Genomic DNA, 69,179 nt, shown 5'->3' with positions numbered 1-69,179 from the left:
CCCATGGTCTGTCTGCAGAACCCACCCACCTGTGCACTCTGGGGAACAGGGATGCACTTTCCTCACAAACACTCTGGGGATAGTTGTCAGAACCCTGCCTTGTTCAGAGCATGGCCCCCTGCCTGTACCATGCACTTGATGACCAAATACCTGGACACCTGGACACAAGAAAAGTGAATGGACTCTTAGGCTCATATACCTGATAACAGCTCTAGCCATCTGGTGACAGGACATTAAAGCTTCAAAGAGGAAAATAATTAAGCTAGCTCAATCAAGCAATCTATTTGGGCATATGAAAATGAAACAAAGCTAGAAGCTAGAATACAGTAAGCAAAGATAAAATAAACTAATACAATAACTTACAGATGGCTTGGAGACAACAGTCAATATCAAATCACATATATAAGCAGACCACGATCACTTCAACAAGCTCACAGAACAAAGAATCAAGGGATCTTCTGGATGAAGGTGCTTTCCTGGAATTATCGGATGAAAAATACAAACGATTAATATACAGAACTCTTCAAGACATCAGGAATGAGATCAGGATGGAGATCAGGCAATACACAAAACAAACCAAGGAACACACAGGTAAAGTAGTTGAAGAAATTAAAAAGGTTACTCAAGAACATAATGAAAAATTTAATAAACTGGAAAAATCCATAGACAAACACCAATCAGAAATTCAGAAGATTAACAATAAAATTACAGATGTACGCAACTCAATAGAAAATCAGAGGAACAGAACTGAGTCAGTGGGAGGCAGAATTGGTGAGATTGAAGATAAAGAACTTGACACCAATACATTTAAAGAAAAATCAGATAGAAGAATTTTTTTTTTTAAATGAAGAAATGCTAAGAAGTATGTGGGACTCTATCAAGAGAAATAACCTGTGAGTGATTGGAGTACCAGAATAGGGAGGAATAACAGGAAATACAGAGAGAATTGTTGAAGACTTGTTGGCAGAAAGCTTCCCTGATATAGTGAAAGATGAGAAGATACCTATCCAAGATGCTCATTGAAATCCACATAAGATAGATCTTAAAACAAAGACACCAAGACATATTATAATCAAACTTTCCAAAACCAAAGATAAAGACAGAATTTTAAGAGCAGCTAAGGATAAACAAAATGTCACCTACAAAGAAGAGTCAATAAGAATAAGCTCTGACTACTCAGCAGAAACCATGCAAACAAGAAGGCAATGGGATGATTTATATAAAGCATTGAAGGAAAAAAATTGACAACCAAGAATCATACGTACAGCAAAACTGTCTCAAATATGAAGGTGAAACTAGGACATTTCCAAATAAACAGAAGTGTGGGGAATTCATAAAAAACAAACCAAAACTACAAGAAATACTAAATTGAGTTGTCTAGTTAGAAAATCAATAATATCAGATATCAACTCAAGACTAGAACACTGCACAGAGCAATCAGATGTCAACCCAGATAGGGAAATCACAAAAACAAATCAAGATTAAAAAAAAGTTCAAAACAGGGAAACAGCAATGTCATGTAAAAGAAAACAACTTTCAAATAATAAAGAGGGACTAAGAAATGTAGTCATAGATCTTTCATATGGAGAGGAAGAAAAGGCAGAATGAAGAAATTAAAGTTAGGTTTAAAAATAGAAGAATAGGGGTAAATATTAACCACAAAGGAGACTAACAATCCTACTCATCAAAATAAAATACAAGAAAAAAAAAAAAAAGAGGCTCAACAGAAACAAAATCAACAACGAAGAGTAAGAGGAAAAGACATATAAAGATAAACTACTCAGCACAAAAAACTAAGTAGGAAAAAGACACTGTCAACAACACACCAAAAAAAGGCTTCAATGACAGCACTAAACTCATAAAAAAAAAAAAAACTCATACCTACCCATAATTACGCTGAATGTAAATGGACTAAATCCACCAAAAAGAGACAGAGAGTTCCAGAATAGATAAAAAACCACGATCCATCTATATGCTGCCTACAAGTGACACACGTTAGACTTAAGAGACGCAAACAAACTAAAACCCAAAGGATGGAAAAAAATATATCAAGCAAACAACAATCAAAAAAGAGAAGGAGTGGCAATATTAATTTCTGACAAAATAGATTTTAAAGTTAAATCCACCACAAAGGATAAGGAAGGACACTATATAATGATTAAAGGGAAAATATACCAAGAGGATATAACCATTTTAAATATTTATGCACCCAATGACAGGGCTGCAAGATACATAAACTCTAACAGCATTGAAAAGTGAGATAGACAGGTTGGCAATAATAGTAGGAGACTTCAACACACCACTTTTGGTGAAGGACAGAACACCCAGAAAGAAGCTCAATAAAGACATGGGAGATCTCAATGCCACAATCAAACAACTTGACCTCATAGAGAACACTCCACCCAACAGCAGCCAAGTATACTTTCTTTTCTAGTGCACATGGAACATTCTCTAGAATAGACCACATGCTAGGTCATAAAGCAAGCCTTAGCAGAATCCAAAACATCTGAATGTTACAAAGCATCTTCTCTGACCGTAAGGCCATAAAAGTAGAAATCAATAACACAAAAAGCAGGGAAAAGAAATCAAACACTTGGAAACTGAAAAATACCCTGCAAAAAAATGACTAGGTTATAGAAGACATCAAGAATGCAATAAAGAAATTCATACAATCCAATGACAATGAAAACACTTCCTTTCAGAACCTTTGGGACACAGTGAAAGCAGTGCTCAGAGATCAATTTATATCAACAAATGCACACATACAAAAAGAAGAAAGGGCCAAACCAAAGAATTATCCCTACGACCTGAACAAATAGAAAGAGAGCAACAAAAGAAACCCTCAGGCACCAGAAGAAAGGAAATAATAAAAATTAGAGCAGAATTAAATTAAATACAAAACAGGAAAACAATAGAAAGAACAGGACCAAAACTTCTTCTTTGAAAACATTAATAAAATTGATAAACCATTTGCCAAACTGACAAAAGGAAAACAGGAGAGGAAGCAAATAACCCATATAAGAAATGAGATGGGCAATATTACAACAGAACCAACTGAAATTAAAATATTCATACCAAATTACTATGAAAAATTATACTCTAACAAATTTGAAAACATAGAAGAAATGGATGAATTCCTAGAAACACACTACTTACCTAAACTAACACAACAGAGGTAGAACAACTAAACAAACCCATAACAAAAAAAAAGACATTGAAACGGTAATCAAAAAACTCCCAAAACAAACAAACAAAAAAAGTCCTTGGCCCGGACGGCTTCACAGCAGAGTTCTATCAAACTTTCAAAGAATCAACACCACTACTACTAAAGGTATTTCAGAGCATAGAAAAGGACAGAATACACCCAAACTCATTCTATGAAGCCACCATATCCCTGATACCAAAAGCAGCTAAAGACTCCACAAAAAAAGAAAATTACAGACCTATATCCCTCATGAGGAAACCCTGGTGGCGTAGTGGTTAAGTGCTACGGCTGCTAACGAAAGGGTTGGCAGTTTGAATCCACCAGGCGCTCCTTGGAAACTCTACGGGGCAGTTCTACTCTGTCCTATAGGGTCGCTATGAGTAGGAATCAATTCGACGGCACTGGGTTGGGTTATCCCTCATGAACTTATGTGCAAAAATCCTCAACAAAATTCTAGCTAATAGAATTCAACAACATGTCAAAAACAATAATTCACCATGACCAAGTGGGATTCATACCAGGTATGCAGGGATGGTTCAACATTAGAAAAACAATTAATGCAATCCATCCTATAAATAAAACAAAAGACAAAAATCACATAATCTTATCAATTGATGCAGAAAAGGCATTTGACAAAGTTCAACACCGATTCTTGATAAAAACTCTCAGCAAAATAGGCATAGAAGGAAAATTGCTCAGCATAATAAAAAGTATTTATACAAAGCCAACGGCCAACATCATCCTAAATGGAGAGGGTCTGAAAGCATTCCCCTTGAGATCAGGAACCACACAAAGATGCCCTTTATGACCACTCTTATTCAACATTGTACTGGAGTCCCTAGCCAGAGCAATTAGGCTAGATAAAGAAGTAAAGAGTATCCAGACTGGTAAGGAAGAAGTAAAAGTATCTCTATTTGCAGATGATATGATCTTACACACAGAAAACCCTGAAGAATTCTCAAGAAAATTCCTGAAACGAATAGAAGAGTTCAGCAGAGTATCAGGATACAAGATAAACACACAAAAATCAGTTGGATTCCTGTACACCAATAAAAAGAATATCAAAGAGGAAATCATCAAATCAATACCATTTATAGTAGCCCTTAAGAAGATAAAATACTTAGGAATAATCTTACCAGACACATAAAAGACCCATACAAAGAAAAGTACAAGACACTACTACAAGATACCAAAGAGACCAACGTAAGTGGAAAAACATACCTTGCTCATAGATAGGAAGACTTAACATTGTAAAAATCTCTACTCTACCAAAAGCAATCAATTGATACAATGCCATTCTGATCCAAATTCCAACAACATTTTTTAATGTGCTGGAGAAATAAATCACCAACTTCAAATGGAAGGGAAAGAGGCCCTGGATAAGTAAAACATTACTGAAAAAGAAGAACAAAGTGGGAGGTCTCACTCTACCTGGCTTTAGAACCTATTATACTGCCACAGTAGTCAAAACAGCCTGGTACTGGTACAACAACAGATACACAGAGCAATGGAACAGAATTGAGAATCCAGTCATAAATCCATCCACATATGAGCAGCTGATATTTGACAAAGGCCCAAAGTCAGTTAAATGGGGAAAAGACAGTCTGTTTAACAAACGGTGCTGGCATAACTGGTTATCCACCTGCAAAAAAAATGAAACAAGACCCATACCTCACGCCATGCACAGAAACCAACTCAAAATTGATCAAGACCTAAATATAAATTTTAAATGATAAAGATCATGGAAGAAAAATTAGAGACAATGCTAGGAGCCCAAATACATGGCATAAACAGTACACAAAACATTACTAACAGTGCAAAAGAGGAAGTAGATAACTGGGAGCTCCTAAAAATCAAACACCTATGCTCACCCAAAGACTTCACTAAAAGACTAAAAAGATTACCTATGGACTGGGAAAAAGTTTTTAGCTATGACATTTCCAATTAGCATCTGGTCTCTAAAGTCTACATGATACTGCAAAAACTCAACAATAAAAAAAGGCAGATAACCCAATTAAAAAATGGGCCAAGGATATGAACAGGCACTTCACTTAAGAAGACATTCAGGCAGCTAACAGATATATGAGGAAATGCTCATGGTCATTAGCCACTGGAGAAATGCAAATCAAAACTACGATGAGATTCCATCTCACTCCAACAAGGCTGGCATTAATCCAAAAAACACAAAATAATAAATGTTGGAGAGGTTGTGGAGAGATTAGAACACTTATACACTGCTGGTGGGAATGTAAAATGGTACAACCATTTTGGAAATAGAATTGGCGCTTCCTTAAAAAACTAGAAATAGAATTTCCATACAATCCAGCAATCCAACTCCTTGGAATATATCCTAGAGAAATAAGAGCCTTTACGCAAACAGATAGATATATGCACGCCCATGTTCATTGTAGCACTGTTTACAGTAGCAAAAAAATGGAAGCAAACAAGGTGCCCATCAACGGATGAATGGATAAATAAATTATAGCATATTCACACAATGGAATACTACACATCGATAAAGAAGAGTGAGGAATCTGTGAAACATTTCATAACATGGAGGAATCCGGAAGGCATTATGCTTAGTGAAATTAATCAGTTGCAAAAGGACAAATATTGTATAAGACCACTGTTATAAGAACTCGAGAAATAGTTTAAACAGAGAAGAAAATACTCTTTGATGGTTACGAGAGTGAGGAAGGAGGAAGGGATGGAGAGAGAGGGGTTTTCACTAATTAGATAGTAGATAAGAACTATTTTGGGTGAAAGGAAAGACAACACACAATACAGGAGAGGTCAGCACAACTGGACTAAACTAAAAGCAAAGAAGTTTCCTGAATAAACTGAATGCTGCAAAGGCCAGTGTAGCAGGGGCGGGGGCTTGGGAACCATTGTTTCAGGGAACATCTAAGTCAATTGGCATAATAAAATCTATTAAGAAAACATTCTGCATCCCACTTTGGAGAGTGGTGTCTGGGGTCTTAAAAGCAGCCATCTAAGATGCATCAATTGGCCTCAACCCACCTGGAGCAAAGGAGGATGAAGAACACCAAAGACACAAGGTGATCATAAGCCCAAGAGAGAGAAAGGGCCACATAAACCAGAGACTACATCACCCAGAGACTAGAAGAACTAGATGATGCCTGGCTACAACCGATGAATGTCCTGACAGGGAATACAAGACCTCAAATTCTCATAAAAAGACCAGACTTAATGGTCTGACTGAGGCTAGAAGGACCCCAGAGGTCATTGTCCCTAGACCTTCTGTTAGCTCAAGACAGGAACCATTCCCAAAGCCAACACTTCAGACAGGGATTGGACTGGACTATGGGATAGTAAATGATGCTGGTGAAGAACGAGCTTCTTGGATCAAGTAGACACATGAGACCATGTGGGCATCTCCTGTCTGGAGAGGAGATGAGAGGGCAGAGAGGTCAAAAGCTGGCTAAATGGACACGAAAATAGAGAGTGGAAGGAAGGAGTGTGCTGTCTCCCCATTAGAGGGAGAACAACTAGGAATATATAGCAAGGTGTACATAAATTTTTGTACGAGACACTGACTTGATTTGTAAACTCACTTAAAGCACAATAAAAGTAAAATAAATAATCAAATTTATTCTCTACACTAGCATCCAGCAAGCAGAAATTAAAATTTAATAAAAAATACAATTTTGTAAGTTTTTTTATATAAATAGTATTCTGATACAAAATATTTAATAACCACTTACTAAGTGCTGGGCTTTAGGATACAGTGACAAAACAGTCACTGACTTCCAGGAAGTTTCTATTTAAGTGGAGAAACAAACCGAAAAAATACATAATACAATCAGGTAAGTATAGGAATATGGGTAAGTGTGGACATTCAGTCAGTTATTATTAACAACTTTCTCCAGTTAGGTAACTTATTTTCCCATTGTCTGAGAATGACCCATCAACCAATCTAGTAACTTCATAAACTGGATCAGCACAAACAGCATTCCTAATGCTATTCCAAAATCTTTGTCTGATGTTCACATGCCTGAAGCTAAGAGGATAAGTCATTTCTAATCCGTATTTGAGGTTCTTTTGCCTAATAAACCAGTTCTTTGACCCAGGCGGAAACAAGATTTCTCTGTTCTAAAATATTTCAGCTGCCCATTCCTCTTTGCATTTGTACAACTAGCAGAACCTGAGAACTTACAAGTATACTGTAGGACTTCAACAGCTGAGGCCCCACTAATCCAGTAGCACTGCCCCAGAAGAATCCTCTTTTGTGCTTTTATGTGAATAAGGAGCTGATTAGTTAAATCAGAATATAATCAAGATTCTAAGAGCGATATTTCAAATTCTTCAGGAAAAATAAATCCAAATCCTTAAGCAACCATTTATAAACAATGTTTTAAGTGTTTCTTGTCTGTTTGATTCATTAAGACAGTTCTCCTAGCGGTCTCTACTAACTTGGTTCAATAAACAACAAACAGTTCCAATTAAAAAATGTACAAAGAATATGAAGAGACATGTCACCAAAGAAGACGTTCAGGAGGCTAACAAACACATGAAGAGATGCTCGCTATCATTGGCCATTAGAGAGATGCAAATCAAAACTACAATGAGATATCATCTCACCCTGGTGAGAATGGCACTGATCCAAAACTCAGAAAATAACAAATGCTGACAAAGTTGTGGAAAGATTAGAACTCTTATACACTGCTGGTCTGTTCCACAGTCGGCCCCTCGCCTTGTTCTGACTGATGATATTGAGCTTTTCCATCTTCTCTTTCCACAGATGTAGTCAATTTGATTTCTGCGTGTTCCATTTGGCTAGGTCCACGTGCATAGTCGCCATTTATGTTGGTGAAAGAAGATATTTGCAATGAAGAAGTCGTTGGTCTTGCAAAATTCTATCATTCAATCTCTGGGATTGTTTCTATCACCAAGGCCATATTTTCCAACTACTGATCCTTCTTTGTTTCCAACTTTTGCATTCCAGTCTCCGGTAATTATCAATGCATCTTGATTGCATGTTCGATCAATTTCAGACAGCTGCAGCTGATAAAAATCTTCTATTTCTTCATCTTTGGCACTACTGGTTGGTGAGTAAATTTGAATAATAGTCGTATTAACTGGTCTTCCTTGTAAGCGTATGGATATTATCCTATCACTAACAGCATCATACTTCAGGATAGATCTTGAAACATTCTTTTTGACAATGAGTGCAACACCATTCCTCTTTGAGTTGTCATTCCCAGCATAGTAGACTATATGACTGTCCGATTCAAAACAGCCAATACCAGTCCATTTCAGCTCACTAATGCCTAGGATATTGATGTTTATGCATTCCTTTTCATTTTTGACAATTTCCAATTTTCCTGGACTCATGCTTCATACATTCCAGCTTTACTCCATCCACGTTATTAAGGTTGACTCTACTTTGAGGAGGCAGTTCTTCCCCAGTCATCTTTTGAGTGGCTTCCAACCTGGGGGGCTCATCTTCCAGCACCATATCAGACAATGTTCCGCTGCTATTCATAAGATTTTCACTGGCTAATGCTTTTAAGAAGTAGACTGCCAGGTCCTTCTTCAAAGTCTGTCTTAGTCTGGAAACTCAGTTGAAAACTGTCCTCCATGGGTGACCCTGCTGGTATCTGAATACCGGTGGCATAGCTTCCAGCATCACAGCAACACACAAGCTCCCACAGTACAACAAACTGACAGACACGTGGTCTGATATAGTGCTGGAACATGAGGCCCCCAGACCATCAATTGCTCATATGCAAGTTCAAAATGAAACTGAAGAAAATCAGAGCAAGTTCACAAGAGCCAAAATATGACCTGGAGTATATCCCACCTGAATTTAGAGACCATCTCAAGAACAGATTTGACTCATTGAACAGTAGTGACCACAGACCAGACGGGTTGTGGAATGACATCAAGGACATCATCCATGAAGAAAGCAAAAGGTCATTGAAAAGACAGGAAAGAAAGAAAAGACCAAGATGGATGTCAGAGAAGACTCTGAAACTTGCTCTTGAGCATCGAGCAGCTAAAGCAAAAGGAAGAATTGATGAAGTAAAAGAACTGAACGGGAGATTTCGAAGGGCATCTCGAGAAGACAAAGTAAAGTATTATAATGACATGTGCAAAGAGCTAGAGCTAGAAAACCAAAAGGGAAGAGCACGCTCGGTGTTTCTCAAGCTGAAAGAACTGAAGAAAAAATTCAAGCCTTGAGTTGCAATAGTGAAGGATTCCATGGGGAAAATGTTAAACGACGCAGGAAGCATCAAAAGAAGATGGAAGGAATACACAGAGTCATTATACCAAAAAGAATTAGTCAATATTCAACCATTTCAAGAGGTGGCATATGATCAGGAACCAATGGTACTGAAGGAAGAAGTCCAAGCTGCTCTGAAGGCATTGGCAAAAAATAAGGCTCCAGGAATTGATGGAATATCAATTGAGATGTTTCAACAAACAGATGCAGCGCTGGATGTGCTCACTCGTCTATGCCAAGAAATACGGAAGACAGCTTCCTGGCCAGCTGACTGGAAGAGATCCATATTTATGCCTATTCCCAAGAAAGGTGATCCAGCCGAGTGTGGAAATCATAGAACAATATCATTAATATCAGACGCAAGCAAAATTTTGCTGAAGATCATTCAAAAACGGCTGCAGCAGTATATCGACAGGGAACTGCCAGAAATTCAGGCCAGTTTCAGAAAAGGATATGGAACTAGGGATATTGCTGATGTCAAATGGATCCTGGCTGAAAGCAGAGAATACCATAAGGATGTTTACCTGTGTTTTATTGACCATGCAAAGGTATTTGACTGCATGGATCATAACAAACTATGGATAACACTGCAAAGAATGGGAATTCCAGAACACTTAATTGTGCTCATGAGGAACCTTTACACAGATCAAGAGTCAGTTGTTCGGACAGAACAAGGGGATATTGATTGGTTTAAAATCAGGAAAGGAGTGCATCAGGGTTGTATTCTTTCACCATACCTATTTAATCTGTATGCTGAACAAATAATCCGAGAAGCTGGACTATATGAAGAAGAACGGGGCATCAGGATTGGAGGAAGACTCATTAACAACCTGTGTTATGCAGATGACACAACCTTGCTTGCTGAAAGTGAAGAGGACTTGAAGCACTTACTAATGAAAATCAAAGACCACAGCCTTCAGTAGGGATTACACCTCAACATAAAGAAAACAAAAATCCTCACAACTGGACCAATGACCAACATCATGATAAATGGAGAAAAGATTGAAATTGTCAAGGATTTCATTTTACTCAGATCCACAATCAACAGCCATGGAAGCAGCAGTCAAGAAATCAAAAGATGCATTGCATTGGGCAAATCTGCTGCAAAGGACCTCTTCAAAGTGTTGAAGAGCAAAGATGTCACCTTGAAGACTAAGGTGCACCTGACCCAAGCCATGGTATTTTCAATCACATCATTTGCATGTGAAAGCTGGACGACGAATAAGGAAGACCGAAGAAGAGTTGACACCTTTGAATTGGGGCGTTGGCAAAGAATATTGCATATACCATGGACTGCCAAAAAAACAAACAAATCTGTCTTGGAAGAAGTGCGGTCAGGATGCTCCTTAGAGGCAAGGATGGAGAGACTGCATCTTACATAGTTTGAACATGTTGTCAGGAGGGATCAGTCCCTGGAAAAGGACATCATGCTTGGCAGAGTACAGGGTCAGCAGAAAAGAGGAAGACCCTCAACGAGGTGGACTGACACAGTGGCTGCAACAATAAGCTTGAGCATGACAATGATTGTAAGGATGGCGCAGGACCGGGCAGTGTTTCGTTCTGTTGTGCATAGGATCGCTATGAGTCGGAACCGGCTCGACAGCACCTAACAACAACAACAATAACACTGCTGGTGGGAATGTAAAACAATAGAACCACTACGGAAAATGGTATGGTGCTTCCTTAAAAAGCTAGAAATTGAAATACCATATGGCCCAGCAATTCCATACCTAGGTATATATCCTAGAGAAATAAGAGCCATGGCAAGAATAGACACATGCACACCCTTGTTCATTGCAGCATTATTCACAATAGTAAAAAGATGGAAACAACTAAATGCCCATCAACAGATGAATGGATTTAAAAAAACTGTGGTGCACACACAATGGTATACCACACAATGATAAAGAATAATGACAAATCAGCAAGACATCTCACAACAACATAGATGAATGAGGAGCACATTATGCTGACTGAAATAAATCAGTCACAAAAGGACAAATATTGTATGAGACCACAATGATAAAAACTTTTCAAAAAAGTTTATACACAGAAAGTAATATTCTTTGATGTTTACCAGGGGCGGGAGGGCAAGGGAGAGAAAATCAACAACTGGATAGTAGACACATGTTAACTTTTGTGAAAAGAAAGGCAATACTCAATATGGGAGAATTCAGCACAACATGACCAAGGCAAAGAAAGACACTGAGCAGTATGCAAGAATAAAAGGCAGCTACAACATATACAGCCCTGCAACGATAGAAATAACAAACAGTAATTTGCAAGTGGACACATAGGCAGATATATATGCTGCATAGATACGGGAGGGCATACAGGAGTACACCCGGGTGCATGTATGGACTCGGATGTGGATATTTCTACATGTGTATTTGTATGTGCTGCATGTGAAGTCATGTATACAGTGTACTACACAGGGAGCACAATCAGGGAAACTTCTTAGATATAAGCAAACACTTCGTGGGACTGAGTTACTGGGCTTAAGGGCTGGGAACCATAATCTCAGGGGACATCTAGGTCAATGGGCATGACAGAGCTCATAAAGTCAGTGTTCTGCATCCTACTTTGGTGAGTAGTCTGGGGCCTTAAAAGCTTGTGAGCGACCATCTAAGATACAACTGTTGCTCTTTTACCGTCTGGAGCAAAGGAGAGTGAAAAAAACGAAGATTCAAGGAAGCAGTTAATCCAAAGGACTAATGGCCCACAGGAGGTACAGCCTCCCTCATCCTGAGACCAGAAGAACTGGATGGTGCTGGCTGCCACTACCAAACTCTCTAATCAGAATCACAATAGAGAGTCCCAGACAGAGAGGGAAAAAAAGGTAGAACAAAATCCAAATTCGTAAAACATGACCAGATCTACCGGTCTGACAGAGACTGGAGGAACCCCTGAGACTATGGTCCTTATTTACCCTTCTAACTTGGATCTGAAGCCACTCACGGAGATTACCTTTCAGCCAAATAAAAGACGGGCTATAAAATAAACAACAATCTTGAGGAAAGTACTCCTTCGAACAAGCAACTATACGAGAACAAAAGGGTAACAATTGCCCAGAATCAAAGATGACAACGCAGGAAGGGGCAGGAAAACTGGACAAATGGAAACAGGGAACTCAGGGTGGAAATGGGGAGAATGTTGACACATTGCAGGGATTGCAACTAATGTCACAGAACACTTTATGTAGAAATTATTGAATGGGAAAATAATTCACTCTGTATACTTTTACCTAAAGCACGCATACACACAAAAAATTTTTTTCTGAATTCCTCTACTGACTTCCAGTCTCTAAAAATAATGAGGCATCAATGTCGAGGTATGTCTACACCATGGCTCTATATTTTTATGATACCAGATACCAAAACACATCACACCAAAGCCAGTGACCACAGTAATTTAAATGTTCATTACCCACTTAGATGAGTGCAAAGTAAGAGGAATTTTCTGAGTGAGAAGTAGGAACTGCTAGCAACAGAGGGCTGTCTGATGTCTCCTGGATGGGAACAGAGAGGGAGATTATGCATTCTCAGGGATATATATATATATACAGCCCTCTGCCCCCATGACATTTTTAAATGAAGTCTAGGCCTTAAACAAGTTTGCGTGTTTCCACTTCCTTCCATATCTGAATATGACCAGGCTAGACTACTGGAGGATGAAATAGACATGGACCAAAGTCAAGAAACCCCATTCATGTTGGAGAGGTTCCAGGGAGATTGGAGTTCTTATGTGCTGCTGGTGGGAAGGTAAAATGGTACAATCCCTATGGAAAAGAATAAGGTGCTTCCTTAAAAATTCTAGCGGTAGAAATACCATAGGATCCAGTAATCCTACTCCTGGGAACATATCCTAGAGACATAAGAGCCATCACACAAATAGACATATGCACACCCATATTCATTGCAGTATTATTCACAATAGCAAAAAGATGGAAATAATCTAAGTGCCCAACAACAGTTGAATGGATAAACCAATTATGGTACATACACAGAATGGAATACTATGCAGCAATAAAGAATAATGATGAATCCGTGAAACTTCTCACAACATGGATGAATCTGGAGGGTGTTATGCTGAGGTAAATAAGTCAATCATAAAAGGACAAATACTGTATGAGACCACCATCATAAAAACTCAAGAAAAGGTTTCTACACAGCAAGAAACAATCCTTGATGGTTCTGAGGAAGGGAAGGGGTAGAGAGGGGAAATTACTAACCACATAGTAGATCAGTGTTAACTTTTGTGAAGGGAAGGACAGTACACATTATATGGGAAGTCAGCACAAAATGATCAAGGCAAAGTCATAGAAATTTCACAGACACTTCCAAACACCTTGTGAGACCAAGGTATCATGGTCTCAGTGGACACCTAGGTCAATTAACATAACACAGTGCATAAAGAAATGTTCTACAAACTACTTTGGTGAGTCATGCCTGGGGTGTTAAAAGCTTGTGAGCGGCCGTCTAAGACACATCTACTGGTCCTATCCTGTGCAGGGCAAAGAGAATGAAGAAAATCCAAGTCACATGGGAAATGTAGTACAAAGAACTAATGGACCACAAGTACCACAGCCTCCACCAACCTGAGCCCAGAAGAACTAGATGGTGCCTGGCTACCAACACCAACCACTCTGACAGGGATTATAATAGAGAACCCAGACAGAGAGAAAAAAAATGTAGAACAAAATTGAAATTCACAAAAAATGACCAGACTTACTGGTCTGACAGAGACTGGAGGAGCTCTGAGACTATGGCCCCCAGACACCCTTTTAACTCAGACCTGAAGTCCCTCCTGAAGTTCACACTTCAGCCAAAGACTTATTATTCTATAAAACAAACAACAAAAAATGCAAGGACTGTGCTTCTTAGCTCAGTCATGGAAATGAGACCAAACAGGCAACGCCTGTCCAAAAGCAATGATGAGAAGGCAGGGAGGGGCAGTAAAATGGGATGAGTGGGGTGGGGGAGAGGGGAGTGTTGACACATGGCAAGATTGCAATCAATGTCACAAAACAAATTATGTATAAATTGTTGAATGAGAAATTAATTTGCTCCGTAAACTTTCACCTGAAGCACAACAACAACAAAAAAAGGACTGTGCAAAATGAAAACATAGTTTCCAAGATTCAGAAAACTTTCTTGTACAAACTAAGGACACGTGTCCTAGAATGTTCGCCAAGGACGTGGCTACACAATCTTTTGGATAAAAAAAGTTACCCCACTTATCTCGGCTGAGACTAGATCAGCAGACAGCCAGGCAACCTCCAGTCATGTGAGCCCAGCCAGTACCAACAGTTCTACCTAACTAATCACTCTAAACACATGATCCACAAAACTGAGGTTTTGTTATTAATTTTTATGCTACAGTATAAGCAATGACTAAATGATAAACCCCATCACCTTATTTTCTTTACCCAGCCGTATAAAAACTATCACTTCCTCTCATTTCTATCCATAAAACATATCTTAAATCCATTGACTTTGTTTTGTTTTGTTTTCCCCCACTTTCATTGCCACCAATCAAGTTCGAGAAATGTCACCTCACCCGGCCTACTGGTTTCCCTGCTTCCACTCTAATCACTTATAATCCATTCTTTATATAGCAGAGAGGGTGATTTTTTTCTTTTCTGAAACATAGATTAAATCGCCTCAGTCATCCCTCAGTTTAAAACCCTTTAGCATCTTCTCAATAATCTCAGAATACAATCCAGACTACTTACTGTGACCTACAAGCCCCATATGGTCTGTCTGATACCAGGATAAAAAAAAAAAGTAGCTTTTATTATACTCTCAAAAATGATTTCTTCAAAGAAATAATGGAATCAGATCCTACTTAGAAATCTCTGCTTGCAGAAAGATTTTGCTCGTTTGTTTGATTCATGGAATACTATTTTGGTAAATATGTCAAAATGTATCATGAAACAGGTTTTTTGTTTGTTTTTGGTAGGCACAGAAATTGAACATAAGGCCCAATTTTAGCAGATGACAAAAATTCAGGTGAGAAATAGGAGAAGATGAAAGAAAAAGTAACAGTACATTGGGCACCCGGTAAATCACTCTGAAACTATAGAAAGATAAAGTCAGATCTGTAAAAGAGGTTTCCATTTGGGGCTTTAGGAACCAAGAGGTCAAAAACTGGGATTCTGGAAAGAATATAGCCCAGCAGATGTTTCATGCCAACAGTAGAACAAGAGAAACTGAGTTACACCTGAGGTAGGAGGTATTAGTTGGAAGATATAAAATCCAACTTCCTGAGGAAAAGGGCTGTTAATTGATATTTTTATGGCATGCTATTGGTGAAAAATCAGCTTTTGCACATTTTCCTTGCTTTATACCTGAGGAACCTGGCATTCAGTGAGGTTCAGTGCACAGTAATTAGTTTTCATCCTGACTTAAATTAAGCATGCTAACGTGAGGGCTCCATGGTCCATGAGCCTGCAAGCCTTCTAGGAATGAAGTACCATGTTTTGTACTTTTAAAAGAAATATCCCCTAAGGATCTGACAGCCTTATAGGGTCTATATAGTTTGAAAAGTAAAGGCTACCAAAGATCCAAAACAAAATGCAAAAGTCCCTAAAACTAGTTCCTGTTTTTGAACTGTGGCTACAGGCCCAGAACAACAAAGGCAGCACAAGCATAACTAAGAAAAGGGAGTCTTAGGCACCAATAATATTGGGGTTTTGTCTCCCAGGAAGTGATCTTCAACAGAAAATGCAGTTTGTTAATGCTCTGTCACTCAGCTAGTGTAGGCTTTCTAGCACTTAAAAAAAAAAAAATAGCTTCCACCAAACCTTTTCCTTTGGGCCCCAGATAATGGGAGATGAGAGTAAAGAAAACTAGCTGGATCCTTATTTTCATAGAGTATATGGACTGACAGTGTGCTAGTATTACAACAGGGTCATAGCCCCTGAAATCCAACAAAGATGGTAGGAGACAGAAAGTCCTTCTAACATTTGCCTCCCAAAGAGCCCATTCTCCTGACTCCTCTCACTGTGCACCATTCACCAGAAATGTCCTCTTCATCTTTTCTGCGTCCACACCCAGTTCTTCCCTCAAATTCTCACTCACTCTACCACCCTATGAAGACTTCAGACTATTACAGCCCCAGTGATTGCTTTCTTTAATAAATATATTAAAATCAGAATTCATTCTCTCTACATCCCTGAAACACCACACGCACACACATATTTCCATAGCATGTGCCATCTCAATGAATTCCACCATACCTCAAGCAGAAACCTGTTTTCTGCCCCTTATTTGCCCAACTCATCCACCAGTCACAGAGTCCAAGGGACCATTCTCTGAAACATCTCCTGAATCTGACCATTAATGCTCATCACTCAGTGAATTCTTCCTACATCACGCTGTCTTCGCTTGCTCAGTCTCTGGTCCTTCCCCTAAATTATCTTTCCCAAATTTCCAGTATTTTATCCACAATGTAATTACAGTGGTCTCAAAAAAACGCAGATTGGATCATGTCATTCTTCTGAATAAAACATTTCAGTGAATCACCTCTGTTCTCATGATGTAGGTCTTGATTTCCTTACACGGTTTAGAAGACCCTGCCAAGTCTGCTCCATGATTATCTCTAGTTTAACCTCCTCTTGATATTTCCCCACTTTACTCCTACCTCCAGACTTTCCATAAGATGTGCCTAAACACTCCTCTTCCCCCTCTTTTCCCTGTCCTTTGTCTGATTAACTTTTATGTACCCTTCATATCTCAGCTTAGATACTTCCTCAAAGAATCTTTCTGGGACTTCCAAATAGAAGTGTGGCTGTTCCTCCTAGGTGCTACTACAGTATCCTTCACTTCCATCATTTTATAGAGACAGTGTTCTTACCAGGGGAAAAAAATAATAATTATATATGTATATATATATAGCCAATTAAAATGAAGTATAAGTATTTTACATATTAGGTAGAAAACTGAATCTCTAGGATGGCTAACGGATAGGGAATGGAGTTTACTCAGCCAATAATAATGCCCTAGCATAAAAGGTAGAAGGTCTGCTGTGGATACACTACTGCTGACTTGGATGAGCATTGACATTGCTGATGCTGGACACTGAGTGCTACCACTAGACTTCTGCCATTGCCCCTCTGATTGGCAGAGCCCAGGTCACATGACTATACCCTTATTGCAAGTCAGGCTGGGAAAATAAGCTCCAGTCTTCCATCTTGGGGAGTGTTAGGGCTAATTGTTACTCAGTTTTGTTGAAGAGGACAGAAAATGAAATACCATACCTTAGCAAAAAAAAAATTTGATAAAAATTAGTTAAATGATGGTGTTTACTCTTTACTACTGGGGAAAAAGCTAGTCATAAGGATGTATTCCCAGAGCACTGTATACATAGATTTTTACTGCATGTGCTTCTATATATTTACTAATATTCTTGACCTATGTCCATAAATGAAAGACGTGTGTGTATGTGTATGTTGAAATCTCTCACATTAATGATGGATCTTTGATTTATCAATGTAACCCTAATAATTTCTGCTCTATCTACTTTGAGGCTATGAATTTAGGTGCATAAGAATTTGGGATCTTCCAGGTGAATATAAACTTTTGTCGTTATATGATGATTATCCCTAACGATGTTTTACGGTCTATTTCGATTTATATTAGTATAGCTGCCATAGCTGCCTTTTGGTTAGCACATGGTAAGCACATATTGTTCCATTATTTTACTTTCAACCTTTCCATGTCATATTTTTAAAAGCGTATTGCTTGTTTGCTTTTCTATCAAGTTTATGCTGGAACACAGTTGGAGCTTAATTAAAATGTAGAAAAAGTAATAAAACAGTGCTATATACTCTCTGAGTGCAGAACACACACCAATATGCCGGAAGATGAATTGGAGTCTAGGCAGGTATTAATGACAAGCAAGGATATGAAAAGATTTCCATCCTCAGCAAATCAAAAGGACACAGCTAAGGTTCTCAGCCTGGTTGGAGTGATTTAGGCACTGAATGGGGCCTATAAAGGTGACCAGAGAAGGTTAGGAGGCCACAACGTGCACTCCACAGTACTCCGTGCTTCTCCAACTTTAGCACTAATCAACTTTTATGGAAGAGCTTGTTAGTTTCCTGTTACCCTTGCAGAGTTATAAGATCTGTAAAGACAGGGGTAGTGCCCATATGTGTCTGGTCCATAGATGATGTGTAATGAATTTTTTTTTAACGAGTGAATGAATAAATGAATAAAGATGGGGAGAGGGCACAGAGGTGGTAGAGGGAGGTGGGAACCAGAGAATGGTGCCAGGTTTCAGTACTGTGATCCGGATCAGCTGAGGCCTGACGCTGGCCACTCCCTCACAGCCCCTTTCTTCTAATCCACTTCTCATTCTCCTTGGGAAGGATTGAGGTCTCTGGAAAACTGTCAAAAAATTGTTATGGGAACGGCAAGCCCAAATAATGGTCAAACATCAGGATGGTCTGGGAATTGAAAGCCACTTCTGTTCTCCCTCTCTCAGCTGAGGGGGCAGGGGAGGGTACACAAAGCCTTAACTCCTTTCAGGGGGTTTTAGAGGCCCTATAAAGTGCCAGGCTGAGGGCTTGCTTCCTTATTCTGCAGTTGGTGCCTGTCCTCCACAGAGAGAAAATGTCCATCCAGTAAGTGTCTCTGGGAAATTTTTTTTTTTTGGATGATAAATGGACTATTTCAAGAGCTCCTGAAGTGAAGGCATTGACTGATGACCTGATTAGGGAAGGCCCTTTGGTCTTGAGGTGGGGTTGTGGCGGGGGGGGGGGGGGTGGCGGGTTCTTTCCATTTACAAATTGAAGCAAATATCTAGAATTCAGGTCTAAATTACATTGAATTTGTGTAACTTAGAATGAGGCTTGAAAGCAGTTATAACTTGAAAGCAGTTATAACTATGAGGCTTGAAAGCAGTTATAACTATGGGGGTTTCAGTTAGGCAGACTTCGGTTCCACTTCTTATCTGGCCGTTTCCTAGCTGTGTGACTTTGGGCAATTTTTTTTTTTTCCACATATAGAATGAGTATAACAACAGTACCTACCCTATTATGTCTTTGTGAAGTTTAAATGAGCTAATAGCATGCAAATTCTTCGTATGGTGTATGGCATGTGGCATATAGTAAGTGTTTACTCAATGGCACACAACAACAACATTATAATTAAGGAGTGTGATCAGAGTGCTCACTCTGAGAAGCTATAAAAGTGCAGCTGAAGGTGGCAGGAGGTGAGAAAAAAGACGGAAGCTGAATCTACTGATCCGAATATTTTACAGATATATATATATATGTACTGTAGCTCTTGAAGGTTAGTGGAGAAACGAGACAATAAGTAGAGATGGTGGTATAATACAGATGAATAACCAAGTATGAGGTTCCAACCCTGCAAAGCTGTTGTCCTCCAACGTGTAGGAAGGAGAAGTATGATCCTTTCTGTGAGACAAGAGAAGCAATGATGCAGTGAGGTGAAAGTAGGGACATTGTTTTGGTGCCGGTGGTTTACCATCCAGTCAATTCCAACTCAAAGCAATCCCATAACCAAATACCTATTGCCATCAAGTTGATCCCAACTCAGAGCCACCCTGTAGGCCAGAATAGATCTTCCCCCTGGGGTTTCCAAAGAATGGCTGGTGTGTTTGAACTGTTAACCTTTCTGTTGGCAGCAAAGCTCTTAACCACTGCACCACCAGGGCTCTAAGCAACCCCACAGAACAGAGTGAAACTGCTCCATAGGGTTTCCTAGGCTGAAATCTTTATGGGAGCAGGTCGCAGGTTCTTTTCTCCTGCAGAGCAGCTGGTGAGTTCAAACCACTGACCTTTCAGTTAGCAGCCAAGCACTTAACTGTTGTACCACCAGGGCCCCGAGAATAGGGGTAGAGCAGGATAACTCTGTGGGAAGATTCAAAGTTCCAGAAGAGAAGTGATAGCAGCAAGGTTAGTTGACTTGTCTTCAGAAATATGGGAAAACTGTAGAGGGTACGATTAAGTCCACTGTGACCACTGACATTAAGAGAGGTCATTTCCCCTGACATCAAAGAAGGAGCTCTGAGCTGGGGCCCCACTTTCATACCTGAGGATGTTGCCATCGTACCTTAGCACCAAGTACTTCCTAGCCGAGGCTAGACTGGCAGTGGGGTGTTGACACCGAGCCAGAGAGCACGGTCTCCTGGATCTCTGCCTCTGTCTCCCTGGATTTCTTTGAGTATCGACATGGGCTTCTTCCTGACTATTTTAGAGTAGAGCATCCTGCTGGTGGTTACAAGAAACTGTTCGAGACTGTGGAGGAACTATCCTCGCCGCTAACAGCTCATGTTACAGGTGAGTCTCTCCCACCTTTAAGCCATCTTCTCTTTTCTTTCGAGCTCTGTTTTCTCTGGCTCCTCAGTCACTGGCATTTCTCAGTACTGGTACACAGTGTCGGATACAAGGAGGGGAATCTGGGGCCTTGGACTTTTAAACCAAGAACCCAATCCTCTCCTTTATCTTTTCTTCATTTCTCTAATGTATAAAATGCTGCCTGACTGGAATTCCTTGAAGACTGGGACTACATCTTTGTCATCATTGACTGCCTGTGCCTGGCACAAAGTAAATGCTTTATAAATATGTGTCCTGGCAGTGTCTTACTAATGGCCCAGTGACAAGCATCTGGGTGCTTTACAGGGTGTTGGGTTTCATCTCCATTAAATTGTAGGAGTCTTGGTTTCGGAGTCAGGCAGACATAGGTGTCAATCGTTGTTCCATTGTTTTATGCGCTGCGAATTCTACAAGTTGCTTAAACTTTCTGAGCTTCAATACCCTCACTTACCAAAAACCAAATTTTACCTCGTAAAGATGATGTAAAAATTAAGTGAGAAAATAAAATGACTCACCCAGTATCTGACACAAATTCAACAATACAGGGTAGTTATTATTACCTTCATTATCATTATTCAAAGACACCATGTGACCCATACAACGTTCTTCTACCCCTCATCCAACCAAAATACATTAAAAAACTTTAAATTCTTCTTTAAAGTGCGATGACAAAAAGGCAGATGTAGTTGTATCTAGGGAAATCTGTTAGGTGGAGAATCCTATTCCCGTAAAGATGGCTTTCCTTCTCTTCTTCCAGACCTTTATCCCAACCCTGAAGCATTGCTACATTTCCGCCATTTGGTATCCTAGTGAAGAAAAGATAAGTCAGCAGGCATTTGCAAAGTGCGGTCCAGCATAAGAACTGCAAAGGAAAATCACTCTCTGGCAGTTTTATGAAGAAGAGGCTGCCCAGTCAGGCTGCTAAAATAATCACCCACTTTATCCCAGCCCAATCAGTTAAAATTTTCAACTGCAATCAAGTTGACTTGAACTCAGAGTGATTCATGTGCATCAGAGTAGAACTGTGCTCCACAGACCTTTTAACGACTGATTTTTCAGAAGTTAGATCACCAGGCCTTTTTTCCAAGGTGTCTCTGGGTGGACTTGAACCTCCAACCTTCAGTTAGTGCTGAAGGGCAGAAGTGAAAAGCAGCGCTCTGTTTCTCACCTTTATCATAGGCAGAATCCCCCTCTGGCTCACCGGCAGTCTCCTACGATGTGGGCCAGGTCTTTTTGAAGTTGGATCTGAGCCATTTTACCACCTGTTTGATGGGCAAGCCCTCCTGCACAAGTTTGACTTTAAGGAAGGACATGTAACATACCATAGAAGGTAAAGAACCACGAGGTCTAGCTCCTTCTTCTGGGGGGAGGGAGTCTAGCTTGTCTCCTCCTCCCAAGTGCTTTTCAACCTCCTGAACCCAAGAGGGAACCTATGTGCCCTTTTCTCTCTCAGAAGCTACCTGGGCCAGTGGGTCTACTAGGAAACCTAGCAGCCATAATATAGGATAAAGAAGCTAAAAACTAGAGCTTTGGGGTCCAATATGCCTGGCTTCAAGTCCTATGTCCACCAGACACCACTTGCCCGGGAGGGTGAACTTTGGCAAGATGTCAGCCTCTAGTTCTTGATTTTGACCTCTGTAAAATGGGAGGAATAATAAAGTCTACTTTGTAGGTTCATTACAAGGATTAAATGAGAACACAATGTCTAGCACAGAGGAGGCATTCAGTAGTAATTATAGTTATTGTTATTGATGTTGCTTTTATTATTATTATTAGACCATTGGCTGTTTTGATTCCTTTCCTTTCTCATAGTCAGAAAGGCCACTGGGAAGGAGGGAAGTGTGCCACAAAGGAAGAAATAAGCAAGTGTGGCATAGAGATGCAAGGAAGAGAAACTTTCTAAAATGAGAGGTATTGCTTAGAGGCTTGAAGGGCTAAGCCATCACTCCAGGAAGCTCCCATTAACACCACTATAAAGAGTTTGTCTTATGCTTTAGTAGTCAGGTCTGTTAGTCGTTTTGTTGAACCAGGTATTTTGAAGAGACATCAAAAGGAAGGGTATATGGAAGTTTGAACTAAACAGGATATGTTGGAGTGTAAGAGGCTAGATACAGATCATATAATACTTTGGTCAAGCAAAAATTTAGCTACGAGAGCATATTTTGGAGGTCAGGCAAAGGTTTCACCCACCTTCTAATGGCTTAACAGTGAAAGTGCATCAGATTTGAATTGGCTCGTCACATGAGAAAGCCTAGGCAATTTATGGCATTTAGTTTGGGATATGTTTCAGGAGGTCTGCCAGTACAAGAGATTGATTCGAGAATATCTATTTCAATAAGCAGCAAAATAACTTTTATAATTGAAGAGAAATACAAGAGGAACAGAGGGAAGATTAAACAGAACATAATTCAGCACACCGTATCCCATATTTCCAAAGGGAGTGTAGGTTAACAAATTATGCGCTACAGGAAGTCAGAGGTCCTATTTGGACCTGCGATGGAGGATGCATGCTAGGAGGTATGGCTTTCAGCTCAGCCATGTATGCCAATCACTTAGCTTTTCTGAGCCTCAGTTTCCTCATTTGTCATTGTGAAGTTTTAAGACATAATAAAATTTCAGGTCATGGCACATCGTCCCTTTCTCCTTTGGTCACCCCAAGAAAGTGGCCTGATAGTACTCTTCATTCTTCATGTTGTGGATGTCTGATTCCAATAAGGATGCACAGAATGACCATTCTAAGCTCCACATGACTCTTCTGATTGTTCAGGCCTATTACCTTTTCTCACGTCTCAATGTCCTTCAGGTTCATCCGCACTGATGCTTACGTACGGGCAATGACCGAGAAAAGAATCGTCATAACAGAATTTGGCACCTGTGCTTTCCCAGATCCCTGCAAGAATATATTTTCCAGGTTACTGAAATGAAACTGCATATTATTTACCCTTTTTCTCTCATGGTTTGAAAGCTATTGGACTGAAAAATTCATTTGCTTCTGCAGGTTTTTTTCTTACTTTAAAGGAGTGGAGGTTACTGACAATGCCCTTGTTAATATCTACCCAGTGGGGGAAGATTACTATGCCTGCACAGAGACCAACTTCATTACAAAGATTAATCCAGAGACCTTGGAAACAATTAAGCAGGTAGGACACATTGCTCAGGTGATATCGCTTAGGAACATAGAATTTGGAATTCAGAATGAACTCAATTGTGCAACTTGTTGGGGAAAAAAAAAAACAAACAAAACATGAGAGCCAGACAGATCAAGGTACAAATCCTAGTTTTGCCATTAACTACTAGCTATGTGACGGCAGTGGCAGTGGGTATGTGACATAGGACAGGCTTTGTTTCTTCATCTATGAAATGGGGGAGGAAAAATTATTTTAAGCATTTATTATATGGGTTGAAGGAATGCTATATAAAATGCCTAATGTATTCATTCACTCATCCCTCAAATACTTAGTGCTTTTCCTGTATCAGAACTTATGCTAGACCCGAGAGATACATCAATGAGTAAGCCAGCGTGGCCCCTGCCTTTCGTGCCTTTTGTAGGCTAGCACAGTACTCAACACACAGTGGGTGCTCAGAAAGTTGTAACTATTATTATTAATGCCAAAAATCTTGCAACTAATGGTCCTAAGCAAGTATGTTACACCAATTTTACCCTTTCTTGTAGACGCTTCTTATTAAAAATAAAAATATATGTTAAATGAAATCTCATAGAGAAAAACATCAGCATATTAGAAAGGGATTTCACATACAAACGTAGTTTAAAAATTAGAAATTTAGGGTTTTTTTTTTTCTTTTTTCTATTTGCTATTTTTACTAGTGCTGAAACCTTAGGCAATCTCATGGCAGCATTTCTTTTAAGGGATCCATATTATCAACCAACATTAATCAAGAAGTAACTATTCGCAAGGCATCGTCGTTGCTTTCAAGGAGCCTAGCATCTAGATGGAGAAATGAAACAAGATAACAACTTAACTATGATACAAGACAGAATACGATGGGTCCGTTAAGAGAAGGAAAACTTTCTATGAAAGCACAGAAAAGAAAAAAGATATCTTCCAGCAGTAGTTGGGGGGATGTGAAGTGGGGCAGACCAAGGAAAGTTCAAAGGGCTTGTATTTGAGCTGAAACTTAAAGGGGAGGTATGACTTCAGTAAATTCTGGGAAAGGGCATTCCATACAGAGGGAGCATAAATCCTGGTGGCATAGTGGTTGAGTGCTATGGCTGCTAACCAAAAAGTCGGCAGTTCAAATCCACCTGGCGCTCCTTGAAACCTCTGTGGGGCCATTTTACTCTGTCCTATAGGGTCTTTTTTATAGGGTCACTATGAATCAGAACCAACTTGACAGCCATGGGTCTTGGGTTTTTATGGAGGGAGTAACATGATCAAAGCAATAGAGGTAGGAAAATAGAGGATATGCTAATGGAAATAAAAGAATAATCTCTTTTGTTCAGATTTGCAGTATTTCTCAAAGGGGGTGCTCATCGTAGTGGCTGTCCCACACATTGCAGAGGTGTTGCATACCTGGCTGTATCCAGTAAATACCTGTCGTGTCCTCAATCATTTTATACAGGGAAAATATTCCCACATTTCCAAATCTCTCACTGGGCACAATATCACCTCCAGTTGAGAATTGGTGATCTAGAGTTAGGGGAGTAGTGGGACACAAGGTAGGATGAAGTCAATAGTTTGACATAGGCTAAAATTTTGGGATAAATTGTTTAGCTAATGGGAAGTTACTGTAGGTTTTTGCTCAGAGAAGTGGTTTAAACAGAGCTCTACTTTAGGAAGATTAACCTGGAAGCCATGTGTAAGCTATATGTGAGGGGAAAAGAGACAAGGGTTAGCTGAGCAACTACATACGTGGGAATGAAGACTAGAACTACAGTTGAGTGACAGGTATTAGGGTCATTATGGGGTCTCCATGAGTCAGAATTGACTCAGTTGTGCATAGCAACAAAAACAACAGGAATAGAAAGAAAGAAAAAAAAAAAAAGATTCCAGTGCCGAATCTCTTAATATCACAAGCTGATTTATAATTCTCAACAGATTGTTAAGGTTTGACATACTCTCAATGGCCCTTTCTTGGTTTTGATGTATGTGTATAACCACAGGCAAGTGTGTGGGTAGATCCTTCAGCAATCCATTAGGGAAGAATTGAAGCTTGGTTTCTAAACCATTCATTTGACACTGATAATGAATCTGTATTCCAATTCCTATGGTATTGGTATTTTAATTTTGAAAATTTATGCTGTAACTCCAGAATAGTCTAACAGTAAGCATTCATTGTGAGCAGCACCACACCCTGACTTTACATACCAACCAATTGCCATCAAGTCGATTCCAACTCATGGCGACCCCAAGTGTGCCAGAGTAGAACTATGTTCCGTAGAGTTTTCAATGGCTGATTTTTCAAAAGTAGACATCAGGCCTTTCTTCTGAGGCTCTGCTGAGTGGCCTCGAACCTCCAAGCTTTTGGTTAATAGCCAAGTGCGTTAAACGTTTGCACCACCCAGGGACTCTGAATCAAGTATAAATGTAGCTTTAAAAAATTGGAGTTTTTTTTTTTTTTTTTTTTTTTTACCATTATTGAAATAGCCTCCTAACCAGTACTTTTGCTGCCACCACAATTCCCCTTACATACAACTTTCTTAATGCATCGGAAACATTTTTTTTCTAAAATGAAAATTGAATGGGTTACTCTCTCTGGTTCTGCCTTCTTCCACACACACGCTTCATGGAAGCCACATTGAACTGTTGGTGATCCCCAAGTAGGGTATGCTATTTTACAACTCTACACCTTTACCTTAGGATTCCCACTCCCTAGAACACACTGATATCCTTCTCCACCTGGATAACGCTAATCATCTTTTAGTTGGAATCATTGCCCACGGGAAGCCCTGCCTAACCCCCCAGTCTGGATTAGATGGCCTTTCTCTGCAGATATTGCTTTGTGCTCACCACACTGTCTACCAGCTTAATACTCTAAAACAGCACTGTGCAAGAGAATGTCTTGTAATGATAGAATGCTATATATATGCATTGTCTAAGCGCTGTTGGATGCCTGGGTGGCACAAATGGTTTGTGCTTGACTACTAACCCAAAGATTGGCAATTTGAATGCACCCAGTGGCACTATAGAAGAAAGGCCTGGTGATCTGCTTCCATAGTACCAAGAAAACCCTATGGAGCAGTTGTACTCCATAACATATGGAGTCTCCATGAGTTAGAATCCACTCCACAGCAACAGGTTTGTTTTTGTTGTAGTTAAGTGGTATTCTCAGTGGCTAATGCAATTGAGAAAATTAATTTGAAGTTTTACCTAATTATAATTAATTTATATTTAAATTGCTACATGTGGTTAGTGGCTACCATATTGAGCAGCACAAGCCTAGGCTAAAGTTCTTGTAAGCAAGGCTCATCTCCATTTTCCTAGCTGCTAGCACAGTGCCTGGCACATACTAAAGCTCACTGAGTACTTAGCAATTGATTGAATGAATGAATGCCTTGCCTATAATTTAAATAAGAGTGCTAAAAACTTCCTTTGCTTTAAAAATTATTCTTTTAATCAGACAGACTTTTGGTTAGACAAATATTAAAAAAAAAAAAAGCTATGCCATTGAGACAAATATATAATTTGTTAATTATTCTTTCAATCAAAATTTATTGAGCAGGCCCTGGGTAGAAATTCTAGTGCTGATCTTGCCAGCGTGTGGTCCTGTATTCTTGAACAAGTCATTTGACTCCTCGGGACCTCAATTGCTTCTTCTACAAACTAAGAGGTTGGCATGAGATTTATTGTTCTGTACTTCTTATAAGACTCCAAATTAAATTAAAGCACTGAATCTTCTCTTCAAAAACTTTTTGCATTTAATTCCCTGAGATTCATGGTTCCCTTGAAGTCTGTTTTAGTTTAAGAGTTTCTATAATAGGTGAATCCTGAGGTCCCTTTTAGCTACAAATTAGCACTATGTGCAAGATAGTGGACTTAGTATTTAGGAGGAGCCCTGATGGAACAGTGGTTAAGTGTTTGGCTGCTAATCAAAAGGTTAGCAGTTCAAATCCACCAGCTGCTCCTTGGAAGCCCTACGGGGCAATTCTACTCTATCCTCTAGGGTCACTATGAGTCGGAATGGACCCAATGGCAAAACAGCAGTGGGTTTTTTTTCTTTTTTTTTTAATGCGAAATTGCTTTTTATTTTATTTTTGTAAATCACAAAATGATTGAATACCAAAATTTTCATACAATTCAATCTAGTACAGTAAGGGGAGTGTTAACAAAGACCCAATCCTCAAATTTATCATTGTTTGAGGACAACTTGCATATGCAAACAGAAAAGTAACTGAAGCAGTGCATCGTAAACATCAGATGAAGAACTCAGTCAAGATCAAAGAGATAGAGCTCCAGTACCTCAGAGGTGTGAGGGGTCGGTATGGGGGCCAAAGGAGAGCTCTTCATGAGGTGAGATTCGGACAGAACTTGAAAATGTACAGGTCTCAGAAAGACACAAAGGAGGGGGAAGTACACTTTGGGTGAGTTGGTGGGAGTAGGGGCAGACCTAGGGGCCAAAGGTATAGTATAAGCACCTTTCTCTTAATATGGTCGACATTCACTCTCCTTCCACAGGTTGATCTTTGCAACTATGTCTCAGTCAATGGAGCCACTGCTCACCCCCACATCGAAAGTGATGGAACCGTTTACAACATTGGTAATTGCTTTGGGAAGAATTTTTCAATTGCCTACAATATTGTAAAGATTCCTCCACTGCAAGCAGGTCAGTTTACCAGTCATGGCTCTTCTTAAACAAGTATTTATATTGTGACAAAGTTTCTGGAAATACAGGATGTCAGGTCAGAATATCAGGATAGCGTTATATGCACAAATTACTCTCAGACTTCAGAAATGCGGCCCTCGACCCTGCCCTACTAGGAGACCAATGTCCAAAGGCTCAACAGTGATAGTAGTTTAGGGAACACCTTGGTAGGAAATGACAGCTTGAAAACAGATTCCAATATTTACTCTAAAACTTTTGAAATACTTAGTGTATATGTGGGTTTGATCACGTATGATTTAGACTCAAATCGAGCAAACTTTTCTTGAGTACTTACGCGGCAGGCAAAATTAAATTCATTCAACAAATGTCTGTGTATGCATAATAACATACACACATATACGAGTGTACCAGTATTTATTTGTGTGTATTCAGTTCTCACAACAACAAACATATCTCTTAGCTCACATTCAAACTATAGATATGGGATATTAAAACAGAAAGGAGAACACCCTTTAGAATTCTCCACTTATCCCTTGTGAATTGCCAGATTGGATAACCATCTGGATGATAGAATTACTTGAATGCATACAGATTTTTGTTTAGTATGCTGGCCTAGCAACGTCAGCATCACCTGGGAACTTGTTAGAAATGCAGACGCTGGGCCCCACCTCAGACAGACTGAATGAGAAACTTTGGGGGTAGGGGCTGTCATCTCTGTTTCAACAAGTCCTTCATGTGATTCTGATGTATACAAGGTTTGAAGACCACTGACTTCGTAGTAAAACAGACTTTAATGTGCATAAGAATTTCCGTACAGGGCAAGTGACGCAACACCATGCATACTATACTTTGTAGGCAATTTAAGGAATTTTAAAGGGCATTTTGACTCTACTCAATCTTTGCCTAACTCACCTCTGGTTGTTTTAAGATGTGATTCCACTGTATCCTGCCTGCCACGACCCTGTTTGGGTACACTTTTCCAAATTTGCCACTATTTGGATTATCCTGGGCGATTGTAACTTCAAGTGAAATTTTGTTAAGAAATTCCAATGACTGAGAAAATGAAAATAAGCTCTGGACAAAAGTCAAGATCTGAAAATGTATTTCTTTACTGTTCTAAATGCTCTGTATTAAAAAAAAAAAAAAAAAAAAAACTTAAAAAAGGCTGTTCGAAAGCCTTTTAAACCCACTTTATTTCAGACAAGCAAGATCCAATAAGCAAGTCAGAGGTCGTTGTACAATTCCCCTGCAGTGACCGATTCAAGCCATCTTACGTCCATAGGTAACTTGAAGGCCTGCTATGAATCTTCAGGAAAACTGAAATTTAAAGATCTGCTTTGCCTACCTTTGATACCAATCCTGATGATAGCATTTTCTTGCAGAAAACTAAATTTAAATGTAATTGATTTTATGGAGGCACTGTTGATTCATGTAATTGAGCATACCTCTGTGTACATTTGTCTTTGTGGCTTGAGAATCAGCCTTTCGCATTCACAAGGCCATTTGTGTTTTTGAACAGTTTTGGTTTGACTCCCAACTATATTGTGTTTGTGGAGACACCAGTCAAAATTAACCTGTTCAAGTTTCTTTCTTCATGGAGTCTTTGGGGAGCCAACTATATGGATTGTTTCGAGTCCAATGAAACAATGGGGGTAAGTCTTATATGAGGGGCAAAGGTGCTTCAGTGGTAGAGTTCTCACCTTCCGTGCAGGAGACCCAGATTTGATTCCTGGCCAATGCAGCTCAAGTGCAACCACCACCTATCACCTGCCTGTTAATGGAGGCTCAAGTATTGCTATGATGCTGAACAGATTTCAGTGGAGCTTCCAGACTAAGACAGACTAGGAAGAAAGGCCTGGCAATCTACTTCCAAAAAATCAGCCAATGAAAACCCTACTGACCATAATGGCCTGATCCTGTTGTGCATGGGGTCACTCTGAATTGAGGCCCAACTTGACAGCATCTGACAACAAGTCTTATATTTATGTGTCAGGTTTGTGATTCTGAAGAAGGTGTGTTTCATAATGTACACTTTTTTTTTTTTAATGCATCCAAATATTTTTGTCACTTTTCAAGGTTTGGCTTCATATTGCTGACAAGAAAAGAAGAAAGTACCTCAATAATAAATATAGGACTTCTTCTTTTAACCTCTTCCATCACATCAACACCTATGAAGACAATGGATTTCTGATTGTGGATCTCTGTTGCTGGAAAGGGTAAGAAAGGGCACTGGATAAATGTTATCTCCTCAATTGCTCCTAAAAATGCTCACAATATTTAATCTGAATTACATCTACAAAAGTGCTAGGGATGCTAAACTCAAAATGTAACTGAAAAAGCAGTAGAGAGTTTAGACAATCAGAAACACAAACTGAACATCAAAACTTTGGTTAATGGTTGAAAACTGATCGGGCCCACGAACCAGACCTAAAAATAAAATTTTCTGTGACCTGGGTGGTACAAATGGTTAACATGCTCAGCTACTAACTGAAAGATTGGAGGTTTGAGTCCACTCAGAGGCACCTCAGAAGAAAGACCTGGCAATCTCCTTTTGAAAAATGAGCCATTGAAAATTCTATGGCACACGAATTCTACTCTGACACACTGAAGTCACTGTGAGTCAGAATGGCCTCGATGGTAGTGTTTTGGTCACCTGATAAGTTCATTTAAATTTGTTGTTGTTGTCGGTTGCTATTGAGTCAGTGACAACTCCTGGCGAACTTACGTGTAACAGAACCAAATGTTGACAGCCCTGTGCCATCTTCATGATTGTTGGTACATTTCAGTCCATTACTGTGACTATTGTGTCAACCTATCTGAATGAGTGTTGCCCTCATTTTCACTGACCTTCTACTTTACCAACCATGAACTGAAACCTGGTAAGATTACTGGGAGGCATCGAAGCCCATTCTTTGATTAAGAGAAAAAGACACACTTTTTTCAAACTAGCCACGTTATTAAAAAGACAGTAGCTTCTGAAGACACAGACAGAATGGTAACAAAGAAGCAGACCAGGAAGCAGTTAAGGCTACTGTGATTTAAACATGACCAGAAGGCAGGTTTCTTTTTTCACCCCAGCGTGGGTAGTAAAACTTGGCTCCAATATACCTGGGGCATTAGCAGTTTCTGGGTTGTGGAATAAAGAAAGGCAAGTACCTGGGCTTTTAAAAGGTATGAATCAACTCTCTAAGATTATTTTTAACTATCTAAGCTCATGTTTGACTTTTTGTTTTTGCAGATTTGAATTTGTTTATAATTACTTATATTTAGCCAATTTACGTGAGAACTGGGAAGAGGTAAAAAAAAATGCCAGGAAGGCTCCCCAACCTGAAGTCAGGAGATATGTACTTCCTTTGAATATTGACAAGGTAACCTCCCACCACAGAGATTTCAGATATAACCAGACTGTTCCATCTCTCTCAGGAATTGTTCTCATACTTCATGATTGATTATACGTAAAGCCTTGAGATTTCAGAGTTGAAGAAACCTTACAAATAAACTAATCCAGCCCCCTCATTTTACAAACAAGGAAACTGAAGCTCAGAAGAGTGACATGACTTAGCAAAAGCCAAATCGCAGCAGAGCCAGGATGAAAATCCGGTTTCTAAAATTCTAAATCCGTTGTTCTTTCACTTACAAAACCCTTTGAAAACATACTTTCTTAGGGAATAGAGAAGAGCTGCTGATTCCTAGGATCCTCCGTCAATAACATAAATAATTTAAATCATTTGAAATCCTAGAGATGATACATCAAAAAGTACCTGTGTAGAGAAATCACCTCATTATTTTGGTTTTCTACAAATCTTCTGGAACTCTCACCGAAGAAAAAGAATTGTTAATAGCATTAGATGATCATCTCTTGATTTCTACTTTTTCTTCTCTGTGTTCAGTGACTGTCTTTTTAGAATATCAGAGTAAGGGTAAGAATTTTTAGTGTGACGGTAATGCCAGTCAAAGTCAACAAAAATGTAACTTTCATGTATATATATATATATATGTATATGTATATATATTCCCTAGTTGCGCAAAAAAGGGCTGAAACAACAGCTACATGGAATGTAAAACCTTCTGCCAAGGCTTGTATCAGATGTAGAGGAAAAACCTGATTTAAAACCAGATACTACTGATCTTTTTTTTTTTTTTTTCACTACTGATCTTAGGCAAGGACTATGAAGAATGAGGAAGGGAGTGCAGATGGAGGTTGGATATTATAAGTAGATAAGATAGCTCTGGCAAAGGCAAAGAAGAGTTGCAAAAGAGAGACTTAATATGGAAATGCAAAGTAGTTGTTAGGGCTGGTTTACTAGGAGAATAGGGGAGATGGGTTGCTGGCAGAGGGACTGGAAAGATAGGTTGGAGTGATATTGTAAGTGGCTTTTTAAGCGTTTGGGTGTTCTGTAAGTGATGGGGAGTCACTGAAGTTCTTTAAGTACATGGGGAGTGTGGTGACATGATCAGGTCAGTTGCAGAAGGAGCATTCTGGCAACATCACAGAGGAGAGGTTGGAAGATGGGGAGTCTAGAAGCCTTATTAGGAGACTGATGCAAAAGCGCAAGAAAAAGAGAATTAGGGGCTGAATTCAGACAATCTATCTGGTCAGACAATCTATCTGGGAGATAAAGGGAGGGGCAAAGTTGAGGAAATTTAGGAGGTAGAATCAACAGTTTGGTTCTAACTGCATCTGAGGAGCAAGGGAGATGGAGGGGCCCGGGATGACTTCCAGATTTCTGTCCTGAGCAGTTGAGTGGATGATGGTACAATTAGCTGAGTTGGAAACACAAGAACAGGAGGACCTGGCTTTGAGGAAAAGGAGTAAGATTTATTTTAGATATATTGAGTTTATCAAGTTTATAATGTTACAGATTTCTTGTATTAAAAACTTAACTCAAAAAAAATTAAGATGGAATAGAGTAAAACAATCCAGTCTAAGGTCACATAAATAATATACTTAACATACACATGTGTACTTCTTATGGGTCTGTAAATAAGTACATACATGTACATATACTAACCCCTTCTCCTCAGCATCACTATCAAGTGCCTTGAGTCCTGACAAGAAGTCTCTGTCTCACAAAGTCTACTCCCCTATTTTGCCCCTACCTCCCATCCTTCCCTACTCCTGAAAAACTTCCACTATTTCCTCTGAATTCATAGTTCATCATCAGAAAAAATCCTCTGTATATTCTTCTCTGAATGTTTCATCTACCTTGACTGTTTAATCTGATTCTCTCTCAAGGACACTGGTCCCCCTGGCAGCTCTCTCCAGGGACAGTACTCTTTTAGAGTAGGTTTTCTCCTTTTTCCTCTTTGCTGCGTCCATATAATTTTTTCCTTCCCCCATGTTTATAATCCCCCAATTTTTAATCTCATGTACATCTACATATATTATTGTTATCACCTACTAGTCATCACTCCCTCTCCCTCCAGACTCCTCTCACTCTTCCCTGACTCTACTCTTGTGTTGTATTCTTCTTGATTTCAGTACACACATTTTAGGTGATTCCTCCAACAGCCTGGTCTCTCAGTTCTTTGACCTCTTTGATTGAGATTTCCTTTTATTCTATCTCAGCCGCTGGCTTCCCATATTCATACTCTCGACCTTCCCATTACCAATCATTGTGTTCCTTTAATAATTTCAATTTCATCATACACATTCTGACTACCACTTCTTATCTTTCAAACTCACTTGCCCTACTGCTACAGCAAGTTATGGCTGCTAACCAAAAAGTCGGCAGCTTGAATCCACCAGGTGCTCCTAGAAACCTTATGGGGCAGCTTCTACTCTGTCCTGTAGGGTCACTATGAGTCGGAATTGACTTGACAGCAACAGGTTTGGTTTTTTGTTTTTGGTGCTGCAAATCCTACCAGGAGCCTCCAATCTATTGAACCTGCTACCTTCTCACTATCTCTCACTACATCGAGGGCTTACCTTTCTTCCTTATCCAACTTAAATTCCATGACCAGTAATTATAATCACCCATGTACCTAGACACTCATTTCGCTTGCCTGTCTCTTACTTTATCAAACTCATTTGACAAACCACAACCCTAGTTAAATTCAACTCTCCACTTACTCCATGCTTGCACCTTTGCAGCTGAGCTTAAGTGTTGAAAACATACAATCATGTTGATTAGCTTAAAGTGCATAATCACAAAAGTTACTGTTATGTTTCCCAACTTTTTTTACTCTCCCACTTTCCTAATTAAATATTTTACACGATCCTTTTTTTTTTTTCTCTTCAGACTTCTAGAACCTACCACCTTTACACTCATACTCCGTTGAAGGCCCTAACTTCCTGTTCCCCTGAAACAAATGAAAGAAATCAGAAAAAAAAAAAAAAAATTAGACTCCTTCCACAACATCAACTCACCCACAAGCATCTGTACTGGTATACTGAGTTATCCATCTTCCTATCCAAAACTAATTCCTCCACTTATGTATAAATCTCTGTCGTGGATTGAATTATGTCCCCCCAAAAACGTGTGTATCAATTTGGCTGGGCCATGATTCCCAGTATTGTGTGATTTTCCTATACATTGTAAATCCTGCCTCTATGATGTTAATGAGGGAGGATGGGCGGCAGCTGTGTTAGTGAAGCAGGACTCAACCTAGGAGATTGGATAGTGTCTTGAGCCAATCTCTTGAGACATAAAAGAAACAAGCCAACAGGAAGAGAGGGGGACCTCATACCACCAAGAAAGCAGCACTTTCAGACCTGGGGTTCCTGTACCTGAGGAGCTCCTCAACCAGGGGAAGGTTGATGACAAGGAATCTTCCTCCAGAGCTGACAGAGAGAGAAAGCGTTTCCCTGGAGCTGACACCCTAAATTTGGACTTGTAACCTACTAGACAGTGAGAGAATAAATTTCTCTTTGTTAAAGACATCCACTTGTGGTATTTCTGCTATGGCCACACTAGATAAGTAAGACAATCGTATCCCCTCCCAGCTACTCAAAGACATCATTCTAGCAATTCTTCTCTCTCCTATATCCTCACTCCCCTGTCCTTCTCACTGGATTGCTCCCATCATGATATGTTTTGCTGTCTTAGCAAAAGCTTCTTTTGACTCCTCTTGCCCTAGCAGCTACCAGTCCATTTTTCTACTGCATTTTGCAGCAATATTCCTTAAAAACATTGTCTCTTCTAGTTATCTGTAATTCCTCTCCTACCATTCTCTCTAAAATCCACTCCATTCAGGCTTTTAAAATTCACCACTCTATAGAAACTGTTTCATTACAGAACAATGCATTCCAATGGTCAATTCACAGGTCCCACCCTACCTGATCTACCTGCATCATTTGACACACAGTTGCTCATCCCCTTCTCTTTGACAGACTGTCTTGGTTTTCCCTCTATTTTAATGGCTGTACCTTCTCAGTCTCATTCACTGATTCTTCATCTTGCAGACCTCTTAATGTTGGAAAGCAGCAGAATTCAGATCTCAGTTCTCCTCTCTTTGATACGTACACTCAGTCCCTTTGTAAAGACTCAGGCTTTAAAAAAAATTAAAGCAACCTATGTTTACAATTCCAACTTTATCTTGACCCCAAGATTCTTTTATTCTACTGCAAAATCCACATCTCCACTTGAGTGTCCAATAGATATCTCAAGAGCTTACCATGACAAAATCTCAACTTCTTCTCTTCATCCACCAAAAAAACCTACCTTACCAGCAGTAGTCACCATCTTAGTTGTGACAACACCAAACTTTTGGCTGTTCAGATCAAATGCTTTGGAGTTACCTTTGGCTCCTCACTTGATGTCGTGTTCCTTCCTTGCCCTGTAACTTATCCATCAGGAAATCTTATTGGCTTTATGTTCTACTTCTCATTTATTCCAATGCTACTCTTCTAGGCTGAACTACTGTTTTCTTTTGACTGGAATGTCGGAAAAAAAAAAAAAAAAGCCATCTAATTGATTTCTCTGATTCCACTCTTACATCTCCCTACTCCTGAGGGTAGGCTGAACAGAACAAATGATTCTTTTTTAAAAATAAGTCATAACATGATATTTCTCTGCTTAACACCCTCCAATGGCTTCCTATCTCTCACTCAGAGAGAAAGGCTAAGTCTTCATAAAAGCCTATGAGGCTCTGTACAATCTGGCTTTTTAGCCTCTCTGCCCTCCTCTCTTGGTCTTCTCCCCTTGTTCATTGGGTTCCAGTCACACTGGCTTCTTTGATGCTCCTCAGACTGCACCCTATTGCCTCAGACACTTGTTCTATTTGTTCTCTCTGCTTGAATGCAGATATCTATCTGCATTGCTAACATCCTCAAATGCCTAGAATAGAAAAAAGTCTAGCATAAAATATGTACTCAAATATTTGTTGACAGTATTAATAAATGAATGTTTTTTTAGAAAGAGCTCATGGTATCCATTCCATTCCAAAGATAATCCGCAAAATCGTGTGTGTGCTTGTGTATGTACGTGTGTGTGTGTAACAAGAGGTCTTAGAAAACATCTGGTCCAGTGGGTTTTCTATATTCTTGTTCTTTTTGACAACATAACTATATGTGTGTGTTTTCAAACAAAATCAAACTATATCCTAACTATTGACCTAAGAAATGAAGAAATCCAGAAAAAAACCTCGAGAAGACTGCATTTACAGCTGTTTGGTTTTCTTTCCTACTCACTGAACTTTCTGTTATCTTTTTTCCTAGGCTGACACAGGCAAGAATTTAGTCACACTCCCCAACACAACTGCCACTGCAATTCTGTGCAGCGATGAAACCATCTGGCTGGAACCTGAGGTTCTCTTTGCAGGGCCACGCCAAGGTGAGACAATTTAGAGAAAACCTCACACAGAAAGGACCAGTTGACTCCATTCAAAGAGACAAATTAAGTTTTCCTAAGTTTGTGCTCTATTTTGTAGCGTTTGAGTTTCCTCAAATCAATTACCAGAAGTATGGTGGGAAACCTTATACTTACGCATATGGACTTGGCTTGAATCACTTTGTTCCAGACAGGGTAATTAAACCATATTACTAATATTGGCATAGTATATTGAGTCATATGCTGGTCAAGTAAAGCATATTGATTGATTGATTTGTTTGTTTTTCTTTCTTACAAGCAGCTCTGTAAGCTGAACGTCAAAACTAAAGAAACTTGGGTATGGCAAGAGCCTGATTCATACCCATCAGAACCCATCTTTGTTTCCCACCCAGATGCCATGGAAGAAGATGATGGTAATGAAAGCAGTGGATGTGTCTGAACATTTCCTCTTTACCTCACTGCTGTATGTTGGTCCACTAGGAGAAGAGTTAGGTTATAACACCCTAATGTTCAGAAATGACCCTTAATCCCACTGAATAGGACAGCACTGTAGAATTTAAACAACGGGTGGATAGCAAATAAGTATTGTTTTATGGTCAGATCTCATTGATTAGTAGTGGCTAGCTGAAAAGGAGTGGAAGAGTTGGAAAAAATGCTAAGGCACCATTTGGTGTTATGATGGATTATCAATGCCTGCTCCAGATGAGAGAAAGAAGGAGGACAAAACGCAGCACAAGTTCTAGGTTTTTATCTTTCCTGATCTAGATGCATTTCTGGAAAAAAATAGATTTCCAAGGAGGAAAATTGAGTATCCTAACTCATCAAAAAGAATGACAATGTGGTTTTCTGATTCTCACCTTGGTTTGTTCTTTCAGTAAACTGGGCTAGAAAGGGTTCCAAAGTTATAGCTTATAGTATAGTAACTCAATTGCAAAACACCATTCTTAGTTTCTATCGGTTATCTGGCACAGGGAGGTAGATAGGCTCTCTAAGATTAATACTTGGGAAAAAAATGAATAAAATACACAATTGTGGAGCCATTTCATGCTAAGCAAATTTACATATATAGCCCATTCAGTCACAACTGCAAAAGATTTGTCCTCATTTTGTTTGAAGGAAGTAAGACTGTACCTAGGTCTTGGACATTATAGAAATAGTATACCTTACTGTTTCAAAGTCCTTTAATATGCATTTTTCTTTGATTACCAAAACAATTTCTTGAAGTAGGTACATTCATTCATGCATTCGGTAAGTATTCAATGAGCATCTCCAATTTTAGTTACCTAATGCTGCCCTAACAAAAAAATACCACAAGTGGGTAACTTTAAAGACCAGAAACTTATGTTTTCACAGTGCTGGAGGTTAAAAGTCCAAATCAGGGTCTTGGCTGTATTGATATCTTCTGTGGGTCTGTCTCCTAGTTTCTGGTGGTGTCTGCCAGCAATCCTTGGTGTGGCTTTGCTGGTAGACAGGTCCTGGGATCTTTCTTCCCCCTGTGTGTGTGCCTCTGGGTCTATTTTGTTCTTTTCAGAAGACACTTCTCAGAAATGATTGGAGCAAATGTTTCAGCACTCGACTGCTAGCCAAAAGGTTGACAGTTAAAACCCACCCAGAGGCACCTTGGAAGACAGGCCTGGAGATCTGCTCCTGGAAAGGTCACAGCCTTGAAAATCCTATAGAGCAGTTCTACTCTACGAACGAGGGGTTTCCATGAGTCAGAATCAACTGGACAGCAACTGACAACACCAACAACTCAGAAGTGATTAGTTTTAGCATCCACCCTAGTCTGACATGGCTGAATTAACACAACAAAAGAGAATCCCTATTCCCAAAGAAGATCAGGTACAGGGGTTTAGATTTCACAAAACTTTTGGGGAGATGCAATTTAATCTATAACACCTACTATGTACTAGTCGTTGTACTAGACTATAGCATTGGCTGCTATCCAAAAGGTCAGCATTTTGAATCAACCAGCAGCTCCTTGGAAACCCTACAGGGTTTTACTCTGTCCTACAGGGCCACTATAAGTCAGAATTGACTAGATGGCAATTGGTTTGGCTTTTTTGGTTTATTGGGATGCAACAGTAGGCAGAACAGACATGGTGGTCAGTCCCTTCCTGGAGCTTATAGCCTAGGGAACATGAAGAATTTAAAACACCCCTTCAGAGTGGTCACAGCTAGGTGGTAGAAAAGTCAAAACAAAATGTCAAGTCATATGGTTTCCTATCTAGATTTCTTTATTTGTCAGTGTAATGACTCCTGTATTTTTCATGACATTCAATCTATGGCCCTGGGCTTTTATACAACTCTACCTTATCTACTTCTGATTAACAGGTGTGGTTCTGAGCATAGTGGTGAGCCCTGGGGCAGGACAAAAGCCTGCTTATCTCCTGATCCTGAATGCCAAGGACTTGAGTGAAGTTGCCAGGGCTGAAGTGGAGATTAACATCCCTGTCACCTTTCATGGACTGTTCAAAAAATCCTGAGTATGTTCTAGGAAGACACTGGAGTTTCTGTTTCATTTCTTTAAAATATGATGACAAAACCAAGAAAAACATAACATCTAGTATGCGATCAAATTCTGTTCAATTTTAGCCTGCTGTATATCACGGTTTTAACTTGCAGATGCACCCAATTTTGCAGTGTTTTATAGAAAGCACTCAGTTGAGCAGGCAATTCCTTTTAAAAAAAAAAAGGTGCATGCTTAGATAATCATGCTTTCTTTCTGAGACAGACAGACCACAACTGAAAAACTCTTTTATATATTTAGCAATCAAATAGAAATTGAATATGAACTTACTAAACTGTTTTTTATTTCTAGTATAAAAGTGTATTTTCAATACCTATCTACTACTATTATTTTCTTAACATTTAGAGCCAAAGTCCTCTACGAATGATTTATATGTGGCTTTGCTAAGTCAAGTTGTTATCATGCAAAAAGTCTTAGGACCTAAATGTCAAACCAAACTTTTTCTCAAACCAAGAACTGTCATCTAAGAACAACCGTATGCTGCATGGTAACTGCTCAAGGATTCTCACACTTTGCGAACTTTAACATTTCCATTTAATATGGGCAATTATTACTATTTCTGATTTTACAATGAGAAAACCCATGTCTAATCAACTAAGGGCTTTTAACCAAATGAAGTCTCAGAGTTAAGTTATATATTCAAAGTTTATGTAACATCAAAGCAAGTACATATACTAATGACTGTAATTTTTTTTTAACAGTATAAAATACAAATATAATTGCTACTTAAAATCAGAATAAGGGATAACGTGAGGAGGTTACACTTTGTTGCCTCTTCTGTTTAATTATATTTAAGCACTGTATGATCATTTGACTGAGGAGAAAGAAAGAAAAAGAGAAAATATTGAATCATTAATCTTCAGGTATAAATACATTTTAACCACTTTTGTTTTAAAAATCACATTTCTCTCTCTCTTGCTACATGCTTCAAAAAAATCTGGAGATTCATTAAAAAAATTTATTCTATCTTTTAATTTTGGTATCCATTTTATGCTCAAAGGATTATGTATTTCATATTTCGTATTTAACATGAACAGCCTGGTGTTTGACTAGGTAAAAATAGTTTGAAGGAACAGCCTAACCAAGGTACTTGATCACCCATTTAGTTTCTTTATTTAGATAAAATGTAAACTCACTAATTTTTCTCATTATAAGTACTCATTAACATATGCTTTTTAAAGAAGAGCTAAAAATACAGAAAAGTCGCAATTATAAAGTAAAATCATGCAAAACTCAGCTCAACTACTATTAAGATTTGGTTACTGGTCTTTTACGTCTTTTTCGGTTGGTGGATTTTTTAAAATGTAGCCTCTCAATTTCTTTGTGGATAGTTCCTAGATAGAACCAGAAACCTCAAGATAGGAAAGGGAACATGTCGGAGAATTACTTGCAATGTGTGTCTGCAAATAAACATCACAACATTGTTTTTTTGGCTCTAGACATGGACATAATTCCACAAAGAAGGCTGCTCATCCATTTCTTTAAAAAAAAAATGCATAAAATAAATTACTGAATAATTACTAAGTGTAAGCCTTAAAGTCTCTACATTTAAGACAATTCCTGCAACTGCTACTCAATAAACTTGCCAATCACGCCCTGCCATCTTTTCTTCGTTTTTTATGAAGCCGAGTCTCACACCTGGGTGTACCCTGATCTCCTGTTTTGGAATCCTACTCTCAGCATGTTGCTCCCAGGCCATCGCCACAGTGTTAAGAAGGAAGAGAGGCAGAGCTGGCTAAAATAAAGTTCTGACAACACTGTTTCACCAAAATTGGAAGGTTCAATTATAATCATTGCTAATGGTATAGCAAAAAGGCTTAGGAACTGCTTTTCAAGTCCTCAGACAAAATGTAAGCTTTAAAAACTTAAAGCAGAAGAAGGGACATTTAAGTCATGCAAGACGGTAACTTAAAAATTTAGATTAAATGAATAAAGGAATCTGCTACTCAGATTTCTAAATCTGGGAAATCTAGACAACCATGTCCCATTTGCAAACAAATCTATTTTGAGGGGAAAAAAATCAATTGAATTAAAACAAATAAACCTATTAATAAGTAGTTATGTTTAAAATAAGTTATTTTGAGTGAATTTTATTTTCCATCTTAGGCACCTTATGAATCTGAATCAACCCTTCGGCAAAAGCTATATTTGTTATAAAAAAACAAAAACAAAACCCATTGCCTTCGAGGTGACTCCGACTCATAGCGACCCTAAAGGACAGAGTAGAACTGTCCCATAGAGTTTCCAAGGAGCGCCTGGTGGATTTGAACTGCCGACCATTTAGTTAGCGGCTGTAGCTCTTAACCACTACTCCACTAGGGTTTCCAGTGTTTGTCACAGCCAAGGTGAAAAGGTAATAATATCATTAAAAGCTAACTAATAACTGATAACTGCCTCATGGCAGACGGTCTAGATGGACTCCCTGTACTGTATTCCCAACCAGAAAAGACCAACAGACGGCAAAGTCAGCCCTCCTTCTGAGAACTCTGGAAGTGTTGCTCCATCATCCCACAGTCTGGCCGAGGAAGGAAATGCAGTGTTTTCTTTTGCCAACCTGATAGGAAGAGTATCAACGATTAGGGAATATAAACAAGTTACTTTTCTAATGAGTACTGAGACTTAAACTGAAATTTCCCCTTAAAATTTGGTTTCTGATACCTTCTGAAATATCCCTACCAATTTAAAATTTTATTTCAAATACAACCACTATTTAGTCACCAAGCCTGAGTGAACTAAAATCTTTGACTGTTCATTAATTTGTACTATATTGATTAGTGGGCCAAAATGCTCCTTGAATATAGTACAGGTTGGTTCTGATGTAAGTCAAATACCTCACTTTTTTTTTTTTTTTTTTAGTTTTCATTAATATTGTCTTTTATTATCAGTATCTTTATAAATCTGATCTTTATTTCTCTTTCGGGGTTGGAAAACATTACATATAAACTTACAGATTTATTTTAATATATACTTACAAACATAGCAAAATACACAAATCATAAAAAAAAAAAAAGGACAGTCTTAAGTGCAGTTTGTTGTAACTAGAACACGTAAGGAGTCAGGGGCTACCTGTAGTTCTTTCACAACAAGCCTTTACTATACTAGGCGCTCTACTAATTAGCCCCTAGAAAACCCTAGGCGTAGATTTGATGGTCCCATTTTGCAGGATCTCAGTAAAGTTAAATAACTTGGCTAAGCCTCTACGCAGGATTGAAATCTGAATCCAAATACCATGCTCTTGGCACTATACAATACTGCTTCTCTAAAAAAAATAACCCAGTAAAAGTAAAAACTCAGCAAATTTTTTGAAGCAGTGAATACGTCTTTCTAAGACCTATGACTGCATTTTGTAAAATACATAGTGATATTTAAATATCAATTATATTGATCATTATTGCTAATTTTATCATCATGATTTTCGAGGCTGGCAGTTCCCACACTGTAGGTCAGTATGCTCTGGGACTCCACAGAAACTACTGGGGAATCATGGGATAATTCAAATTTCCAAGGGAAGCACAGTGACATCTGCTGGATGCTGTGAACTATTAACTCGAGGTGACTCCCTTCACGACTGGTTAGATCACTACGTTCCTTGTGATGACATCCTATCTTTATAAGGCTGGGCTTCCAGTGATTCCTGCGAAAAAATGTACGCACCATGCAAAAATTCATGTGAACAGGAAATACTGGTGGCAGTGTCCAATCTGATTCCAAGGTTCAAGAAATTGTGCAATGCCAAAAGAGGGCACTAAATTTTTAGAACAAAGATATTTCTTATGTCATTTGAGCTTTACTACTTGATAAAAAAAAAAACTGTTAGTTATTTTGCCCTAGGATTTTCAATGGCTGATTTTTGGAAGTAGGTTGACAGACCTTTCTATTGAGGCATGTCTAGGTAGACTCGAATCTCCAGTCTTTTGGTTAGCAGCCACATGTGTTAACCATTCGCACCACCCAAAACCAAAACCCAAACCAAACCCACTGCTATCAAGTCGATTCCGACTCATAGCGACCCTATAGGACAGAGCAGACCTGTCCCATAGAGTTTCCAAGGGGCGCCTGGCGGATTCGAACTGCCGACCTCTTGGTTAGCAGCCGTAGCACTTAACCACTACTCCACCAGGGTTTTCTTTGCACCACCCAGAGGGTGCAAAGGGATGCAAATTTGGAGTCCCTTTGCACCACCCAGGGACTCCAAATGTTGTGGATACTATTATCTAATTTCAACTTCATATAGAACGAATAACCCCTACATGCTACCATCCGATACAGCAGGTAGAAGGGAGCATAAAGATCATATAGTTCAATCTCCCTGAATTTGAGGGCACTGGAGAACAGAGGGAGTTCTGGTGGCACAATAGTTAAGAGCTTGGCTGCTAACAAAAAGGTCGGCTGCTCGAATCCACCAGCTGCTTCTTGAACATCCTATGGGGCAGTTCTACTCTGTTCTATAGGGTTACTGTGAGTTGAATAGACTCGACAGCAATGGTTTTTTTTTTTATTATTATTATTATTGAGAACAGAGAGATGAAGAGAATTGTCCAGTCCTATTTTTTATGGATAGCAAGACAGCCTTGTCAAAGCACTTTTCATCATATGTCTTGTAGGACCCTCGATCTTCAACATTTATATTAGTCAAGTTTCACAGATGTAATACCAAAAGTACAAATGACAAAGAAAAAATAGATTATCTGGTCTGCAACAAAATTTAAAAATTTTGTGCTTCAAAGGACACCATCAAGAAAATGAAAGGACAATCCACACGATAAGAGAAAATTTTTGCAAATCATATCTCTTGTATCCAGAATATATTAAAAAATAAAACCCATACAATTCAACAATAAAATTGCAAATATCCTGATTAAAAGTGATCAAACAATTTGAATAGACATTTTCGCAAAGAAAATGTAGAAACGGACAATATGCACATGAAAAGATGTTCAACATTACTGGTCGTTAAGGAAATGTCAATCAAAACCATAATAAGATACCACTTCACACTCAATAAAAAAATAACTCATTGCCACCAAGTCGATTCCAACTCATAACAACCCTATAGGACAGGGTAGAATTGCCCCATAGGGTTTCCAAGAAGCTCCTGGTGGATTCAAACTGCTGACCTTTTGGTTAGCAGCTGTAGCTCTTAACGACTATACCACCAGACTAGAGAATACATAATATTCAACCCTCCTTAAGGATCACAGAATTTTAAAGTTGAAAGGAATCAAGAAGTCATCCAGGCCAACCTTTATTTAATGTATAAATTTTACATATTTTAGGAGATTATCTAAACCTTTTTTTCACCCCCAGTGATAGGAACTTATTATATCTGATCCTGTTGCCGTCAAGTCAATTCCAACTCATAGCTACCCTATATGACACAGTAGAACTGCCCCATAGTGTTTACAAGGAGTGGCTGGTGGATTCAAACTATTGACCTTTTGGTTAGCAGCCAAGCTCTTAACCACCGTATTAATTTATGAACTTATTGGTAAGAACACTAGTCTTTACTGGGACAAAGCCTACTTACATTAGGATTACAGAAAACAAACTCTCACCAAGAGCAACAGCAGAAAAATTATGCTTTTTTCCAAAAAAAGTGACATCAGTGGATATTTTCTGTGTTAGCCTTAGATAACAAAAATATCCCAAATAGATAAACCATAATATCAAAAAAACAACAAAAAAAGAATCACTAAGATACTAAAATTATACAGTTTTAAAAATTAAATGGTAAATGACACAGCAATTCCATTCCTACGTATATGCCCAAGAGGCTTGAAAGCAGGGACTCAAACAGATATGCGTACAACAGTGTTCAAAGCAGTGTTATACATAATAGCCAAAACATGGAAACAACTCAAGTGTCCACCAACGGAAGAATGGATGAACAAAACATAGTATATACCATACACTGGAATATTATTCAACTGTAAAGAGAAATGAAGTCCTGATACATGCTGCAATATGAACGAACCTTGAAGACATTATGCTGAGTGAAATAAGTTAGACACAAGAGGACAAATACTATGTGATCCCACTTACATGAAATATCTAGAAGAAGCAAATGCGTAGGGACAAAAGTTTATTAGTCGTTACCAGGGTTTAGGGGAAGGAGAGAATGGGAGTTATTGCTGAAGGGATACTGAGTTTCTGTTTGGGGTGATAGAATACTTTTGGAAATGGATAGTTGTGATGGTAGCACAACATTGTAAAAGTAATTAATACCATTGAATTGTACACTTAAAAATCACTAAAATGGCAAACTTTTTGTCATATATATTTCACCATAATAGAATTCTAAAATTTTTTTAATTAAATGGTAAAACCATAATCTTTGACTCTAAAAATGTGCACAGGGTCATGTAGGTGAGAAGTGTCAAAATGGGACACTCGTTTTTTCAGGGCATCAGGACAGCTCACTTGTAAGTACTTAGTATTTAAGAAAAGTGTTAGTATAGGGTCACTATGAGCAGGAATTGACTCAACAGCAATAGGTTTGGTTTGGTTTATTAGTATTTTGAGATTATAATATGAGTAGCTAGGGTTTTGACATGAAATTATAAGTAAGCCTTGGCAGAATGCTATAAATGTTGAAGATCAAGGTTTCTACAAGACATATAATGAAAAGTGCTTTGGCAAGGCTCTGTTGCTATCCATAGAACAGTGGACAATTCTCTTCATCTCTCTGTTCTCCAATGTCCTCAAATTCAGGGAGATTGGACTATACGATCTTTATGGTCCCTTCTATCTTCAAAAATGCTTATAGAATGGTAGTGTATAGGGGTTATTAGTTCTACATGGAGTTAAAATTAGATATTATGCACAATATTTGGAGTCCTGGGAAGTGCAAATGGTTAACATATTTGGCTGCTAGCTGAAAGGCTGAATATTCAAGTGCACCCAGACATGCCTCCGAAGAAAGTTCTAGCAATCTACTTCCAAAACATCAGCCATTGAAAATCCTATGGAGCACAGCTCTCCCCTGAAACATATGGGGTCACCATGAAACAGAGCTGTCTCAGCAAAAGCTGGCAACTGGTATCCCCAAAATTTACTGGCCATCTACTCTGTGCCAGGCTCTGTTCCAAGCACAGCGGTAAACAAAACAGACAAAAATTCCTACCCTCAGGCAGGTTACCTTCTATTGCAGGAAAAAGATAATAAACAATATAAATAAGAAAAAGTAAGCATGCTAGATAATCATTAGTGCTAAGGAGAAAATATAAAATAAAGAAGGGGAATAAGAAATGTTGAGAAAAAAAATGTTGAGGGGGGTTGAAATTTTAGATAGTGTCATGGATTGAATTGTGTCCCCTAAAAATATGTGTATCAATTTGCCTAGGCCATGATTCCAAACATTGTGTGATTGTCCATCATTTTGTCATCTGATGCAATTTTCCTATGTGTTGTAAATCCTACCTCTACTATGTTAATGAGGTGGGATAGGCAGCAGTTATGTTAATGAGGCAGGACTCAATCTACAACACTGAATTGTGTCTTGAGCCAATCTCTTTTGAGATGTAAAAGAGAGAAGCAAGCAGAGAGACAGGGGGACCTCATACAACCAAGAAAGCAGTGCTGGGAGCAGAGAGCATCCTTTGGACCCAGGGTTCCTGCACAGAGAAGCTCCTAGTCCAGGGGGTGATTGATGACAAGGACCTTCCTCCAGAGCTAACAGAAAGAGAAAGCATTCCCCCGAAGCTGGTGCCCTGAATCCAGACTTCTAGCCTATTAAAAAAAAAAAAAAAAAATTTTTTTTTTTTTTTAAACTGTGGGAAAATAAACATCTCTTTGTTAACACTATTCACTTGTGGTATTTCTACTACAGCAGCACTAGATAACTAAAACAGATAGGATGGACAGGGAAGGTCTTACTGAGAAGGTGACATGTTAGTCATGTCTGAAATAGGTTCAGGTTGAATGAGGGGCAATAGTGGAGAAAGGACAGAGATCTTGGGAATTGGGAGTAGGCATGGTGAGATCATACTAATTTTAGATCTCAAATCATTGGATAGTTGTGAGCAGGGGTGTAAAGTTATCTGATTTACATTTTAACAGGATTCCTTGGGTTTCTATGCTGAGGCAACACTGCAAAGGAGCAAAAACAGAACCAAAGGGGCTGTTAGGAAGCCGTCCAGTAATCCAAGTGAGAGAGAGTGGAGGTTTGGATGAAGGTGATGAGAAGTGGTCAAATTCTGGACATATTTTTAGCACAGAGCCAACAGAATTTGCTCACAGACTGGATGAAGAGGTGGAGGGAGAGAATGAGGAGTCAAAAAGGACACCAAAATCTTTGTCCTGAGCACCTGAACGATTACTAGCCAAAACGTTGGCAGTTTGAACCCACCTAGAGGCACCTCAGAAGACAGGTCTGGCAATCTGCTTCCAAAAGTTCACAGCCATGAAGACCTTGTGAGCAGCTGTACTCTGCACATATGGGGTTGCCCTGAGCTGAAATCTACTTGACAGCAACTAAGAGGAACAATAGCCCTCAAATGAATAGTTTGCAGTAGTGGGTGCAAAAACTGAGGTGAGGACGGAAGGTGGACTGTGCTGTCCTGGATTTATTTTGTAAAAAGAAGCTGAAAAGGTAGAGCAACACAAGGAATTACACAGCCAGCCATATTTGCAGGAAGCAATCTGCCTGTGAAGCAGCAGCTGATGAGAGTCTTCAGAGCGTGAAGCTGAAATGCTACTCTGGGATCTCTGCCAACACTCCCCAAACACGAAAAATAAGCCCCCTGAAAACCGCTGATCCAGGAAAATCTAACTTATTATCAAGTACTAAGAAGAAATTGACATAGCATTGATGAAAGAAAAAATATGTAGAAAGAGAAGAAAACTCACTTAGAAGTTAAGAAACTCACCACAATAAGCGCCATAGAGTAAATGAAAACTAACTAGAAAGGTATGAGATTTTTGTGAAAACTGCTTTGAAATACTACTGACAGATAAGAAAAAAGAAAAGCTGGAGGATAGAACAAAGACAGAAGCACATTAATTAATCCTTGTATCCGAGACTTCTCTGCCAAAGTAACAGAACCCTTGAATGGTAGAGGTATATGGTGGCCCAAAGTAATGATGAAAATTCTCAAATTCCCTTGCTGCTTGGTGTAACTATTATACAATGGGATGTGAGCATAAGTATGAAATTGGGTCTTACCTTTAAACAATAAGGGAGTGGCATTCTCCCTACTCTTTTTTTCTGTCACACTAGCTAAATGAGGAGATAGTAAGGAGACATGTAGGACCCTGCAGATGAAGGCAAAAGGCTAGGCCTGGAGGAGCAACAAGATGTAAGAAGACTGGACCTCTGACAACTTTGCAAAGCAGAGCTAGCAAAGCAGCCATTCTTATTTTGCTCTTTGTGGTTTTTGTCACAGCAGCTGGCCTGTAATCTAATAAAGTAAGAAAAACCAAACAAAGTTGAACAGTAGAACTAATAAATAAATCCCAAAGCTGGCTTTTTGGGGAGAAATAAAAAACAAAAACCCTAGCTCACATTAGTACTTTAGTGAGGGGAAAGTAAGTGAGAGGCTTGGGAAGTTAGAGGGGTGGTGGGATGAAACAGTACATATAAAAAAAAATCAAGGGGAAAATACCATGGAAACAGAGGGAATTAGAAGAATCATAAAAGACTGCTTTCTTCAGACATATTCAAATACATTTGAAAATCTGGGAGAAATGCATAATTTTCTAAGACAATATAACTTACCAAAAAGAAAGAAAGACAGTGAAAACAGACTATCTTTCCATAGAAGAAATAGAGCTGTCAGTGAACAAACTCTACCCCCTAAAATTACAAGGCCCAACTGCTTTCCCAAAGAAATTTTACCCAACCTTTAAGGAGAAGGTAATTGTAATGCTTTTCGAGCCATTTCAGAGCATCAAAAAAGAGCAAGCATAATGTTGATACCTAAACCTGACAAAACTTACACAAAAGAAAACTCCAAGCTAATCTGCGTGATGAATATTGCTGTGCAACCTTCTAATAAATTACTAACAAACAAAATCCAGCTCCACATTAAAAAAATGCTGTTATCTGGATCCAAGCAGAGTTGATTTCAGATTGCAAAGATGGCTCAATGAACAATAAAAATTTTATTATATTAGTCATATTAATTAATAAGAAGAAAAATCAGATAATCATCTCCAAAAATGCTGAAAACTCATTTAAAAAATTTAACAATAATTCTTAATGAAAACATGCAATGAACAGTGCATAGGTGGATGCTACCACAACGTAATTAAATATATGCACCTTACTCCAAGTGCCCGCTTCATGGTTACTAGATAAAAACAACATGTATTCCCTCTCAAATCAGGATAACAGTAGAATGTGCAGTATCTCCATTATTAACATTTTTGTGGATATGGCTGCCAATGCAATAAGATTAGAGAAAGCATTTAGAATAAAAAATTGAGAAAGAAAGGATAAAACTAACAACTATAGATAACGTGACTGAATGCAGGAAACCTCAAAAGAATCAACTGAAAAACCACTAAATTTTTTTGATAATTTAATAATGAAGCAGATACAAAATTAAAATACAGAAATTAATAGTCTTAATAGTTTACAAACAATAACCGGTTTGAATACATAATGAAAAAGAAGGCCTTTATAATAGGAAAAACAACAAAGATGAAATGCTTAGGAATAAATTTCAAAAGAAATATGCAAGATTTATGTGAAGACTACTTTAAAATATTACCTTTACAATACTACTGTTGGTATCTTGACAGTAATGGTGAATTAATATATTGATTTAAATTAATATATCCAATATGGAAAATTGTCAAAACATTAATCAATTGTTACATACTTCTACCTTTTATTTTTGTTGCATATCAGATGTAAAATTGACATTTTAAAAGACATAAACAACAAATGTAGATTAGTCTATCAGACAAATAAGGCCAAATATTCTTTGCAATATTAAAATAAAACTGATAACTTTAAAAATATACTCAACGTACATTCAGATATGTTCTATAAATATTATGATGGTTAAGATTGTGTGTCAGCTTGGCTGGGCCATGATTCTCAGTGTTTTGGCAGTTGTATAATGTTATGATCACTTCCCTGTTGAAATGTGATATGTGGTCACCCCTATGATGGAATCTGCTCAGTGGTACCAGCAGAGGTGGGGCCTGTGGCAGCTCACCACCCCCTCAGCTTCATCTTTCTGCCTTCTGCCACCTACTTCCTTCCTGCTCGCCTTGCAAAGGTTGTTGGCTTGTTCTGGATTCAGCAGCTGTCTCTTGTCTGACCTCTGGTTCTTAGGACTTGAGCTAGCAGCTTTCCTGTCCATCTTGGGATTCGCGGATCTTCATGGCCTGCAAGCAAGAGTCCTGCTCCCCATTCACCAGTCCCTGCAGCTAAGTGACTCAAGAGAAACCTTGCCAGTCTTGATTTCTGACGTTGGGGACTGTGAGCAGAATCCCTGCTTTCCAACCTGCTCATCTTGGGTTCACCAGCTTCTGCACCTCTGTGAATTGGGAAAGGACACTATCCTAATCCAAGGACTTGGGACATTCCAACCCCTACAATTGCATGAGCTGTTTCCTTAATATAAATCTCTCTATTTATATTTATACACATTACTGGTTTTGCTTCTCTAGAGGACCCACCCAGCCTAAGACATACATATTCAATATATTCAAAAATAAATTCAAATTCTTTTAAGTGAGTGATCACTTTGAGTATAAGAAGACTAATAGCATCTTGGAAAAATAAAAATGTTGTAGTTTGGTTACGCCAAAATTATTTTTAAATGAAAATACCACATCAATTTATTTTTCTTTAAAAGACTGCTGTAGTTAAATCAATGTGCCTTTTGACTTTACTAAAACAATCTTAAGCTCCTGATCAGAGGAAGGTCATGACAGGAAACAGAATATCATGAGCTAGAAATTTATTAACTGGAGACTATTATCATAGAAACTAACTTTCATTTAGGTTATTTTCAAGAAAGCAAAAAAATAACATTAAAGTGGGTAAAATTTTCACATTAACATCTCCTTAAAATTCTTATTCATATTTATTTACTTTAAAGCATTTGAAAATGTTGTAACTTCTCTGTAGTCTTGTCCCCCTTTCAAATTGTCTTTGTATTACTAAAGTGAAATGTTAGGTCTATGTAGTCATGCCATTTCACACTTAAAATACTTTATGTTTCCTCACTGCACTCAGGATCAGGTACAGGAATACCAAGTACTCATTATGTCACTCACAACCTACCCCCATAGTCTCATTTCTCAGAACTTATGTTCCAGCGACACTGTAATTCTTGAAGTTTCCCGTACTGACCATGGTATTGCTTGTTTCCTCTATTGACATTGGTGTTTCTTGTTCCCGGTATTGACCATGGTGTCTCTTGCGAGTCTGCTTTCACTCAGGCTGCCTCCCCTGCCTGAGAAGGCTTCTTAATTCCTACACATTTCCCTGGTTTACCCCTACTTATCCTTTAAAACCCAGCATACACATCACATCCAAGAAGTCATTGCTGACTTGCCCAACAAGCTACCTGTAATATACACACATATCTCCTCTCCTTAGATGGCTCTTCTCTTGGTTCCCATGTGCCCCATACCTCTTCCTGTGAATGCACTTACTTATTGTTTTATAATTACTTTTTTTCGCTGTCTGCCTTCTCTAAATAGACTATAAATTCCTTGAAAGTGGGATCTGTGTTTTATTCATCTTAGGTCCCAGTAGCAGGCACAGTGCCTGATATTTAATAAGGGTTTAAATATTTGTCCAGCAAGTGAATGAATGAGTGGATGAAAGAAGACCAAATTCCTATTCATATCTATAAAGGAAAATTTCACATGAAATTTTAAATGTAAATTTCTTGATCTTAAATGTCCACCTGGCAATTTACAAAGACAAAATGTATACGATATTTACTAGGTTATCCACATCAGTACTTAAAAGTAGATTCAGTTTCCATTTGATATTCTCTAGTGATGAGATTTGCTAATAATCAATATTTCAGTACTTTTTCAGAGTCAGAAGAAATTCTAGGCTCCTAAGAAAGTGATGTCAGAACACTAAGCAACAGCATGTAAAAAAAATTAAAGATTAGGGTCTAAAAATCCTAAGAAGTCATTAACTTTCAGTATATTAACCAAAAAAACGTAACCCAACTCATAGTGACCCTATAGGACAGAGTAGAGCTGCCCCGTAGGGTTTCTAAGAAGCAACTGGTAGATTCAAACTGCCGACCTTTTGATTAGCAGTCAAACTCTTAACCACCATGCCACCAGGGCTCCTTCAGTATATTAGGTCTCTCCAATTGTGGGTGCATCTACAGACTTTATGGTAGAACCATTCCAGAACCGTTACAGCTATAGCTTCCATTGAGCAAAGTAGCCACAGTCTAAACAGCCATACAGAGTTCAAAAACTCTAGAGCAGAAGGAGGTGAAAACATCCCGGAAGCATCTTGGAAATATGTGAGGCATATTAGGTCATCACAGAGAGGGAAGAAAGGACACACTGCTAACATTTTAAGCTGCCTTGTATTTCAGGGAACAGTTTGAATAAAGAAGAATAATCATGTGTTTATTCTTCATAAATAACCTGACAGACACTCAGGTGGGTGAAAAGTCTGTTTAGAATTACTAGAGTCTAGAACATAACTCAGTTTTACATACAAATCAAGTATTGTTTTTACTTGTTTTTTAAAATATACAGACATTTCTAGGAATACATGACCATGTGTATTGAGGAAAGATATACTTGATTGGCTTAAAATTTTTATTATTGATCATTTCATAGAATAATGTCACTGATGGCCAAATAACTTTGAGTTGCTAATGCAACAAAGCTGTATCAGTACATATTTGGAGCTGTTGCCTTCACAGCAATTCTAAGTAAGGGTATCTGAGCACTCATTATTTTTAATGGAATTGCACCCTGTGTTTACTGTTGAAATTCACATTATTTTATTAATTATTTTCTTTTTTTCTCCTTTGTGCTGTAGTAGAACATTATTATACTTGATTATTTAAAATATTTTTGTGTACAGTTATATCACCTACCTATTTCATTTCAGGTTAGTCAAGGTGATGTTACAAAATCTATGTTACGGGCTTCAAAACTGCTAAGGTTGAGAAATCCTGCACTAGAGCAGCGCTGTCCAATAGAACTTTCTGTGATGATGAAAGTGTTCCACATTGCTGTTGTCCAATACACTCTGTACTAGGCATGTATGGCTACTGCACAGTTGAAATGTGGCTGCTATGGCTGAGAAATTGAGTGTTTAATTTTATTTAATTTTGTTGAAGGGGGTAGTCCAAACAAAGGCTGCCTCCTTTCCCTCTGACCCATGAATGAGCCTTGTGCTCAGAACCAAATGTGCCGGCCTGGCTTCTTGGACGTGATGAGAATGTGACCTGACTCCGTTTCCCAGGGCATCTTTCAAGACAGAATTAATTTTCACAATATACTGGTGAGGTAGATAATACTACCGGCTGCTTATTTGTTTCTATGTCTATTTTTCTAATGAGTAAACCAAAGTTCATAAATTCTAAATAAACCAAGCCAAAACCAAATCTGTTGCTGTCAAGTCGATTCCAACTCATATCCACCCTATAGAATAAAGTGAAACTGCCCCAAAGGGTTCCCAAGGCTGTAAAGCTTTACAGAAGCAGACTGCCACATCTTTCTCCCCCAGAGCAGCTGGTGGGTTCAAACCATTGACCTTTCAGTTAGCAGCCACGCTCTGAACCACTGCACCACCAAGGCTCCTTAAAACTATAAGTAACTTGCCCAAATATAATCATCTAGTAAGTAGTGGAGGAGATAGCAGGGCTCAAGCCTGTGTGATTTCCAAGTCTTTTTTTCTACCATTTTTCATTGCCTTTAAATTAAGCAATGAGAAATGAAAGGCAAAAAAACAAAATAAAATCAACCAGCCAAACAAGCAAAAAATATTGTTAAAAGGGTATTAGAAGAAACTGAAATACACTCAAATTTGACATTACCGTCCATATCTGTTGCTGCCTATCAATCATTTCATCTCCCTTCAAAGTATATTAGCAAGCAGAGTGTAAAGGAGTGTTGTCATTGTTTGTCCTCAAGTCAATCTGACTCATAGCAACTCTACAGGATAGAGTAGAACTGCCCCATGGGGTTCCCTAGGCTGTAAATCTTAACAGAAGCAGATAGCCAGGTCTTTTCTCCCCAGGAGCGGCTGGTGGATTCAAACTGCCAACCTTTCAGTTAGCAGTCGAGCACTTAACTAGTGAGCCACCAGGGCTCCTTATAAAGGAGTAGGAGTCAGAAACACTTGATACTAGCTACGGTACTACTTAGGAACTTTGTAATCTGAAATTCTCTGATGCGCAATTTCACCACAAAGTTGGGTTAATTACATCTGCCCTATCAGCCCACAACGATCATAAGAGATGTGGTCTGACATATGTAAACATCTTTGGTAAATTGAAGGCTCAGATCCAAATGCAAGGCACTTATTTCAAACAGTGTAATAAATGAATCAATAAGCAAGTAAAGATTTAAAAAGTAAAACAAATTAGAGACAGGCACTAAAGAAGATGTAAGGTCGCTATTACTTTTGTTACCAAAAGCAGTTTTTTGCCACCTACACAGGTTGCTTGGGAAACCATTGGTAATGGCTGATAATCCTTTGACTACCAGCTCTGCCCACACACACCTCACCACAACACATGCACACTTCACATTGTTTCCTCACACAGACTCAACTTCACAAAATGTTCCTCAGGGTAGTTCCAAAAACATTTTAAATGGAGAATCAAAAGGCTGAGAATAAAAGGAGGAAGAATAAACAGAATCATATCAAGTTCACCCTATTTCCTGTAGTCAAAAAGGTAGGTTTGTTTTCTGCAGCCATGAAGAAACACCATTCCTAAAATGTGACCGACAGTAAAATTTCGTTGTGCATCTATGGAAAAGGTCCTTCACTGAAGTATTTGGTTGGAAGCCATAATGAAATGAAAGCCCTTCTACATGCCCAGACCATTCACCATTTGAACAGAGCTTTCAATTCTCAAAAAGCTCTGTGAGGTACGCAAGATAAGTATTCTCTGTTCATTCAACCCTTTCATTCAACTGGTACTTACTGAGCAACCACTATATTCCAGGTAACATCTAGACCAGTAGAAATTTCTGTGATGATGGAAATGTTCTATTGTCCGTGCTATTCAATGCTGTAATCACTGACCACATGTGGCTACTGAGCACTTTAAATGTGGCTAGTAGGAGTGGGGAACCAAGTCTCTAATTGGCATTTTTAAAAACAAAGAAACTAATCTCAACAACAGTGTTAGCTGCATTCACTAATACCACCTCTCCCCATGCCACCCCTCCTTCTCAGGGATCGAAAGCAGAGCCCTGAAGCCACTCCCTGTGACTGAGCCTTGCCACTGACTTTCATAAGTGACCATGTGGATGGCCAGCCTAATTTAACTAATTGAGAGGAACTTCCTCCGTGTCCTCTGGATGGGCTTAGCCACCCTCCAGGATTCATGTCTAGTTTCCATATTCTGCTTCCACCAAGCCTGGCTTGTCTCATCCTCTATCAGGCTCAACGTTTGCAATGTGTTGCTGGCCCTACTCTCAACGAGTATATAATATACTTGGGCAGGTGAAGCATAAACCTCAAAGAGCCAGCAAATCAGATTTCCTAGAAAAAATTAATCCTAGGGTGAAGACAAAAAGAAGTATGCCAAACTAAGAAAGGATTGCATGACAAGAATTTTAAAAATGAGTAAAGAAAGAAAAAAAGGATTCTTTGTTCGTGCCTTTCCTAACCTTTTTAAGGGAACAGAACAGACAGCAACAATATAAATATTAACAGCTAGCACTGAACACTTATCATGTGCTAGACTCTATTCTAAGTACTTTACATGCAGAGGCTGGTTAACCAGTAAGCAAGGTACGGATGGGTTTATATTAAGCAAGGTATGCACGGGCATACTGTATTAAATGTGGCGAAGCCCACATGAAAATGTGCATTACAGATTAATAAGTAAGCCCATGTGTACCTTGCTTATTGGATAATCTGTCCCAATACACGTATTACCTCATTTAAGCCTTCCCAATCCTTATTTTATAGATGAAAAAGATGAGGCACAAAGAAGTTATATGACTTCCCCACTTCTCGCGAGGGCTGGAGTTAGGATTTGAATCAAGGCAATCTGGCTCCAGAGTCCTCCCACTTAACCACTAGTCCTTCCAACCCCATTACCATCAAGGGGATTCCAACTCATAGCAACTAGTCCTGCAGCTCCTGAGTATTAAGCTGCTGCTGCTACTACCGCTGCTAGTTCTGCTAATTCTCCTCCTCTTCCATCTTCATCTGCATCTCTTTCATCTTTTCTTCTTCTTCCTCCTCTTTCTCTTCCTTTCTTCTTCTGCTCCTACTATTTCTATAACTATCACTACTGCTGCTGCTACTACTCCTACATCATGGTGGTTACGATCGTAGTCAGTAGCCATATTGTCCAGATGTAAAATACAGCTTCACCGCTTAGTAGCAGTGACTTGGCAAGTTACTGAATCATTTTGCACCTTAGTCTCATCTATAAAACGAGGGTGGTGACGGTAACTACTTTCTCTTCATCCTGTTGTTGTTAGCCAAAAAAAAAAAAAAAAAAACCAAACCTGTTGTCGTCAATTCTGACTCATAGCGGCCCTATAGGACAGAGTAGAACTGCTTTGTAGGGTTTCCAAGGAGCGGCTGGTGGATTTGAACTGTTGACCTTTTGGTTAGCACCTGAGCTCTTAACCACTGCCCCACCAGGTGCCATCAAATGGATTTTGACTCACAGCGACCCATGTGACAGAGCAGAACTACCCCTTAGGGTTTTCTAGGCTATAATCTCTACGGGAGCAGATCACCAGTTATTTCTCCTGCAGAGCCACTGGGTGGGTTCCAATTGCAAGCCTTTTGGTTAGCAGATGAATGCTTAACCGTCACACCACCAGGGTTTCTTCTCTTCATCCTAGAATGAGTGAAATAAATTAATGTATGTAAAGAATTTAGTCCCAGCACATAACAAACCCTTTATAAGGCATATTGTTACAATCTTAGCTTAGTCAAGGCAATTCAAATAGTAGTCTGAAGGTTTATTTGTAATTTAATTTAGTGGTGTCTGGTTTAACTCTTTCCTAAAACACCTGATCCAGACAAACCATTAGCTTTTAGTCCAATAGGCTGTGGTGCCATTCCAAAATAATGAAAAACAGAGAAATATTCAGATAATAACACTATTTAATAGATTTAGTAAACCAGTTGCTCCCACACCTCTAGAAACTCAAAATTCTTGGCTGTGCCCGGCACGTTTAAACATACCCAGAGGATATTCATTAAATATCTGTGATGATATGGCATAATTTGCCTCTGAATTACTATGAAAAATTTTAACCCAACCATTAAACAATGAGCTTTTCTTCAAGAAAAATGACTTTGCCTGACACAGGCTAAGTAAAAGCAATTTTGAAGCACCTGGGATAGCACTCGTGCAGCCTGTTTTTTACTTTGAGCTGTTGGGACTTGGACACTAAAACATGTTTCCCAAGGCATGACACTCACAGTCACTGGGAGTCAGATTAAAGATCACATTGTATCATTCTATCAAGTGGAATTTAATTTGAAGTTCTGCTTCACCATAAAGATTTACTTCTTTATGTTGTTGACAGAAATACAGGCTTGAAGAACTAGATTTAGATTACAAGTAAGAGATTAGCCTTGATGAGAACGAAGAATCCTTTGTGCTCTCACAGATTAGCTTTACAATAAAGACGGATTCCCACAAAATAAATTTACCCTCCCAGATGAGCAAAGCCCATTACAAGTGTTGCTCCATGTTCAGCTTTGAATTAGTGAGATCAACTTCCATCTGTCAACTGGCTCAAAATCTACAAATGGCATGTGAAATGTAAATGACTTGACTAGTTCAAGCCTCCTTATGATATACTTTGCAGAAATTCATCAGTTATGATTTTTAATTTATGTGTAAATTTATTTAATTAATGTCTGTCTCTTCCATTGCATAGTAAATTCTTCTGGCACATAGTAGGCACTCAGTGAATATTTGCTGAATACTGAGTGAATGAATGAATGACCAGTTCAAAAACAAGTGATTGTACAGATTGCTCTGACCAGGATCACAACAGAGGGCCTGAGACAGAGAGGGAGAAAAATGTAGAACAAAATCCAAATTCATAAAACAGGCCAGACTTACTGGTCTGATAGAGACTGGAGGAACCACAGATAATATGGCACTTAGTCACCTTCCTAACTTGGATCTGAAGCCATTCCTGGAGATCACCTTTCAGCCAAATAACAGGCCTATAAAATAAATAATAACATCCAGATGAAAGTGCTGCTTAGAATAATCAACTATACGGGACCAAAAGGGCAACATTTGCCCAAAAGCAAAGACAAGAAGGCAGGAAGTGGCGGGAAAACTGGAAGAATGGAAACGGGGAATTCAGCGTGGAAATGGGGAGATTGCTGACACATTGTGGCGATTGCAATCAATGGCGCAGAACACTTTGTGTATAAATTATTGTATGGGAAACTAATTTGCTCTGTAAACTTTCACCTAAAGCACAATTAAAGAAAAAAAAAAGTAATGATAAAGTTTTTGAAGGAGATACAATATAAATAAATAAATAAATACAAGTGATTGCATCCAGATGTTCATTTATTTGTTCACTCAATAAATATGTCTCAACCACCCCAAAGGATACAAATCTTGGTAAAGAAAGCATTAAGATAATGGCCAGACCCTTTATTTTCTTGCTTTGTCAAATAACATCTGTTTTCTGCCTACTGGAAGAACATAAGTTCTCTGTCAACATACAATGAATAAATGGAATAGCTAATAATAATAGCTATCATTTTTAATATGCCAGACAGTTTGCATGAATTGTTTGACTAAATTCTTACAATAATACAATGAGGTAGGTATTGTTATTGCACTCATTTTGCAGATGAACTAAGATACAAGGTCACATGGCTATAAGTGCTTGAAAACCAAAAAAACCAAACCTGTTGCATCCATTCTGACTCATAGCAACCCTATAGAACTGAGTATAACTACCCCATAGAGTTTCCAAGGAGCACCTGGTGGATTTGAACTGCTGACCTTTTGGTTAGCAGCCGTAGCATTTAACTACTACACCACCAGGGTTTCCAAGTGCTTAGAAGGGAATTCAAAATCAGAATCATCAAATTCCAAAGTGTTTTATGACTACCATGGTTTCTCCATTTCATAAGCACTTACTCTTACTTGGGAAACCCTGGTGACGTAGTGGTTAAGAGCTATGGCTGCTAACCAAAATGTCAGTAGTTCAATTTCACCAGGCACTCCTTGGAAACTCTATGGGACAGCTCTACTCTGTCCTGTAGGGTCGCTATGAGTCAGAATCAATTTGATGGCAATGGGTTTTTACCCTTACTTGACAGTCCTTTTACATAATTTTCTACAATTCAGATATATTTCCAGCCAGTAATTATTTCTCCAATTCCGTAAGGTCTCATGACTAGACAATCCCAATTTCTCAAACTTTTCTATACAATGTTTTCTTTCGGTATTTAAAATATGCTAACAGAGCTTGAGGACAAGAATCACATTTCAATAAGTGTCATCAAATCACATGAAGTTAGCATCAGTTTGAAAATGCACCAGACTTATAACTCATTAGTGCCTAGTTGATTAATCAAGTTGAAAATTTTATGTAATGTCAGCGAAAATTGAGGCCAGAGCCATTTTACTCTCCTGTGTATTTGCATTCATTAGAACGTGATTGGCAAATGCTCAGTAAATACTTGTAGAGTGAATGAACACTGCAGGACTTAGTTGCATATTAAGAATGGTCGCTCCGTCAAGAGCAGTCAATGTAATTGTGCCCCTTATCTCCGCCATCTTTGGTAAGTAACCAAATGCAAAGTTCTCTAATCCACAATTTCCTTAAATGCTATCTTTTCCATACTACCCTTTTTCACCTCTGATTCTTCTTTTCCTACTCGCCTTTTCAATGCTCTACAGACCTCTTGATCTCATTGCAAAAACTCCCTTTACATACTTAATCTAGTCATAGAATATTCCTTCGCCTTCCTAGTTTTGTCAGAAACCTGAATCCTACATTCCTCTTCCTACATTCCTCTTCCTCTAGGTTCTCTCAAATGAGGACTACTCATTTTCTGAATTTCAAGTGCCACAGGGCACAGGGTTCAGGACTTTTAGGAGGATAGAGGGTAGGGTGGCTCTTCTATATCCTTTTACATATCATTACTTCTCCATACACAAGCTAAATTGCTTACTATTGCTATCCTATACAGACATCCAAGCTACATATGTACATTCACTGAGCATTTTGACATTTAGCTCAGGTTTTCTTTTCTATTCTTCTTCCTTTATGAGTGATTTCAAAGTCCACATATAAAATTTATCTACCAAGCAATATTGTAATGTTGAGGACCATCTCTATACCAAAAATCTTTGTTTACTCTCTAGCCCAGTGAGCCATCTCTGGACCCAAATACACAAAATGCCTCCTAGACATCTCCACTTGGGTATTTAAGTGGAGATGTCTAGTGGAAATTCAGGAAGCTTATGTTCTAGTGGGGAAATCGACAACAAACAAGAAAACAAAGAACAGTTTCTATTTTCTCAGTGAAATAAGAATTGGGTGAGAGACAGCCACACGTCTCCTAATGAAGATGTCTGCACTCTGGAAAATGTTATAGGGTGACTTGTGGCCTGCTAAATGTGACAGCTCCAGAAATTCTCCATCATCTAGGAGTAACCTGAGTCACTCATGCCCTAACAGCTTGAGATGGTTGCCCTTATGTCTCAGGATGTCCTTTATCTTTTTTCTGTAAGTATTTAGCTTGAAAAAAAAAAAGAATGCGAACAACTAAAAAAAATTAATTTATCCATTTTATTAACTTATATGGCCATGATAAGAACCGTGGTGGCACAGTGGTTAAGCAGTCAGCTGCTAACTGGAAGGTCAGCAGTTGGAACCCAACAGCTGCTCCACAGGAGGAAGATGTGGCAGTCTGCATCTGTAAGGATTACAGCCTTGGAAATCTTATGGAGCAGTTCTACTCTGTACTATAGAGTCCCTATGAGTCAGAATCAACTCGATGAAAGTGGGTTTGGTTTATGTGCATGACGATTAGGCTCATTTTCTGTCTCTTCATACCTGTCATGGATTGAATTGTGCCCCCAAAGAACATGTGTCAAATTGGCTATGCCACGATTCCCAGTATTGTGTGGTTGTCCTCCATTTTGTGATCTGATGTAATTGTCCTATGTCTTGTAAATCCTAACCTCTGCCTGTGGTTAATGAGGCAAGATTAGATTGTGTTAAAGAGGATTACAGTGGGATGTAACACCCTTAGTCAGGTCACAGCCCTGACTAAGTTTCCCTGGGGTGTGGCCTGCATCACCTTTTATCTTAGAAAAAATAAAAGGAGAGAGAAGAGAGCAGAGAGACAGGGACCTCCTACCACCAAGAAAGAGGAGCACATCTGTTGGACCTGGCTTTTTTGCACTAAGAACCACTTAGACCCAAGAGAAGATTGATGCCAAGACACATGGAGATTTCCAAGGATGTTGAAAGGAGATGAGGACCTTTACCAGAGGTGACAGAGAAAGAAAGCATCCCCTGGCAGCTGGTGCCCTGAATTCAGACTTCTAGCCTCCTAAACTGTGAGAGAATGCATTTCTGTTTGTTAAAGCCATCCACTTGTGTTATTTCTGTTATAGCAGCACTAGATAACTAAGACAATTCCTTACATTTTATGCCTCCAGAAATACCTAACTACTTGTAATTTTGTATGTATAGTATTTTTTTCACACCTCCAAATCTTTGCTTATCTTGTTTCTTTTGACTGGAAGGCCCTTTCCATCCATTCTTAGCCTCAGTAACTCTATCTGTTTTGTCAAGGCTCAGCTAAGCACTGCTCTCTTCACAAATACTTAGGAGGCCCTCTTCTGTGCACCTATAGGCTTAGCCCATTTTACTAAAATTACCTGTTTCACCTACAAGACTTTGTGCATTTAATTCACTCATTCAAAAATATTTTATATCTATTATCGGACAGGCATTCACTCAATCATTCATACAGTCAATCAACAAATATTTATATGGGCCAGGCACTTGGGTTCAGTGCTGAAGATACAACAGTGAACAAGACAGCAAGTTGCCTGCCATTGTGAAGGTGTCATTGTAGTGTAATTTCAGACAGTGATTAGTGCTATGAAATGGAGTAAGGGTGAAAAAGTGCCTGGGTGTGGGTGGGGTGTAACAGAGAGGGTGGTCAGGAAAGGTCTTTTTGAGAAGAAGGCATTTGAGAAAAGACATCAAGGAAGAGAAAGGAATGCCAGAGCAAGAATCTCACTGGCCGAGGGAACAGGAATTTCGTAGTCCCAGAAGCAGGATGGAGTTGTTGTGTCCTAGGGGCAGCAAGAAGGATGATGTCATTGAAAGAGAAGGAGCAAGGCAGTGGCCAGATCATGTAGTTTAAGTTTTTTTCTAAGTGAAATGGAGGGATTTGATGAGGACAGTAACTGGATCTAATGATTTTAAAGCATTGCTCTGTAGAAAACTGAGCCGTGTAGAAAACTGAGCAAAGCGAGGCTAAGTAGAAAACTTAGTGGCCAAACATCTAGTACCAGGGATGCAATGCAGGACAAGAAAGAGACTTACAGAGAGACAGACAAGACAGTGACAAAGAACAACCACTCCGCAGTCAGTCTACCTAGGTTTGAACCCTGGTTCTCCCTACATTATGCTATGTGATCTTGGGCAATTTATTTTAATGTCTCTGTGCTTCAGTATCCTTGTATATAAAAATGAGGATAATAATAATAATAGCACTTTCCTCCCAGGATTATTTTAATGATTAAATGAGTTAATACATGTTTAGTACTTAGACATATGTATGTCCAGTATAACTGTTAGCTGTACATTTCACAGACTGGGGAGGGGGAGTTACAGACATATCGGATGTCATTGGAATTGATCATTTAATTTTATAAGGGCTAGAGTGAGTGATAGCACAAGGTGCTAGGTGGAGTTCCTACCTATTCCTGAGGGGTCAGCATAGTGTTTGGACATGTAATAGGTACACAAATAAACAGTTACTGTGGTCAAATTGTGTGTTTTTTTTTTTTTGATAGATCTTTTGGATATCAATTTTAATTCACACAGTGCTTTTACTGGTATGTGAGAGTCACTAATCTTTTTTTTTTTTTTTTTTTTTACAGAATTCATCTTTACTTTTAAGTAGTTTTTTTTTTTTTTTTTTCTTGGAGCACTGGTGGCACAGTGCTTAAAAGCTTGGCTGCTAACCAAAAGGTCAGCAGTTCAAATCCACCAGCCACTCCCTGGAAACACTATGGGGCAGTTCTACCCTGTCCTGTAGGGTTACTATGGGTAGGAAGAGACTCAATAGCAACAGGCTTTGTTTGTTTGTTTCTTTGTATTTTATTAATCCATTTAATCTCAGTTATTCTCCTAAGACAAAAGTTATTCCCTGATAACAAACAGATGCTGAAAAAGATACAATAATAGTCCCTACAGGTCACAAGGTTGTGAATCTGCACCAATGGTTGACTAAATATGCCTTTGGCTGGAAAGAATCCTTGCATTCTCTGATTTATCAGCAGTGAGTCATCGCAGCACAAGAGCATCTTAAGGATTATAGAAGGAAATAAAACAAGCTAAAGAAAATCAGCCTATAAAAAAATGTACTGAATGACTCTGTGTAATTACTAAAATGCCACCACAGGAGGGCCCAGCATCTTTCCTTGAGTGCTTCGTGTTCTCCAGAAGAAAGCCCTTTAAGCTTCGTGACTTCCAAGGACGAGCACATAAAGGAGATGAATCATTTTCCAGTCTTCATCAGTGAATCATAGTTGAGATCACCACTACTTAATTTGAGCTTTTCAGATGCATGAGTCACCACACAAGTCTCTGCATTCTAAATTGGAATGAGTACAGATTTCATGATATTCAGTCAAGTAGCTCTTAAGGGGTCTTTCTTTCTGGAACCAGGGCAGCTTGCCTGGACTGGAAGAATGGGTACAGTGCATCAGTGTATTCCAAACAGCCATCTTTGGCCTAAATACACGATGCCAGCAGCTCCCTTGTAACTGGCCCAATAGAGTCACTTCCTTAAGTTAGAGGGTGGAGAGAAATCTGCCAGGGACAGAAGTAATGCACATATGTTGTTGTTGTTGTGTGCCTAAAGTTGATTCTCACTGATAGTGACCCTATATGATAAAGCAAAACTGCCCCATAGGGTTTCCTAGGCTGTAATTTTTATGGGAACAGATCATCAGGTCTTTTCTTCCAAGGAAATGCTGGTGGGTTTGAATCACTGCCCATCATCCGGCAGCCAAGGGCTTAACCATTGCATCACCAAGGTTCCTTGGAGCACCTATAGCTCTGTAAAACCACAGGATCCAAAAATGCTCTCAGGCATGGGAATCTTACCAGCAAAGTTTCAGGTATCCCCTTCTTTTAATAAAAACATTGGCACCTACTCATAAATGTCTCCTCTAGTCCAAGTTATGCTGTCATCCTGGGAGAGCTCGGTAGCAATGCGGATGACCCACCTGATTGCCCAGTCTCTTTGTTCTTTGACCTCCTTAGTGCCATTGACCTTCATCCCATATCTTCCAGTTCATATCATCCACACTTCCACTTCCATCCTAGATTGCTCTCCTTCCGTCATTCCTTGAATTATTCCACTCCTTACATCTTAAATTCAAATACCACATTCACTAATGGCAACCTTCCTTTCAACTCCCTCATTCAGTTACTCCCACTCTACTATTTTCTCATTTCTTCATGACTTCCAGACCCCTCCTTCTTTCTGTTAATATTAGCTTCTCTTGTTTTCACTTCCTTTACAATAAATAATTGTTAGAGTAGTAGTAACAGCAATAATGGCAATAACCGAACTGAACCCATTGCCATCGAGTCGATTCCAACTCATAGGACAGTGTAGAACTGCCCTATAGGGTTTCCAAGGCGTGCCTGGTGGATTTGAACTGCTGATCTTTTGGTTAGCAGCTGTAGCTCTTAGCCACTATGCCATCAGGGTTTCCAAGATTTATTGAACCTTAGTTTTTTTGTCAGGCATTGATTTAAGCACTTTCTTTCCTTACATCATTTAATCCTCAGGACTACTCTATGAACTAGTTGTTGAGGGTCTTAGCCAGGCCTGCTATACTAAGCCCTTTCCAGGTCTTGAACTAATTATGCACTGCTCACCATTACAATGTAACTACGTATGTGACAAGCCTGGTCATCATTGTAAAACCTAGAACAATGTAGCACAATGGCCCTAGTGGCATAGTAAGGGATTGTACCTGGCACCTACACCCTGGTGGTGCAAAAGTTAAGCACTTGGCTGCTAACCAAAAGGTTAGCAGTTAGAACCCACTCAAATCTCTGCTGGAGAAAAGACCTATTGATCTATTCCTGTAAAGATTACAGCCTAGAAAACCCTGTCACATGGGTCATTATGAGTTGGAATCAACTCAACAGCACCTACCAACAACAAAAATGGGGTAGGTTTTAGTGGCAGTTTTTGCACGCATTTAAGTATTTGTACTGGAATTTGGATATAACTTCTTTGGAGGTCTAAAAGACTTGGTAAATTTCTACTCGGGGCTACTTGCAACCTGGCAGGACCTCATCTTGAACAGGTGAAATATTATCACCACTGCCACCCTAGGCAGTTGTTCTGTGAACTGGGAAAACTGGAGAAGCCACACTCACTTCACATCCCTTAGGTGATATATCTGGGCATCCTTTGCTGAGAATATGTTTTTTGCTCTTATAAAGTCTATACATTTATGTGTCAGAATTTTCAAGCTCCCAGCCTGATTCTCTGCAGGATTACAAAAGAGAAATTATTATTAATCCTATTTGACAACCTAGACTTCATCTCTTCACCTACTCTCTTGTCAATAAGTTCAACTCCTTTCCAAGTGGTATTCCATTACACCCATCTGTTCTAACTGTTACCTAGCCCAGATTTTTCTCCTGACTTATAAAGCCATATAACTAACTCTCTATGTGACATTTTCTTTTGGCTGTACAATATACACATCTAACTCAATATGTCCAAAACTGAACTCTTCTGGGTTCCCATCTTAGTGACTGATGTGGCCATTTACCCCCTCACAAGTCTGAAACCTGGACATTAACCTTTGTTCTTCTCCTTCATGATACTCCATGTCCAAAAAACCACATGTTAATCTTATTCTTGTTATTTCTCAAATCCATATACATCTTCCGTGGCCGTCATCACTCAGTTCAGATCACCAGTATCTCTAACCTGGAATAGTTTAGTCTGATCTCTCTGTCTCCAGTCCTGCCCCTACAATTCATGTCCACATTGCAAACATTTTAGATCTTTCTAAAAGGAAAACTTGAAAACAGCCCTCCTGTGTTAAACACTTTTAATGCTTTTTTTTAATTGCCGTTGGGAAAAAAGTCCAAGTTGCTTTTAAGACCTCTTAGTAACTGGTCCATATTTATCCTTCCATCTGCATCTCACCACTTGCCCCTTGCATTCTAATTCCAGATGTTGTTGTTGTTAGGTGCTGTTGAGTTGGTTCTGACTCATAGCAATCCTATGAACAACAGAACGAAACACTGTCCAACCCTGCACCATCCTCACAATCGTTGTTATGTTTGAGCCCATTGTTGCAGCCACTGTGCCGATCCATCTCATCAAGGATCTTACTCTTTTTCACTGACCCTCTACTTTACCAAGCATGATGTCCTTTTCCAGGGACTTGTTCCTCCTGATAACATGTTCTAAGTACATGAGACGAAGTCTTGTCATCCTTGCTTCCAAGAGGCCCTGATGGGGCAGTTGTTATGAGCTCAGCTGCTAACCAAAATGTTGGCAGTTCCATTCCACCAGTTGCTCTTTGGAAACCCTATGGAGCAGCTCTACTCTGTTCTATAGGGTCACTATGAGAAGGAATTGACTTAATGGCAACGAGTTTTTTTTGGGGGGGGGTTCTCTCTCTGCTCATAATTCCTGATCCTGCCCTGCTTTTCTTTTGGTCATAATCAAGCAGGTGGGGAGCAGGTGGGGACCACTACAGCTGAGGACCCAAAGACCTCAGTGGGTCCTGGATCTGAGGCAGGTGACAAGGAAGAGCCTAATCTGACAAACAGGGTTTCTTTCTCTACCCCTGTTTTCTATTCCCCCTGCCCCTTTAACTTCCTTTCACTATCTTTCTTCCCTGCCACCATTAGTCCCCAGCCCCTGTAGTAAACTTCTTCACCTTGTAATCTTTCTATTACCACTGGCCCTTCAGGTCCTATAGTAAGTCACACTGTGCTTCCAAGGACCTCCTTTGGTAAAAAGCCAGAGCCTTCTACGAATTTGCCAGTCATCTGTTCATCCATTCATTCAAAAGGCCTTTATCAAGCACCTCCTAGGTATCAAGCCCTGGACTAGGTGCTGAAGATAAAGCTGGGAACCAGATCTAGTCTCTTCCCTCAAAGAGATGGAGGGAAATGACATGGGCACAAGTGTCCTTGCATTAAGTTTTTGTGCCAGAGTATTGAGGAGGGGCAGAGTCACCCTGACTTTGGACACCATTGAGGGAGGCCAAATTTTAACTTCCTCTGCCAAATATCTTATAATACAAAGAAACAAACAAAAGACTAGCAGTTCAATGCAATTAGGTATAGGAAATCAAGAATTTCACAAAGATAGCGAGGTGCTGGGTTGAACTGAGGGGCAGGACTGCTTTCCAGGGAAAGATCACAAATGGAATAAGTGTGTTTCTAGGAAGAAGTTTGTATGCCAGGAGAAAGGCAAAGCATGGTTGCAAAAGGGGTGCAGGAGGATTTAGACCATATCTGTGTTTTTTTTCAGTAAATTATATGTTCAGAGAGAAGAAGGCATGAAATGAACTTAAGTTCACAAATAGGAGGGACAAGATATGCAGCAATGCATTTTAAAAAAAGTGTTTACCTTGAATAAGAATAATACAGTGTGGCCTCTTTGAAAGTCAATAAGTAGAACCATAGAGACAGGATTAGAAGTGATCTAAGGTTGCCCCCTTCCCCTACATGCTTGTAAAACCTTTGAAAAAAAAACTTGGCATTCCCTTGCAACGCTATAAAGACTGCTCTTCATAACAATGTTATAAAGCCCTTTTCATGGAAAGATTTCCCAACTCTTTTTTACTACTAGTGCCCAAAAACATGCATTTGCAACCTAATTCTAGGCAGTCCGTGCCTTCTAAGAG

At 39.0% G+C, this 69,179-nt stretch overlaps 1 protein-coding gene across 2 annotated transcripts; it reads left to right on the top strand.

The window, feature by feature from the left end:
• The first annotated feature begins 19,069 nt into the window (after positions 1–19,069).
• Positions 19,070–39,939, top strand: RPE65 (retinoid isomerohydrolase RPE65). 2 transcript variants are annotated; one of them, XM_049875973.1, is made up of 14 exons: positions 19,070–19,080; positions 20,678–20,760; positions 21,976–22,126; positions 23,600–23,707; positions 23,795–23,936; positions 28,431–28,578; positions 29,779–29,860; positions 30,098–30,230; positions 30,655–30,794; positions 31,817–31,946; positions 37,238–37,352; positions 37,450–37,544; positions 37,651–37,762; positions 39,684–39,939. In XM_049875973.1, the coding sequence occupies exons 1-14, from the start codon at positions 19,070–19,072 to the stop codon at positions 39,833–39,835; spliced, it is 1,602 nt and encodes a 533-aa protein (XP_049731930.1). In that variant the 3' UTR covers positions 39,836–39,939. The 2 variants fall into 2 exon arrangements, with proteins under 2 accessions (XP_049731930.1, XP_049731931.1); XM_049875974.1 differs by lacking the exon at positions 23,600–23,707.
• The last annotated feature ends 29,240 nt before the right edge of the window (positions 39,940–69,179 follow it).

Source organism: Elephas maximus, chromosome 3 (genome assembly GCF_024166365.1).
Source record: "Elephas maximus indicus isolate mEleMax1 chromosome 3, mEleMax1 primary haplotype, whole genome shotgun sequence".
NCBI classification, from domain to species: Eukaryota; Metazoa; Chordata; class Mammalia; order Proboscidea; family Elephantidae; genus Elephas; species Elephas maximus.
Note: the sequence above shows the minus strand (reverse complement) of the source record. Positions and strands in the feature narration are given on the sequence as shown.

Bases quoted from the DNA above. Each gene is read 5' to 3' on its own strand.
- RPE65 (XM_049875973.1), top strand. The intron at 23,937-28,430 runs GTAGGACACATT...CTCCTTCCACAG, and splicing joins CCTTGGAAACAATTAAGCAG to GTTGATCTTTGCAACTATGT. The intron at 37,353-37,449 runs GTGAGACAATTT...TCTATTTTGTAG, and splicing joins CTTTGCAGGGCCACGCCAAG to CGTTTGAGTTTCCTCAAATC.